This window comes from Lagenorhynchus albirostris, chromosome 18 (genome assembly GCF_949774975.1).
Source record: "Lagenorhynchus albirostris chromosome 18, mLagAlb1.1, whole genome shotgun sequence".
In the NCBI taxonomy this organism is placed as follows: Eukaryota; Metazoa; Chordata; class Mammalia; order Artiodactyla; family Delphinidae; genus Lagenorhynchus; species Lagenorhynchus albirostris.
This window is the reverse complement of record NC_083112.1, coordinates 66,706,509-66,778,597: the sequence shown is the minus strand read 5'-3', so window position 1 is coordinate 66,778,597 and position 72,089 is coordinate 66,706,509. Positions and strand designations below refer to the sequence as shown.

At 39.6% G+C, this 72,089-nt stretch overlaps 1 protein-coding gene and 2 long non-coding RNA genes across 5 annotated transcripts; 1 reads left to right on the top strand and 2 right to left on the bottom strand.

Moving 5' to 3' along the window:
• Positions 1–16,407: 16,407 nt before the first annotated feature.
• Positions 16,408–20,001, bottom strand: LOC132508643 (uncharacterized). 2 transcript variants are annotated; one of them, XR_009536715.1, is made up of 3 exons: positions 19,224–20,001; positions 17,826–18,158; positions 16,408–17,145 (listed from the first exon to the last, which is right to left on the bottom strand). It is a non-coding gene; the product is annotated as an uncharacterized LOC132508643 (long non-coding RNA). The 2 variants fall into 2 exon arrangements; XR_009536714.1 differs by lacking the exon at positions 19,224–20,001 and having other exon boundaries at positions 17,826–19,159.
• A 3,637-nt stretch (positions 20,002–23,638) lies between these two features.
• IPO5 (importin 5) lies at positions 23,639–63,534 on the bottom strand. 2 transcript variants are annotated; one of them, XM_060128972.1, is made up of 26 exons: positions 63,327–63,534; positions 57,336–57,416; positions 54,696–54,888; positions 52,507–52,636; positions 51,030–51,126; positions 50,707–50,811; positions 48,268–48,390; positions 48,061–48,181; positions 46,033–46,120; positions 43,866–43,972; positions 38,759–38,883; positions 38,578–38,667; positions 38,320–38,493; positions 36,368–36,586; positions 35,205–35,288; positions 33,686–33,818; positions 33,477–33,598; positions 31,918–32,014; positions 30,564–30,736; positions 29,229–29,340; positions 29,088–29,143; positions 27,919–28,041; positions 26,646–26,865; positions 25,825–26,053; positions 24,375–24,516; positions 23,639–23,784 (listed from the first exon to the last, which is right to left on the bottom strand). In XM_060128972.1, the coding sequence occupies exons 1-26, from the start codon at positions 63,414–63,416 to the stop codon at positions 23,698–23,700; spliced, it is 3,321 nt and encodes a 1,106-aa protein (XP_059984955.1). In that variant the 5' UTR covers positions 63,417–63,534; the 3' UTR covers positions 23,639–23,697. The 2 variants fall into 2 exon arrangements, with proteins under 2 accessions (XP_059984955.1, XP_059984956.1); XM_060128973.1 differs by having other exon boundaries at positions 52,507–52,609; positions 63,327–63,510.
• LOC132508644 (uncharacterized) lies at positions 63,317–71,345 on the top strand. The gene is made up of 3 exons (XR_009536716.1): positions 63,317–63,380; positions 68,364–68,485; positions 71,197–71,345. It is a non-coding gene; the product is annotated as an uncharacterized LOC132508644 (long non-coding RNA).
• Positions 71,346–72,089: the final 744 nt, after the last annotated feature.

The following is a 72,089-nucleotide window of genomic DNA, read 5'->3' as shown; positions in this document are numbered from 1 at the left end:
TTATCATTTTATTATAGTAATTATGGTTATAAATTACTAAATATTAATGTATCAGCTAGCTGGTGTGTTATTCCTTCCAGATAATTTCTTGGTCTAACTAAATTAGCACAGCGCTCACAATGCTTTATAACTGCACATTTTGAGATATATTTTTAGATCCTAAAGTGTTTCTATATTTTGCAATTCCAAAAGCCATGAAATCTGATTGTCTTGGAGTATTAATCTGATGAATCCCAGGAACGGGTGTTTCATAACAAATATCTAAAACATTGGGCAGATCTCCAGGAATAAGACTTATGAATGACTGACTGTATTTTAGTAACTGTTTTTTGGCAATAATTTCTTCCTAACAATTTCAAAAATAATATGCTCAGAGAAAATCCATAAAGCTCTAGATCTTTAGCTGTTGTTACGGTTAGCTGTTACACTGACATTCTTTGGAATATACTCATTTTCTTCAGAAAATAGAAAAAATAGGTTTCTCTTTCTACAGGTACGATGATATTTCCTAGCCTCTTAAAATTGTATTTTCCCTCTTACAGAGACCCTGCGAGAACAGCAGCCATGCTGTCAAGGCTTCAGCACCTCTCTCTGTGGCCTCATCCTCTCCCTTCTTTCCACATACTCTTTGGTGGAGGCCCAAAGAAGCCAGAACCCACAGGCTCAAACCACAGCCAGTTCTCACTCAAGGAGCCTAGGAATCCTCCCCAGAAGCCACTGGGGCCGTGTCAGGATAGATTTTAATTTGTGCCTGTCTCTTGCTGCTGTATTTTCTCTTCTCACTCTTCCAAGGAAGCAAGAGCCTGCCTCTCATTGCTTCAGTTCATTAATGGTTTGGGGCGTGCTGAGCCAAAAGCAGAAGCATCCGGCGCCCAGAGGAGAATCCCCACCTCCGCTTTTGGCTGTGAAAGCCCTTGGCTTTGGGAGGTGATGGGCTGGAATGAAAGGTTTGGGAGAGGCAGAAGGGAGGGTGAGGTGCTTTCAGGTTCCCCTAAGCCGGGGCCAGGGTGGTGGTTTGGGGATTTCTGCATTTAGCAGATACCCCAGGAGTACCAGCACCAAGGGAATGGTGGCGGAATTCGAATATGGAGAATGGGGTGCAGACTTCACCTCACAAGGGAGCAGCAGCGAGGGTCCCTGTGGACGGCTCAGGACGGGGGTATGGGCTGTGGTAAGGCCACTAACCTAAGTGCCCACTCACCTCGGAGGACCCTGAGGGAAGCTCCTGTGTCCTGCAGACGCTCCAGGCGCCTGGCTCTGACCCCTTGCCGAGCTGTTGCCATCCTCTCAGGCTGGAGCATTCTGATTTGTAACTCCTGGCAGGTGTCTTTAATCCGGCACTTAAAAAAAAAAGAAAAAGAAAACCAAAGAGATTAGCTGGTACGAGGCAAAGATAGAGTGGCTGAGCCATACACAGATTTAATAAATGTGTAATTTAAGCCTATAACCACAACTAAGCCCGTGAATTTATATTACATAGGGCTGGTCCTATTTTACTGCCAATTCCCTCCTCCTGTAGAATTAATAGCTTTCGAACTTTCTTAATTTTCTTCTGCCTCTCCCAAATATTTTTAAAGTTGATTCAATGGTTTATTATTTTGGTTAGAAATAATAGTGAGAAATAGTCATTGGTTTAAGTTTTTCTTTTTTTTAAATTTTATTTATTTATTTTTGGCTGCATTGGGTCTTTGCTGCTGTGCGTGGGCTTCTCACTGCGGTGGCTTCTCTTGTTACAGGGCACGGGCTGTAGGCTCACGGGCTTCAATAGTTGTGGCACTCAGGCTTGGTAGTTGTGGCGCACGGGTTTAGTTGCTCCGCGGCATGTGGGATCCTCCCGGACCAGGGCTCGAACCCGTGTCCCCTGCATTGGCAGGCAGGTCCTTAACCACTGCGCCACCAGGGAAGTTCCTTTTTTTTTTTTTGAGTTTCTCGTTTGTTCAGTGCTATTCTGTTGAGCAATGCTTAATTACTTTGTTCCTTTTCTAAATCCCTTATGAGATCTATTTCACATCTTCCGTTTGCCTTCTTATCTTTAGAGAAATGCATTTTCTTCTAAATAACATTTTGCACTCATGAATTTTGGTGGGCAGAGTTTGTGTTTTTAAAATATGATGGTATTAATTTTTGTGAATTTTCTCTGTGACTTCAATGCTATTGTGGGGTGTGTTTTTAAATGCTGTGGTGTACTCAGTAAGGCTCTTCTGCTTGCTGGGTAACTTATGCAAAGGCAGAAAGTACTAGAAGGATCTTGGGACAGCTCTTAATAGTAAAGAGATGAACAGCCAGCTCTCAGATGCAGGTGCCTGGCAGCCCAGCCGGGCCTGCAGCCTCTAGGGCCCCCCGCAACCTTGCTTTACTGGGGTCAGCTGGGAAATCAAGTCAAACCTCCGGATCTCTCTGCATCAGGTTTAAGTAGCTGGAAGAGAAAGTCTGATTGGCTCATTGAGGGTCACGGGTCTACTTCCAGGTCTAGTGGGAAGAACAGCACAGACATGGCCCCAGAGGGTCATGGGGGTCACAGAATAAAGAATTGTAAGCTGGGCAGCTACCTGTGTGTCTACAGTGGAGTGACTGTCACGTCCTAGTAAGGCCTTTGGCCAGTTACTTAACTTCTCTCCAGTTTTCTCATCTGTAAAATGAGGATAATAATGAAACCTACTTTATAAGATTTCATTTAATGAAAATTAAGAGTTAATATTTGTAAACACGCAGACACACACACACACACACACACACACACGGAACAATGCCTGTCACATAATAAACACCATCCAAGTGTTTGCTATTTTATTTCTAATTTTATCAACATATGTGCTGTCTGTACATTCTTTTTACTTACTTGAAACTTCTCAATCTAATATACAGTTATTTGGAGTGTGAGAGAGACTCATACATTTTTAAAAGGTAGATTCTCTAATTTTTCATCTGAAACTGTTAATCCTACCTTATTAATGATGCTGTTCAGCTGTGATTTTTTAGAACCATTCTTTCGTGTATGTGATCGGCCATATTCTGAAGCAAGGCACTATGGAACCCTCATAGGGTTTCATTTATTTATTTCTTCTTGGGTAACTGTCACCTTTTCATTTACATATTATGTTGTTAGGAAATGTGTGGCACCCAATGAATGTCGCTGTGTTTTCATTACTTACTGTGCCTATCACTTTAATGTGCCAACGTGGCTATTTCCTCTGGCTTTTGCCTGAAGTCTGTTTGGTCAGAGCTCATTATTCAAACTGCCTTTCTTCCGTCGGCACAGGCATTCATTTTAATTGGCCATTTTTTCTTTAAGTGAGTCTTTGGACATCATCCCAAATCCATCAAATCCTTGGATTCGGTTTTTAAATTCACTCGGTGTCTCTTCCTTTTGAAAGGCATTGGACCACGTTGTACCTGTCAGGCGGCACTACATTTCACCGTGTGTTTTACTTCTTCTGTAACCCGATGTCAGCTGGCCCCTTGTCCACTTCGTCCTTGTGGCTGGCTCGGCATTTGGCCCTGCACTGCCTGCCTGGATGCAGAACCCCACGGTGCCTCGAGCCCACAGCCCGCCCAAACCCACTACATGCGCACACGCCCCACGTCCCCTCCCGGCCCACCAAGACCACTAGCCTGCTCACCGGGTTGGGGGGCACGGGGGCGGACCAGGTGGCCTTCCTCCCAGCACGCTGTTCTCTTGCTCCCTTTCCTGTCGTCTTCAGAGCCTGTGTCGGGCTGTCTCTTACCTGGTGCTTCTGGTCTCACCTCCTGCCCTGTGCACTTGACAAAGCATTTCTCCAGAAGTCATCCATCTTTGAGTTTATTCTTAACCTCATTGTATTTGTGTTGTTAAATTTCAGATATCCTAAAATAGGTATTTCCTTATTTCTTTCGTGTGAGATCAAGACATAATTATCGAATCGGCCTCATAGTGGAAATCCTTGCTCCTCTTAAGTGTGGCTCGTGGTCCAGCATCACCTGGGAGCCTGTCAGAATCTCGAGTACCAAACCTTCACTCCAACACTCCTTTCATTTTATCCTCATGATTTTTTCCTCCTGCCATTCCCTGTTATATAGCATGACCTTTGCCCGTCTCTCAACAAAATTCGTATCAAGTTCTCAGAAGTCTTTTTGAAACTCTCAAAAGAAAGTTCAACACAAAGTGACTTAAATAAAAAGAGAAATTTCCTGGTTTAATTATCCAAAGTAAAATAAACTTTAGGCAGTTTTCTCCAGAGGTTAATGACGTCATTTACTTTGAGATCACCTTGACTCTGTATGGCTCCTTGTGCTAACTTCATCCTCAGGCTGGCTTCCTTCAGGAGGGCAAAACTGGCTGTGAGAGGCCTTGTACTGGCTTGGATAATGTTTCCTTAAAACTCACGTCCACTGGGAACTTGTGAATGTGGCCTTATTTGGAAATAGGGTCCCTTGATTCATCTTAATTAAGTTAAGATGAAGTCAAACTGGGTTGAGAATGGGTCCTAATCCAATGATTGGTATCCTTATAAGACTAAAGAAATTTGGATACAGCTCTCTCCCTGTGTGTCTCTATGTGAAGATGATGGCAGAGACTCGAGTGGTACAGCCACGAGCCTAGCAACGCCAAGGATTGCCTGCAACCACCGGAAGCTAGCAACGTGCAGGGTGGGGATTCTTCCCTAGAGCCTTCAGAAGGAGCACTGCTATGTCAACACTTGCATTGTGGATGTCTAGCCCCCAGAACTGGAAGAGAATAAATTTCTGTTTTAAGCCGCAGGAAAAAAAAAAAAAAAAAAGAATCTCGGGTACCATCGCAGACTTACAGAAACAGAATCTGCAGCTGAACAAGGTCGCCAGGTGATTCTCATACACATAAAAGTTTGAGAACTTTCGGTCTAATGAAGTTTTTAGTGCTTCTGATCTTTCTAAATTCAGCACATGACAAATAGAACTCACCATCTTCTTTGCTGCTTAAAAGCCCCGCCATCCAAGTCAGGAGCTTGGGGACAGCCTTACCTGCCGCTCCGCCCCCCTTTCAAGTCCAGTCGATGACCTGCTGATTCTCTCTCCTTAATATATCTCATAGGTATCTCATTTTCTCTCTTCTAAGCCCACTGCCTCCAGGCCCTCAGAGTTTTCCTTCTGGATTGCCACCTTATCTTCCTAATCGCCCTCCTTGCCTACAGTCTGTTCCTCTCAATGAAGCCAGAGTTGTTTTCCAAAACTGTGTGTCTGATCCTATCACTCTCCTCCTTAAGATCCTTCAACACTCCCCATTGCCTTCAGAACTAGATTCAGATTCTTCCCGTGGAATACAAGAAACTTCTTATCCAAGCCCTGCCTACCTGCCCAGGTACACCCTCCTCTGCTGTTAGCTGCAGCCACACCTGCTTCACATTCTATGTCCCTGACTGTAGATTCTCTTCCCTCTGCCTGGAATTTCCCTCTTAATTTGCCTGGATAACTCCTCTCTACTCTAGAAATTTAGGGTTAGGTGTCCCCTCTGCTGAGAAGCCTTTTCTTTCTTAGTCTGGGGCAGGTGCCCCTTCCTCTCCTCCTTATGTAGCTTGAATAATGCCCTGTGGCACCTGATACAACCTTGTTTGCTTGGCCGTCTTCCTTTGTAAGCCTGAGGGTGATTTGAGGGCCAGGATCGCAAACTTCACCTCTGAATGCCAGCTTTGGAATGGATCCTGGCTCATAGCAGGCGCTCAGTAAATGGTTGTTGAATAAAGAAATGAATGAAACATTCCTCTTGCTATTTATGGATTTAAAAAAATAGTTTGAAGTTCCTTTTGAGGAACACTTAGTTTCACTGTCTTCTATCTTTGTTAAATCATTAATATCGTTGCTTTAAAACCTTTTTAGTCCCTTTTTTAATAACTTATTGTTACATATTGTATTTTCCATTAAGACAAAAGATAATAATCTGCACCGTCAAATTTTCCTCATTAGTCATAGGGACAAATGTCCTTTTCTCTTTTCTTTGAGATGCAAATTAAACTGTCCATTTTTAATGGTCCTTGAAATGAATGGTTTTTAATGGTGGCCTTTTCTGTTCTTGAGGATTTACAAATGTTGCTTTTCTACTCTCAAAGCACAATAGCTTGACAGGGTAACTGACCTCAGATGGTAATGCTTGGTCCTAAATTGCTCTGTAAATATCTTCCCTGATGTTTCAGTTGTAAAATTGAGGCTTTCTTGTCTTCATGTCTCTGAGTTGCACCAGCCTCACTCTGCTGCCTGTATTAACTTTTTAAAAATATTGTTTAGTTACAGAATATAATGGTGGAGAAAAAGCCCATTTATGACAGTAAAAAATAAGAGAAAATACTCAGGAATAAATTTAACAAGCTATTGCATTGTAAGGCCTGAAATTCCATATGCTGCCTTGGTATCTTTGAGACTCACGGGGCCCCAAAGGCTGGATCATAAGTTCTTCTCTTGCGGGATACGCCCCCAACCCAGTGGGAAAGCCTCCCTTTATCCAAGAAGCCAATCACATCCCTTTATTCAAACAAGCTCCTCCCTTTATTCAAACAAGCCAATCACATTCTCCTGTGGGAACCAAGGGGCACCTCACCCTCTTGTTACTGCAAAGTCGGCCTCCCTCAGCTCCCAAGTACAATCCCTGTGTGGTCCTGCATGGCGTGTGGTGCCCTCCTACCCTGGGCTGTGAGTGTGTGACTAATAAACTGCGGTCCGTCTCATCTGTCCAGGGTTGCCGTTGTGTGTTCAGCAGTCACACACTATGCAGGGTGGGGAAGTCCCTTCTTCACCAGTGCAGTGAATAAGCGATCAGAACAGATGTGTGCAAACACTAAGTGAGGAAGGTTTAAAATCCTCCTGATGGACACAGACATAGGTAGACAACAGAGATTCCCAGCCCAGTATCTTGAGAACTTATTACCTCTTTCCTCTCCACAGCACATCAGATTTTATTGATTCTGGTGGAGATGGTGCCCTCTTTTCCCTGGAAGTCAGTTCTGTAGAGCCCACTCTGCACCCTTAGAACACCACCTTCTCCAAAACCGTTCTTAGGAGTCAGCAGCAGTAAGGGGAGGGATTCATGTCACAATCCCAGAGGAATGATAAAGCCTTAATTCTGAGACAGAATAATGCTACCTGTTATTAAAGGAATATCAACCCTTAAGAGACATAAGAACAAGGGCTTCTTTTTGCAGGGGTGATGATGGTGAAGGAGATGGGGTTGAGAATTTGGGGGCAAAGAGCCTTCCTGATTTCCCTGGGATCATGGTCTTTGTTGGCTGCAGACCTGGCATCCACGAGGCGGTCTGCCCTTTCCCCTTGCCTGATACTGACAACCTGGGTATGCAAATAATGTGAACCTCCAAGCAAACTTAGTCTGGGCTTGGATATATGACAAATATTACTGAAGACATACGGAACATCAGGCTTTCTGGGGCATGCTGGTGAAATAGCATTAAACCCAATACACAAAGGCTGAGGGCATGTTTTTTTCTTTCTCATACTTTTCCGAAATGAAAATGATTTCACTGTTTATGATAACAAAATACATATTATACAGAAAATTCAAATACTACAAAAAAATATAAAGAAGGAAAAAAGTGGTTACTTTTCTTTAGCATTCTGGACACCTGTGAGGTAAGAACACGTACCTCACAAGATTGTTGGGAGGGGTCAATGAGAGAACACAGGGTGGGTCCTCAAAAGCAGGGGTGGATTCACTCGAAAGCAAATAGAGCTTAAGCTTCAGGTTTCCTTATTAGCATGAGCTTCTTCCGAGGCCCGTAGTGGTGTGTTCCCTTGCTCATCAATTTTTGTAAAATTTGCAAAAACAATATATTTTTGTATTCTTTTTTTTAAAAAAGCTCCCCCACCCCCGAACTGTATAACTTCTAAGTGCCACAAAAATCTGGAACTTCCCCCTGCTAAAAAACTGTAGTTACTTTCCTTCCTTTGGTAAATAGCAAAATCATATTTTCCATCCACTAGGAGAGGCCTGTGTAAACATCAGAGGCCACCGGGACTTTACAGCCGGGCACCAGCTCTCATTTTTATCTCGCGCTGGAGGATTCCAGACTTACCCAGGGCAGGGTCCGTCTTCATTAGGGAAGACCACTCAAGGAAGAGCATTCATTCATTCGCAGAGCGGTCACAATGGCTGGCACCTTCCGGGACGAAAAACATTGTGCGAACATCCTTCTCTGGCGGATAAGCTCCGTAAACGTAAGAAGAGTGTCCCTGCCCTCGCCCTTGTCTGTAGACGACTGAAAATAGCTGCAGCTGTCGGCAAGCTGAATGAAGAACATACGGGCTGATTTCTTGCTTTTTACCACCGTGTGATGAACCTCTGAAACTAGCTCATTATTAAATCTTATATTGGAGGAAGCTGAGGAAAACGACTCCATTTCAAGGAAGAAAACCAATATGACCTTGTTTTATTTGCTTCAAAAGGTGGTTTTGGTCAGTAAGGACCCACTTGAAGAGAGAGTCTTCCTGCAAAGCTAATTGTCTGGGTACCGGCTGTCTCCACGGCTCAGGCACAGCTGGAATGAGGCCTTGGTTTGGGGTTCAGTCCCCACGTGGACCAGTTAACTTTGCTCCTAACACAGTTACAAACTGCACTTCGACTTCAGCCGTCCTAAAAATGCACGTCGCTGATCCCAAGTGGGTCTGCGAGAGGCGGTGTGGGTACGTCCATCAGCACGACTGGAAAAACAATTTAAAAGCACATGATTCATTGATCTTGAGTTTTCAGTCCTTTCTTTGCAGATGGAGGACGGAATTAGAGGACTTTGGAGGAACCAAGACAGGAGAATTAAATAAGGAAGTATAGTACATATTGTAGATTGAATGGGAGTCTTCTTTCAGTTTTTGTTAGGACAGTAAGTAGCCATTAAAAAAATGTTAGAGTTATACCAGTAGGAATATTTCAGTAGGAATTTATTTCAGTAGGAAGTAAATCTATTTCAGTAGGAATTTCTGGTGAAAAAAAGCAAAACGTAAAGGCATGAAGAGTATGATCCCATTTTATAAAACAAATAAAACCCCTTGTGTATGTCTCTGTATACGAGTGTAAATGTCTTGTACGTTGTAGAGAAACACAGTGTTAACATGGGTTAACGGTGGGTGGGGAGGGACAACAGATATGAGGATACAGGGAGGAGGAGAAAGGAGAGAAGGCAAGGGGGAAAAGAAAAGAAAGTCTGCACCAAACAAAGCAAAACACAAAGACAGGGCCTGTATATGTGTTTGTCTGTGGTCTCTAGAGAAACAGAATCAATAGGATTACTTACCTTATTAATAGCAGAATTGGCTCATGGCATTATGGAAGGTGGGGCCACGATCTGCTGTCTGCAACCTGTAGACCTAGGAAAGGTGCTGGTGTAATTCAGTCCAAGTCTGAAGGCCTGAGATTCGGCAGCGCCAGTGTCCAAGGGTGGGAGAAGACGGGCATCCCAGCTCAGCAGAGCAAAGTCTCACTTTTCCTGCCTTTTTGTTCTGTTCAGGCCCTCAGTGGATTGGATGATGCCACCTGCATTGGGGAGAGCCATCTTCTCTACTCAGTCCACCAATTCGAATGCTCATCTCTTCCAGAGACACCCTCACAGACGCACCCAGAAATTGGTTTACCAGCTGTCTGGGCATTGCTTAGCCCAGTCAAGTTGACATGTAAAATTAACCATCACAGTATATAGTATGATGACATTTATGCATTTCAAGCTTTTTGGTGCAATGATATGCATGTGTGTATGAGAATTTTAAACATTTCATTCAGGTGATATTCACATAAGATTAAACAACTGAAAGTGAAAAATTCAGTGGCGCTTAGCACATTCACAATATCGTGCAACACTTCAATCTAGCTCCCAAACATGTCCATCACCGGAAAATAAAACTACATGCACTCAGCCGTTTCTATTCTTCCCCTCCTTCTTGCCCCTGGCAACCCCCAATCTGCATTCTGTTACTATGGATTTACCTGTGTTAGATATTTCATATAAATGAAATTATATAATATGTGGATTTTCGTGTCTGGCTTCTTTCACTTAGCTTAATGTTTCTGAGGTCCATCCATGTTGTAGCATGTATCAATACTCCACTCCTTTCCATGGCTGAATAATATTCCCTTGTATGGATATGGTGTATCCATTGGTCCATTGATGGACATTTGGGATGTTTCCACGTTTTGGCTACTGTGAATAGCGTTGCTATGAACATGCATGTACATGTATTTGTTTGAGTACCTGCATTCAACTCTTTTGGGTATATACCTAGGAGGGGAATTTCTGAGTCATATGGTTATTCTTTTTTTTTTTTTTTAAATGAGCCCGCCCATCCATTCCTTGGTGAGCCTTTTTTTAAAAAAATTATTTATTTAATTTATTTTTGGCTGCATTGGGTCTTCGTTGCTGTGCGCGGGCTTTCTCTAGTTGTGGTGAGCAGGGGTTACTCTTCGTTGCAGTGTGTGGGCTTCTCATTGCAGTGGCTTCTCTTGTTGTGGAGCACAGGCTCTAGGTGTGGGGGCTTCAGTAGTTGTGGCATGTGGGCTCAGTAGTTATGGCTTGCGGTCTTCGTTGTTCTGTAGCATGTGGGATCTTCCTGGACTGGGGATCGAACCCATGTCCCCTGTGTTGGCAGGCGGATTCTTGACCACTGTGCCTCCAGGGAAGTCCCCCATATGGTTAGTCTATGTTTGACTTTTTGAGAAATCATAAAATGATTTTCCTCGGTGGTTGAACCATTTTGCATTCCCATCAGCAATATATGAGGATTCCAATAGGATTTTTTAATTAAAAAAATAAATAAAAGGAAGGGCACTAGAGAGACCATAAATTCTTAGAGCTCATTAAGGGCAGTGTTCACAGGGAACACAGGCATATCCGTGGGATGAAAATTACCCTAGGCCTTGGGCCAGTTCCTTACTTTCATGGAGCCTCAGTTTCCTCATCAGGAATAACTGATTATATGAAAAAACTCGAGAAAGCTTACTTGCTGGCACGGTATAGACAATCAACAATTATTAGTTGAATCTCAATACTCTTTACTAACAAGAGAGTTCACTGTAGTTGAAAAGATAGTGGAAACCATGATAGATGTATCGATGATGAAACTCTGAGAGTTTTGTCATGAAACTCTCAGAAACTGGAGAGTTTGGAAACTCTCCCAAAAGGGAGAATTTCCAAAACAAGGAAAAAGTATCTCTAAGAAGTGTAATTTCAACGACATTGGGGCACCCATGTTAGGGGCAATATGTCACATGGTGGTAAAAAGCACAGCCCTTGAAAACAGACAGTCCTAGGTCCACAAACTAGCTTGCCCCCAAAGTAGTCAGAATTGCTTCCATTTCAAGTGACAGGAACCCAACCCAAACAGCCTATGAAAGAAAGGGGGATTTACTGGCTAGGGCAGAGCTTCTCAAGCAGTGTACTGTGCATGTGTTACAGGCATGCTGGGATATTCCTCCCCTCAGCCCCGGGGAGGAGGGGTGCGGACAGCCAGGGCTAGCACCTGGATGGAAGGACAGGCAAGGCCAATCACTGCTTTCCTTGGCAAGCTGATGTCCTTCTTTTCCATTGCACACCTGCTGTCTCACGTGGCCACTGACCCCTCCTGGGCTCCTACCTTCACAGCCCATGGTTAGAGAAGGGGGCTCACTGCCCCAGGCCACAAAAAGAAAAACCTCAGGGGGATTCTGACTGACCTGGTTTATGTCATATTCATGCTTCCCACCAATTCCCATGACCAGGAGTATTTCAACTGGTCCAGCTTAGGGGCCCATAGTGGTGGGATCATTTAAGAAAACAGCAGCTCCCATATCTAGAGAGGGAGGAAGAATGGTTCCTCAAAGGAGATGGGCACACAGATTTTGACGAGATGCAGTTTATTACATTTTTCGCCTATGGTTTGTGCTTTGGGTATCTTGTGTAAGAACTCTGCCTAGCGCTAGGTCCTAAAGACTTTTTCCTACATTTTCTTCTAAAAGTGTGATAGTTTTACATTTAAATTCATGATCCATTTTTGAATTAATTTTTGTATCCAGCATGAAGTTTAGGTCAAACTTCATTTTTTGCCTATGGATGTCCAATTTTCCAGCATCATTTGTTGAAAAGTATCCTTTCTCCATTAAATTGACTTGTACCTTTCCCCAAAATTAATTGGACATAGTGCATTGATCTATTTCTGGGTTCCCTCTTCTGCACCATTGATCTATGTGTCTACTCCCCTTCCAGGACTACGCTGTGTTGGCTACTATAGTTCTATAGTATGTCTTAACATCAGGTAGAGTATTTCCTCCCACTTAATTCTTCCTTTTAAAAATTGTTTTAGCCACTCTAGTTCCTTTGCCATTCCATATAAATTTTAGAATCAGATTGTCTACAGCTACAAAAAACTTTTTTTTGCTGAGATTTTGATAGGAACTGTGTTGAATCTATAGATCAACTGGGGGAAAATGGGCATCTTTATGATATTGAGTCTTCCAATCCAAGAGTACAATGTATCTCTCCATTTATCCAGATCTTCTTTGATTTATTTACTCAACATGTGATTTTCAGCATACAGATCCTGTCCTGTTTTGTGCTACAAAAGACCCTGAAAAGATAAGCTACCAAATGGGAAAACATATTAGCAAATCACATATCTGACAAAGACCTTATATCTGTAATGTACAATGAATTCTCAGATCGTTACAGAAAAAAACAAAACAAAACCCAGACTAGCAATCTAATTGTGAAATGGGCAAAAGATAAGAATAGATATTTCACCAAACAGGAATCACGGATGGTAACTAAGCCCATGAAAAGATGTTCACCATCATTAACCACATATTTTAATACACACAAGCTTTGATTATATACAAAAATTAATACATCGAATGTTCATATTGCCTGATTAGTGTGGGAGAACTAAATGTATTCATACTGACCACTAATGACAAAAGACATAATTTAACAAATTCAGTACTGTCAAAATTATGTGTTTTTATCATATACAAAGGCTACTGTTTTCTCCATAGGCATATGCCAAATTTATAACAATGTAAAAAGTATTCACCATATCGTATACATATTCCTTTTCAGAAATGTGTTAAGTACACAGAGCTAGCTTAACCTGTATTTTAGGGAAACATGTTATTTTTCATATTTTCTAACATTTTTCCTCAATGAATTGCTTAATTCTACTGTGTTATTCATTTGATCATTAACCGCTCATGGGTTCTCCAATTCTTCTACCTCATTTGCTTAACCATATTGTACCAGGCTGTAATTCTGAAGGGAATGCATAGAACCTGGGTGCTAAATACTGCTGTAAAAAAATAATGCTAGATATCAAACAGCAATTAATTCTCCATCATATATTTATTGAAGATCAAATCATTGGTTGGCATTTAGCAGGCATTAAATGTATAGAATGTGTTTTTGTTTTTTGTTTTTTTTTTTGAAGTCCTCCACGGTGGAAAATTTTCAAAATAGCTCAGGACTTAAGCCTTACCAAGTGTGTGTTATTAATTAGATTATGTGTCCCAGGAATGGAGGAGGATCAGAAAAGATAATAGAAACTCACTAATAATTAGTCCAGGAGAGAATCATTCCACTTGAGAATCACTTGCTGCCTTTTCTGCCCCGAGGGCTCTAATTCATGATAACCTGCATTTCTTGCCTATTTATGCTGAAAGTTGACCATGAGAGGATGAGAGTGTAATCCTGACCAGTGAAGCCATATTATCCACTGACTGAAGAGAAGGCCTCAGTGTTGAAGTGTTTCTAATGTAACTGCTATATTTTTAGAATCAGCTTCCATATAGGTTAGTATTTTTTCTATGATGAAAAATGATGAAACTCAAAAAGTCATTGTTCTCTAAACTCTTTAAAGCAATGACGCTCCTCTGCTGCCCCCTCAAGGTTCTCACAGTTTTTCTCCAGGGAGACAAAATTTTAAATAACCCCAAATGCCACCCAAAATAGAATATATAAAAACCATACATAGGCTGCTCCCAGGGCAAACTATTGATAGTATCAATTATTAAAAAACAGTAATCTTATCTTCCACTTATTTCATGGGGTTATTGTTTACTTCCCATTTAGCAAAATTCAGGGATGATGTATCCTTAAAATATTAAAAAATATATTTTGTGCACATTTTAAGGTAAAAGAGGAAAACCATTTTTTAGTTTTTGGCCGCGCTGCACGGCTTGCGGGATCATAGCTCCCTGACCAGGGACTGAACCCACATGTTCGGCAGTGAAAGTGCAGAGTCCTAACCACTGGACTGCCACAGAATTCCCAGCAAAACCTTTTTTTTTCAGATGTTTTTAGGTTTTAAGATACCTGCAGTATAAATCTGTCACAATAAATTCCATACTGATTATTATTTTACTGTGTCCACCATCAGCCTATCGACTCAATTTCTGTTCTGAGATATAAGAATTTACTAGACATCGTAAAAGGTCAACTTTCAGGTATTGTTATTTGTAAACAGTACTGTGAACAGGCCCCCTCTGGTTCTGTAGGCATAACATGTCTGTGGGAGGGATGGGGAGAGAGCTGACCTGGCACCCATCCTTCGCCAGAACTTCTGCATGCCTGACCTCACTGAATTCTCACAGAGATCCAGCAGAGCAGGTATTTTCCCATCTCCCAGTGAGCAAACTGAGGTAGAGAGGTTATGATGCCAAGTACATTTTCCAAATCCACACAACTAATAAAGAGGATACGTGCAATTCAAATACAGGCTGATCTGACTGCAAAGTCCCCGCTTTTTCCTCATCAAAAAGTCGACAAGGGTTTCCCTGGTGGCGCAGTGGTTGAGAGTCCGCCTGCTAATGCAGGGGATACGGGTTCGTGCCCCGGTCCGGGAAGATCCCACATGCCGCGGAGAGGCTAGGCCCGTGAGCCATGGCCACTGAGCCTGCGCGTCCGGAGCCTGTGCTCCGCAATGGGAGACACCACAACAGTGAGAGGCCTGCGTACCGCAAAAAAAAAAAAAAAAAAAATTTGACAAATAACAAAAGTTGGTGCGGATGTGGAGAAAAGGGAACCCTTGTACACTGTTGGTGGGGATGTAAATCAGTGCAGTCACTGTGGAAAATAGTATAGAGGGTCCTTGAATTACTAAAAGTAGAACTACCATATAGCAATCCCATTCCTGGATTTACATCCAAAGAAAATGAAAACACTAATTTGAAAAGATAAGTACATCCAATGTTCATAGTAGCATTATTTACAATAGCCAAGATACAGAAGCAACCCATGTATTTATCAACAGATGAATGGATAAAGAAGACATAGTACACATATATAGAAACTGGAATATTACACAGCCATAAAAAAGAATGAAATTCTGCCATTTACAACAATATGGATGGACCTAGAGAGTATTATGCTTGGTGAAATAAGTCAGAGAAAGACAAAAACTGTATGTGGCTGTTTACAGGGTGGCTAGACAGACTTAGCAGGATTCTTGCTATAACTGGACAATGTAGAGACAAACATGGCAGTCTGAAAAGTCGAGGTCTAGGTGAAGGAAGAGAGCTCAGAGAGTCTTTGTCACTCGCAAAGGATTCAGAGAGAAAATGTCACAATATTTTAAAATATAGACAAAAGATACAAGGGAGTTTCTTGTCCTTTTTTTTTTTACACTTTTTTTTTACACTCTCCTATAAATTGGAAATTATTTTAGAATAAAAAGTAACTCCCCACCCCCACCCCAAACCTGTCCAGTTCTGGTGTCTTTGTCTGGTTCATGCCTCCAAGGTCTCACTGGCTGAGCCATATTTTTCTTGCTGAGTTTTGTTCATCTGACCTGACAGGATAATTACTGCATTGTATTTCTCCTAACCAAGTAGAACAAAACTTCTCAAACCTATGTGACTGCGTTACAAACCTCAGCAAGTGTTCTCTGAACTTCATTCATGAGTACCATCTGCATACTTGCCACAAAGCAACTGTGCCTCTGTTTACATTATAATTTAAAAAGTCAACTCTGACTTTTTTATAGAAAAATAGCAGGCAACCACAAAGATACATACATTAAAAAAAGTTATTAAATTAAAAAAAAATGAAATGACAGGATAATTAATTTATAAAAATGCATACTTGAAAATATGCTCCCTAGAGAGTGGAACTTTTTGTGCTGATTTAATAATAAAAGGATATTTAGCCTGAGGTCACTTAGCTTAAGATGAAATGGGGTTCTAAATCAATATAATGATCTAGTTTTAACATTTTGATGGTACCAAGAACTGTGCATATCAATTTATATCTCCCATTTATTGGAAAGGGCAAGAGATATTTATCCTCCATCTTTAATAGAGTTGGATATTGAGAATTAATTCCTAGCCAAAATGATGTTACTTTTATTCCAAAAATGCATTTGAATATTTATAACCCTGGAAGCATACATAAAAACATAATTTTTCCTTCTGAGAATATTTAAAAAAATCATTTTCAGACAATGTAGTTATGTTGGAATTTTATTATAAACTGCAAGGGCACAGACCTCGAGCTGGCCAATTTCAAGGATTTCTTTCACAGCAGAGGTATTTAAAGGCAAAATAAATAAATAAATAAATATTAGGTTAATCACTATTGACTTATTGGGGAAAAAAGGGATAATCCAAATGTCCCGTTAAAGAATTCAGGTTGGGTTACCTAGGAGGGTGGGTAGTTTCTCAGAGTCATTTAAAAAAAATTTTTATAAATTATTTATTTTTGGCTGTGCTGGGTCTTCATTGCTGCCCCTGGGCTTTCTCTAGTCGCGGTGAGTAGGGGCTACTCTTTGTTGCAGTGCGAAGGCTTCTCATTGCGGTGGCTTCTCTTGTTGTGGAGCACGGGCTCTAGGCGCACGGGCTTCAGTAGTTGTGGCACGTGGGCTCAGTAGTTGTGGCTTGCGGGCTCTAGAGCGCAGGCTCAGTAGTTGTGGTGCACAGGCTTAGTTGCTCCCCGGCATGTGGGATTCTACCAGACCAGGGCTCGAACCCATGTCCCTTGCATTGGCAGGCGGATTTTTAACCACTGTGCCACCAGGGAAGCCCTCAGAGTAGTTCTTAACCCGACTCATATCCATAGAAAAATACACCTGCATTTCATCAGAAATGCTAATTTCCTTCCAGAAGGTTATGAATTGCATTAAGCAAAAATGTTCTGGTGGGACCAACTCTTCAAAGTTCTCCTTGTGAGGCGAGCTGGGCAGAGGTGGCTGAGGAGCAAGCGTGGGAAGAGACTTTTCACTGAATAATGTTTTATAAACCTTGAATTTTGAACCAGGTACAGGTAGCCCTTTGTGTAAAGTAATTTAAAAAAAAAATTGAAGACTCTCCAGAATTTGGACTTTTCCTCACAATACCCATAAATTTTGTCATGTGTGAGAAATAAAGGGAGAGAGCATCCCTTACTTACCCATTTGCTCCTAACACATGATCTGAGAAAATATGTCAAGGTTTTTTTTCATAAATAATTACAGTATTTCCAGCAAAGAGTTCAGACGCAGGAAGCTCAGATTATGAGTAGGTTCTCAATTTTGGTTGGTTTCTGGAATGTTTGCATGATTGGGGGCTGGTCCCCAGGGCCTGGGTGTAGCTGTCACAGTAATAGCCACTACCTGCATATGCTCCCTAGAGAGAGTGGAAGTCCCCTGAGCACGCTGTACTCTGGTTACATCATTCCAAGCAATCCTCACCACCGCCCTCCACCACAGACAAATCAGAGGAAGCCTTTGGAGCATCCAAAAGAAACTATTTGGAAATAACGTAATCTATTCCGGATAGCTCAAAGGCCAAGATGGGACGTTTGCAATGAAACAGGACTAGGTAAGAAGCAAATGCTCTCCTTATACTGTATAATAAAGCAGAAGCGGACGTATAGGGAAACAGGCCTTACCTGCAGGTGGAGGCTGCAGTTTTCAGGCAGGAAGCCTGTGGGTCCAGGGCTCGCTTATCAGGTGGGAAGGAAGTTGGGGCTGAAGGGAACGGTGGCCAGAGTCAGATGCTTGGGTAGAATCAGGCCTGTCTGACCGTCCCCCCAGCTTTGCAGGCCTTCGGGAATGACTTCTAGGAGGCGGCCGCTGCACTGCAGCTGGGCAGGCTGTGTGGGCAGAGCAAGTGGCTGCAGGGTGAGTGGCATCTCTGAAGGCCAGGGAGGGGCCCCTCACTCACTGCCTCTGCTGACAGAGACCCTGAAGTTTCCACTTTGGAGGGGAGCAAGGAGCAATCCCTTTTGGGACACAAAAAAGTGAGTTAGTATCCTCAAATGCAACCTTCCTTCTGCCTTATGCTCCTTCGCTACTGCTCTCTTAAGAAACGATGTTATTTCAATCCATTATGTCTCCAAATTTGTGTTGCTATTTTATCCTTACTTCCTTCTTGAAACGGCAGTTTCAGGAAGAGCTTCCATCTTATGGCTTATTGATCATTTATAGTAGTGGTAACCTTTCCCCGTGAGACCCAATTCACAAACACTAAAAACATTGATGGGCTATATTTTTCCTAAAAGAGAACCATCTTTTCTGGCCCTTTAATAATAAACTTTCAGTGTGTTTTTTCATAAGAAAATGAAATAGGGTCATAACCCTACAAATTCTTCCACTATTTCCTGGTCATACGGGGGCTCTACTTCATTTCAATGGTGGTTTAAAACTACATAGTTTTCCTCCAAGGGGCGAGGGTTAGAGAAAATCCGCGAGAGTGAAATTGAGTGGAAAGCAGCAGCCACTAGCTGCCCTACGAGGAGGTAAAAAAAAGTGGGCAACTGCATTCAGGGATTGGGGCCAAGTTAATGCGCTACAACTTAGTACATTCTCTCTCCACTGCCAACCCAATAATGACTTAGCAGTAGCCCTGGCAGGAACCAGAGGTGGGCGTGGGGAGAGGGCTTGGAGCCCAGCCTTCCTTTCTGCTCCACTGGCACCTTCGCCCCCCAAGGCAGCACATGCTACACGCTGGTCCCAAATGCTCGCCTCTGTGCCATCCCTGTGACAGAGCCCCAGTCATGGTGGCAAGTCTGCAGAGACGACCTCCACTCAGGGCGGGCTTTTCAGTGACCAGGAGAGGCCAGATTCTGAGTGTCTGGTGCAGTCTGCTAGAATGCCTAGATTGAGGCCACTGGATACACATCCTATTTGCACTGATGAACGTTATTTCCCTGATTCCTTCTATTACACACTCCACACCCTCTACTTCCATTGCTCTGAATTCTGATGTGTCCCTACGTGAAGGCAGGCCCTCAAGCCATCAGTTTTTATTACACAGCTTAATTCAATAAAACTCTTGACCGGAGTACCTGTCTTGTTGGGTATGAGTGCTGCACCCATTGTCCCTGGAGTATTTTATGACGTTGTTCATCAGCTGTAAACCAAACTTAATTCATCTCTTCAAACGTGTGTATTCATAATAGCAAACTGACACCGCCAGGCACTGATCTAGGGGCTTCACGGATATTATCACCTCAAACCTCACAGCCACCCTGTGCGGGAGGTCCTGTTGATGGACTGCCTTACAGGTGAGAACGGAGGCACAGGGAGGCTGAGGGGCTTGCAAAGGGTCCAGAATGGTGAGCAGTGGGGCCGGGCTCCCCAGTGCTCGTCCCCCTGGATGGCTACCACGGGGCCTCCCCTGCCAGTCACTGTGAGGACGAGTCCCTGGTGACCCTGAGTCTGGGGGACAGAGCCACCAGCGCTCACGGTGAGTCCAACGGAACTTCTTCCCCGGTCAGGGACAAACTGCTGCTTTTTCAGGTCGTGGTGCAGATGAAGTAATGGGTGCATTTAGGGGCCGGGCCACGTGCAGATGAGGATGTTCCAACACCAGTCCCTTGGTGCTGAGCAAGTGAAATTGCGTTTCCACCGGCCAAATACACTCATGGTACAACTCCGCAGACTCGGCAAAGCTGCTGATACTTTTCACAACTTCCTAGGCTTCCTCTCAACACCGAGGCTCTTCAGAGAATTTGCAAAAAAAAATACTTGATTTTGAAAAATTAAGAGAACGTAAGCGATGATAGCTAACACCATGCCTGACTTCTAAATTCATTTAAATCCTCTATAATGTGGGTACTATTATTATTCCCATTTTAAAAAGAAGGCAACTGAGGTACAGAGGTTAAGTTAACCTGTCCAAAGTCTCAGAACGTGTACAGTGAGATTTTGGAACCCGAGCAAAGGTTTTCATCAGGTGCCAGCCTGTCTCTGTAGTCTCCTGGGACACAGCCACACCCGTGTGTTGAGTATTGTCTAAAAAAGCAGCTAAGTAGTTGCGATGAAGATCCTAGGGGCAAAGCCTAAAATATTTACCACCCAGTCCTTTACAGAAGTTTGCTGACCCCTGCTCTTAACCATTCAACATCACTTTCTTTCACGATGTACCTTAAGACCACAGGATTGCTGTCAGGTTGTAACTCAAAACTTACACTCTGTACCTATTTGTTACAAAACCTCTAAGAGAAGCAGGGGAACTGATTTTTAATCTATAGCAAATGGCACCGGACTTGATTTCCATTACAATCTGAATGCTAGTTAAAAGGACAGACATGTATAAGATCAAGAACCATACAAGGAATCACCGACACACATTTCAGAATTATATTCTGCTACTCTAACTGGAATTTGAAAAAAAACATTTTTTTGTGGAGTTTTACATAAGAACTTATCACACTGCTTTGGGGTTCATTTCTTAGAAATGAATAACTGAGCTATAATTTATCTTCAAAGTGTTTGCGTTCATCCACTCAAATATACAACATACATAGAAAATATAATATGCCCAAGTATTGTCTAGCAACTGACTGTCAGGATTCCAGATTGTGTGAGAAAAAAAAAAGTGGGGGGAGAGTCAGTCCAGGATGGTTTTAGAGTTAACCGCCCACCTCCCCGTCACCTGGTCAGAAGTTCAAGTGTTGGAAGTAATAATCCAAGCCCACTCCTTGCAGGTAATTCACTTTCTTCTAAACCTTCATACTTCTGGGACTAAGAAGATGAAAGATGGCAGATTTTGGCTATCACTCCTTTGAGGCAGAGAGATGAGAGGTACAAAGTGATTTCCATGGTACAAGCTCAGAGCCAGACTGTTTGATGCAATACTCGTCGGCAGAATGATGCGGTACTAAGTAAATCATTTAGCTAGCTCTTTAGCTAGCTATTATGGGACCAGGTACATGGAGAATGTTTATTTGCTTATGCATTTACTGATGGTTTTGTTAGTCAAACTACAGCTACAGAGTTACGATAAAGTTGCCTCTCATTACAGAAATGTCAAACTAGCTTTAAGACAATTTTGCTTTTCTTTAGATTTAGCGTTAAAAAAATATTCCAAATGAGTTATGCTAAAAACTTCTGACACTTGTGCACATAACGTAACCCTCTATGTCACAAAATATCCAGAAAATGTAAGGGCCACACACGTTTTTTTCCTCCAGAAATAGCTCGGATTCATAAATATATAATTACTGGCTGACACGCAAGGCCACTAAATTTGGTACAAAAGGAAAAAAACATGAATTTTCATCTCGTATAGACAAAATGAGGTATCGCCCCAGATAATCCCAAAGAATTGTTAGTTCGTGTTACAATCAGTTATGAGTTTCAGGATCATGTCACATCAAGTCTTTAAAACTGACCTTCCCTGATTAACTTGATTCAACTCCAATTACTTGTTTTCCTACTTCTATCCAGAAGGATGTAGTCAGTCTGCAATTGATTCTTTCAGGGACCTTAGACCCCTCTGATGGGTACGTCTTCTGACTTTCCCCACTAATGTTTGAACTTGAAGCTACGAGGTTCTTTGCCATATGCCGTAAGTGCTTAGGACAGTGCTCTGCAAACACTAGACTCTCCGAAAACTATGCACCCATCTTCTGACCATACTTCCATCTCAACTTAGGTGAGCACACCACATTTTTAACATTTTAAGTAGTGTAATAAATTTTAAAAAAGCAAACCTGAATTGCTCCAGTTGTTTGGCATCAGCACACGAATGGGATTTCCAAACAGCATTCTATCTCAGGAAGTACAGAGGGGTCGAACTACCACATTTTTACTCCGACAGGAAGACAGAATATAAAGCAGGTTCAAATTTCCCCACACACGTTGAGCGTCACACAGGTACCCACTGAAAGCAATGATCTTACTAGAGAAGTCACTCAACATGGTGTTTGTCCTGCGAGATACCAAAGCTTCTGGGCCGGAAACAAAATATATGTGAGGAGTATTTGCCCCCAACCAAACCATCTTAATATAATTTATTCTACTTTCCATTCCATTTCAGATTTAGTTCTTTTTTTTTTTCTTTTTTCTTTGCGGTACGCGGGCCTCTCACTGTTGTGGCCTCTCCCGTTGCGGAGCACAGGCTCCAGACGCGCAGGCTCAGTGCCCATGGTTCACGGGCCCAGCCGCTATGCGGCATGTGGGTTCTTCCCGGACCGGGGCACAAACCCGCGTCCCCTGCATCGGCAGGCGGACTCTCAACCACTGCGCCACCAGGGAAGCCCTAGTTTTAATAAAGTAATGCAAATCATTTAAAGAAAAAACCTTTAATTTTAAATTCTGATCTAGGCATAAAATTCATTTTTGTATCACGGTTAAATTCAGTACAAACTATAAAAATGTTAACACTGGAGTTTCAACAGAAATCTAATAAGACCTCTTAGAAAAATTATTTAAAGAAACAACAGCAAGTCATTTACTGCTATGAGGTTAATACATAAAGAAAAACACATTCACACATTTTACTGAATTTATCAGTAAATAATTTTAGCCATAATACTTATCATAAAATTAAAAGTTGCATGTGGCTCCACAGCAATTACAATTTGCAATAAAAATACTAAGCCAAGTCTTTTTTTCTAACAGGAACAATGCTAGCTTTAAAACGACTGAAGTCTGCACACCAATTGTGAACAGAGTGGGTGTATCATAACTTAGTTTAAATTAAAGTGGAAGATGGTAAAAACTAGATGCTTTTAACTTTGAATTGCACGAGGAAAATATCAGGGGGAAACAAAATTCAGAGCCATCCTTATTCCTTTAAAAAATACTAGATTATTCTTATATTAAAAACATTAAATGAATCAAAGCCAGACAGTACTAAATTTTTACACAAACTTCTTTCGTATTTCAACGTTGTTTATTGAGGAGTGAATGAGACTACTGCCAGACATGCCAACGACACTTCACATTCAAGGGCTGGAAGCTGAAAAGCTTTCCAAACCGAGTCACTGCATAAGCCTTTTGGGGAAAAGAATCGAAAGTGACATAAAATAACATCTTCATGCTTGTTGTTTTTGTCTTCAGCTTTTTTTCAATTTTTGGATCTACTAGTTTGCTGGGTAAAAGGCTTCTTTCTACCGTACAGAAAGACTCACACTCCAATTAATAGAATTAACACTAGGTGTACAGCAACTTGTTTCAACACACATCTAATGTTGAGGAACTGATCTTAAAGCTGTTTTGTCTTAAATCTCCTTATATCTAGTGAGAAAATTTAATTTCCCTTTCACCTTCACATGGGTGGGTTATACCAATAGAAAAATACTCTTCAGTGCTACTGCAGGGCTCATGGGACTTCCTCAGTGGTGTGGGAGAAATCCACTTAAACACCATTCTGAAACCCAGGGCTTCTCTTCCTGCTGTTGTGGCTTTGCAGAAGAATGGCCTACACACAACTCTACCGTTCTCTTTTGCTCAAAAACAAAACAAAGAAACCTAAACAAAAGGGTAAACGTTTATTTGGAGTTAGTTTTCTGGTGGTGATATTAAGGCCCTTCAGGCAGAGTTCAGGAGCTCCTGTATGGCTGCCTGCTGCTCGGGACTAAGCTGTGCTATGCATTCAGTCCACAGTCCTCCAGAAGTCTAGGGAAAGAACATTGTCACACATTTAGATTTGGCGAAAATGGTCACTGGGAAGTATCTTAATAATCATCATTAGGTAGACTGAAATAATGCCAAAATACCTTCTTTCCAGTAGATTAGCTTGATGAACATCATGGTAAAAGCAAGAAATCTTTTCATTTCTATAAAGTTTATTTCATTTACAGTAAGTTTTCTCATTTTTGCATTGATAAAGCTACACTTTAGCTGACACGTTCAGGTAATCTATACACATGAATTTAGGTAGGAAAAGTCATTGGTAGCTGACAGTTTTATTACTATTAAAATCTCATGTTTTTTTCTTCACAGATTTGCAGAAAAACTACACAATGAGTATGTGCTAGTCTCAGATTTAAGATACAGGTTTTAGTTTTAATAAATAGTGAGAATATATGGGTAGATTATAATAAGTATAATCCATTTGAGGCTTGATGACAAGAGAATATAAAAATGAAATTTCCTTAGCTAGTTGGATTTCTACTTCCTTCCTCTAATAGAGAAGAATATGAAAAAAAAGCCAAAACCAAGTAATTTTTTAGTTCTTCTTCCCCAGTTTAACCAAACCAGCTTACCTGCACTTGGCGAACTACATTAGCCAGACGTTTGGCACAGGGATCTTCATGTTTAATTGCCTCATGCATTTCTCCTTCTGCAATTATACTGAATATTTTGGGCAGATTGGTATTGTTAGGGCCAAGAACGATTGGGTGATTACTGAAAAAAGAAAGAGAAGACAACCACTGTAAATGAAAATTATAATAGGAAATCACTGAAGCACTCATACTTTTCTACACCTTTCCCCCAACACTGAATTTTGTTATTATGTCTTTATACAATGATTATGTACTCACTAAAATCAACTGCCTTTTAGATTCAGTAGGAGGAAAACCAGCTAATTTTACTTATTAGCTTTTCAGTTTCTTCCCATGTAAATTTTATATATATATGTTAAAAAAAAAACCCAAGATATTACTAAGAACAGTTCCTTAACACAAATTTTATTTAGACACTGCAGAATGGTTTCTAAAGTAAATCTGAAGTTCAAAAAGATAATACAGGCATTCTAAATGTAAGCCGGGAAATAAGCTCCAGTCAAGTTTAATGGAAAGAAACCTAACAGTGAATCTAATTAGAATCCCAGCGTTTTTCATTAAGAAAATTCCAGAGTAGTCATCTCCAAGGGAGGTGATTGAACAGCGTGATGGAGAAGTGGCCACTGCAGAGGCAGGCGCAGGTAGGCGTCTCCAGGATGGCTGCTACATTCCTTAATGATGATGTCCTACCTGTGAAGACTCCCACTATTTGTGTGAATGAGAACTTAAACAGGCATGAGGGAATATAGCCATTGGCCTGTTTCTACAAACTCCAGGAGATGAGTGGTTGTAGCCGTTGGATTTATTTATGAACTAAAAGGAGTAATTAATAGTGCCAGAGCCCAGATCCAGTACCTAGGGGAACTTGGACTTAGAAAAACAGACCACCAATGAACATGCCTTTGATTTGATAGCTTCTATAACCTCCAAGGTTGCTGCAATTCTTAGCTATACTCACAGGCATAAAATAATACTATTAGTGACAGAGGTCTGGGGCCAGATCCTGACTGCCCGTCTGGTATATTTCCCTTGTGCCACTGATTTTTTAATCCAAAGAAAAACACTAGTATTTCAGAGGGTCAAAAAATAGTACTAACAATGTTCTTTGATCCCATTCTACTAATGAATGGTATGTTAATTATACCTCAGTAAAGCTAGTGAGTGAATGGATGAATGAATGAGTGGGGTGGGAGACAGAACAGAACCTTCCTTGAACATCACATTCTATAATGATCTGTTGAACTGAGTTCCATAAAGAATAACTCCAAATTAGATGTGCTTATACGGCACTCTTAACTGTGATACGGCGGCTTCTTAACCTGATTTATAAAGACAGTATTATTATAACCTATACACCTGGAAGCTGTGCACAGGAAGCACTGTGTTACGTGAAGGGAAGGAAATAAGGCCTACCTGTCCCATTTCTTACCTTTCAATCAGGTCGCAAAGATAATTGAAAGTCTGAACAGCTTCTTCTTTATCCTCATGTAGTGGAAGCCAAGACAGCCAATGTGGGAGGACTTCTTCAACGTTCACACAATCAGGCTTGAACTTCATAATTTTCCCTACTGCCGAGATGCAGTTCTCTGTAGCATTGATATTTTCTTTGGTCTTAGAATCAGCAGACTGAATAACTCTTACCAGCAGTGGAAGTGCTTCTAAAATAAGCATTTGAAAAAAAGTCATTTAAAGTCTCACATTTTCATGCAAATGCCCATAAATATTTCTTATCTCTGGTCCAGGTATGAATTATAGTGAGACAATGTTCAAGTGCAAGAAATGTTTGTTTTTGTGACTACAGAACCAGACACGGGGAAAGGGGGGTTGCCCTGGCGTGCTGAGGAGCACCTGCACCCCACTAATCTGTAGGCCCAGGAGGTTAGCAGCCTCCGGATTCACACTCCTGATCACCTCGGTGGACCGTAGCTTCTGAAAGCCGCCCAGCTATACTCCCGTGCTGAACTTACAGGGACGCCAACATGTTTTAAAAGTATGCCCTCCAAGCCCCAAGTGGACTGTACCCTGGGACTGAGGTGAGGAGGCTGTGGCCCCACTCAGATTTCACTTCCATTTCTACGAGCATGAGGGCGGTAAACTCCTAAGTGCTACAGTAAGGTGTTTGAAAAAGGAAAAGAGAATGAAGCAGTGTATGTTTGCCGGGGCGGGCGGTGTGCGGGGGTGGGGGGAAGCAAGGCAGGGATAACAGGGATGCCTGGGATGAGATGCACATAACGTAACGAACAAAAGTACCTGTACAAAAAGGACGATAGTTGTCTCCGCCGTACTGTGCCATGACTCCCAGGCCATACGCAGCTGCTTGCCTGACTTCTGGGCTGCTGTCACATGTGTATTGGAGCATTGGCCTTATGAAATATTCTGCATATTTAAATGAGGCTGGACTACAGTGTTCTATGACATCATCAAAGATGCACAAGCCCCACTGTCTATCTGGCCACGGTCTATGTAGACACTACAAAAGAGATACTCCTTTAAGCTTTGACTATTCAGATGAATGTGGTGCTGGAGTTTTTACGGCCAGCCACTTTGACAGACATTACTGTGGCAAATGTTGTCTGACATATTGTTTCAACAAACCAGAAGTCACTGTGTATTAGTTAATAAAAGACATGAACTAATGGAACAACAACAAAAAGAGATCGTAAAGAAACACTTATTCACTATAGGCTGTCATCTTACATGGATATTCCTGATATAGGTAATGAAAAAGAACACAGTAACAATCAGTTCTTGTGAATAACAACCCTCAAAGTACTACATAGATTTAATAAAGTATAGGTTTAAAAGACTTGGGTGATTTGTTATAGAATTCCACAGTCTGACATTACCAAGTACCAGGAAGAACTGACAGCAGCAGCTATGTATATACATTTAATTTACAAAAAAGATAATGGCAATGCTATATTTAAAAAACACAACAATGGTAAAAGCTGCAAAGATTTAACTTTATAGTACTGATTCAACAGGATGTCATATGGGCCTAAATCATTTAAAAAAAGACACTGCAGTACTAAATATCATAAAACACAAAATTGAAATCCAAAAAACCCCATAAATATCTGATGACTGCTTATAATTTATAATACATTTTTAAAATTGAATATATAAGGCTATCATCCAGAATCTGATGGCTGGTGGTACATAGTAGGGATCAAAACGGAATTTTCTAGTGTCTACTGAAAAACAAAAACCTGCAACCATTTTTTTTTCCATTTGTTAATTCAGCAGGGTATAGATAATCTGAAATAAAAAAAATCAGTTCTATGCCTTCAGACTGTATTATAAATTAGTTGAACTATGGAAAACCTAATTAGTAAACTTCAAGCATATACTGAAGGAGAAAATATCCAGGGCAATGCAATAAACTTGGTAAATTAAAGAGGTACAGTGGAAACCATGATTTCTATGATCCATTCTGACTTGAAAGTGTAAGTTTTCAAATGCTGTAAGGAAAGATTTCCAGGTCAACTATCTAAAATAATTGTCAAAAAGAGGTAACACTTACAATTAGGTTGACAATTAACGGAAGCAGCTGTTCAAACCACGGTAACACTTTTTCCTTGTAGCTACTGAATATTGAGTGTAAAATGTCTGACACTTTGGTCAGAATATAAACATCATTATCATCCTAAAAAAAACAAACACATACATACCCATATGTATTTAAAAAGTATCCCTACTATTATTAATAGTAACATTTATTATACAAAACATAAGAGAAGTACAAAATTAAATTTCTCTTCACTTTCTTAAGGGCATAGCAAGAGTCCAGAAACTGAGGTCACCCCAGTGATGTCTCTTGTCTGGCTATGGAGAGAAAGGAAGGAGTGTGGTAAGTATTGCACTTATTGCAAATACTTTTCTTGGAATATATTCAAAATATACAGTTGAAAAATTAACCCAAATCTCAAAGATCTGAAACAAAAGTGATTTTACTTTACTATTTTTTTGTTTTCTGCAAGAATGTTTCTGGTTTGGGAGCAGGATGGTGGGGAGATGTGGGGTGAGTTATCTACATCCCTGGGAACAATGTGTGTGTCAGCGTGTGAGCACCCTGCAGAGGACTGGGATGGCCGGCACATGTCAGCACCGGCCCACCAGATGGCCACATGCCACGTGACAGACCCTAAACACACAGCTGAAATATGTTTGATGGCATCAAGTGGTTTGATGGTGAGAGAACTGACTAACAATGTGAAGAATTGTGTCAACCACTGCATGCATATTATTTATGGGGAAATTTGCACAATTCTGTGGTCCAGTGGAAAGACAGCTGGCGTTATACAAAGATCTGGCCTTAAGCATGAGACTGTCGACAGTGCGGCTGTAGGCAGTCATTCAACATCTGAGTTTGAGTTCACTCATCTTTAAATGGCGAAAGCACCACCAAATACACAAGATCGTAGTGAGAGCAGAAGAAAATACGAGGTGAGCTCCAAGGTGCTTTCATATGTGAGGCCATTGCAACAAAATACACACAAAGCATCCAAAACACAAATCAGCTAATTTCAAATGACTTATTCTCTAAATTAATCAATGAAATACATGTCAGATTTTTCTACTAAAGATTAATAAGAAGTACATCTTATGAGAAGTCAGATGAATCAGAAACTTAAGCATTATCCTCCAGATGCAAATGGTCGTGTAAATTAAGTTCTAAATGGAATAATTTACCTCATCTTGTAGTGATTCTTCCACCTGTTCATCATAGTCTTCATCTTGTCTTTTAACTAAAACACACCCAAATAAATGTCTTTAAATGGTCGCCAAAATGGTCAAGGATTACATTCAGAAATAAAAGCATGGAAAACTTACCTTGCCGCAATTCTTGATTTTTAAAATGTTCTTCAAGTTTAGCTTTCAATATACCTCCCAACTCTTCAAAGTGTTCATTATTAAGGCATCCATCTCCCATGACTTCAATGCACTAAAACGAGGTTGAGGAAAGAAAGCAACTCATAAGATTTAAGTGTTTTTGGAGTCAAAAGTTAAACTCCATTAAGAATCAGAGGGAGGGACTTCCCTGGTGGCACAGTGGTTAAGAATCCACCTGCCAATACAGGTGACCGGGTTCGAGCCCTGGTCCGGGAAGATCCCACAAGCCGCGGAGCAACTAAGCCCGTGCGCCACAACTACTGAGCCTGCGCTCTAGAACCCGCGAGCCACAGCTACTGAAGCCCGTGCACCTAGAGCACGTGCTCCACAACAAGAGAAGCCACTGCAATGAGAAGCAGCAACAATGACCCAACGCAGCCCCCCAAAATACAAAAAATCAGATGGAGGTGTGAGAAAAATTAACATAACTCAGTACCCTGGAAGATTAATGATTAAATGAGTAAATCCACTTGGTTTGTATTTGCTACGATGCCAGTATTTTAAAGAGAAGAATTTAAAAAATATTTTTCCTTTAAACATGTCCTGAGCACGTCTTAAGTGCCAGGAATTACGGTGGATGCTGCGGATTCAAAGATGGAAAGGACCAGCTTCTAAGGAGCTCAGTTACTACATGCATACTCTGTACAAAGATGGCGCTGGAGAAAGGCTATTATAGGTGGAGGGAATGATACAGGCAAAGACATGGAAGCATGCGGTCTTTGGAAAAATAAAAGAAAATCTGAACTTCAGGAGCGTAAATGGGGACAAATAAAGAATTTTTAAACCAAACTGTGGAGCAAGCTATGGAGCTGTGAGCAATGGAGATGACCAAGAATATGGGAAGGGGAGTGACTCAAAGAGCAAGTCAATGCTTGAGGAAAGGCGAATGAACTATGAGCAAAAGAAGGAATGGCTTCTGGAATAGACCAAGTGAGGCTCTTTCAACAGCAAAAAGAAGAGATACGGCAAAAAACAGAAGGGAATTTAGGGGAGAGAGAACAGGACAGAAACTAGACATGACTTGGATGATGACAGCCAAGTTTCTGTAGTTGGATTACCAGGTAATGATGATGGAAACTAATGAAGACCAGAATACAAGAAGAGCTACTCTTGAAAAGAAAGAAAAACAAAAAGAGTGAAAGCACCAAAATATTAAACATTTTGACAGAAAAAGAAAAATTTCTGTTACAGCATAAAAATAAATCCCATTTATTTAGCAAGACTAATAAATGGACACACAGTCTTATACATATTTTTGAAGAGAAAAATATTTACCTTTGCAAAAGAGTGCATTATTTCTGAGAGGACATCTGAATCTGGTTCTGTGCCAATGGCCTTGATTAGAGCATCACACATAAAATGCCACATCTGTGTGAGATACTCAGGACCACGAACTCTTGCACATTCCAGGAGAAGAGGCATGGATTCTGCTGCTGCCACTCGAACACGTTTTATTGTTAAGGAAATGTACTCACTATCCTCAGATTACATTTAGTGTAATCACTATCCTCAAGATTGTGGAGTGCTAGGCAACTTCTGTTTATCTAAGACTGCTCTCCAAGAGCTTGTGTTAAACATAACCTGCGTATAAAAACAGAAGTCTCCCTGTCCCCAAGACATACCTCCTGTCTTTTCTGTCACCTACAATATAACAGGAATGAAGGCTCAAATGTAACCCCTAAACATAAAAATGACTGAGGAAGGACCTGGGACCTCTCACAGTATGTCTCAGAATGTACCTATCCCCAAATTTGAGGTAATGCAATGCTTCTAACAAATGCAACCGAAGCAATGACTTTACTAAAGAAAACTACTGAGGATCTGTTCCTGAATCAGCCTCTTCAGTTTTCGATAAAGATGAGTTGCCTCTCCCTATCTAACATCATTTCTAAAATAAGGTCTTGAGACTTCTTCTTAAAAATAATTCTGGTCTGTCTTCAGGCATTATGGGAAGTCTGCTGGGCAGAAGTCATCTTCTGTAAAGGATGCCGCTGCAGGATACTGCATGAAGAACTACAACAAAGTGGCTCTGGAGCCAGGCAGTTTTGGGTCCAGGCTCTACCATTCCATTGGGCTGTCATTTTTTTTTAACTCATTTACGAAAGTGTGTGTATGCGCACACGAAATGGCATAAAAACCTACCTATACATATTAATTACAACTACCATTATATTGAGGAGGAAAACTGTTTCACACAGATTTACCAAGAGACATTTCTCTCCAGAGGTATTATCCACATTTGAAATGAGCTATATAGAAAGTTAAGTACTATAAGTTGGTCTCTAACTTGTTAAAAGGTCTTGCTTAACATCACCAAAAGATATTTGGGAAAAGCAGCAATTATACACAACCATAAACATTTGCTAATAAAATAACAATCCTTAAAGCTCTTCAGTGCTCCACAGAGAACTGTCAACTAGAGGATAGTTGACATTTTCTTTTTCATGTTTTCGGCACAAATGAAACAAAGGCACTTGCAAAGAACCAAGTTTATAACCTGCAACCACTGTCAGTGCAAACAGAATACTGGTGATGTACGCTTACTTCGGTTAGCACAAAGTCTAATACTTCAACAGCCTACAATTTAAGTAAATCTAGAAATGTTTTCTGTTCAAAAATTACAGGATATCATCATGGAAATAAAATTTCAGTAGAGGGACCATGAGTTTCACAACCTGTTCCGTGTACTCCACAAAGCCTTCTTTTAATTCCTTAGCATAGCAAACCTGAAACCAAAGTATTTGAAGAGAAAACAAGACCCATGTTAAATTTGATGTATTAATATTTATTAACAAACTGCAAAACCATGAGGACCACAGAATGTTATATCCTAACTAGAGCTAACTACATTTAGAGCTGTCTGCAGGACTGTGAAATTAGTCTTTTAACTAAAGGGAATTGTAAAATGGGAAAGGACCATGAAACGACTGTAGTATATATTGTCATTCGAAGGGGGGAATACTTCATATTCTTATTTTGTAGGGGGGAGAATTTAGCAAAAGTTTCAGCACTCTGAAAATACTTCAAACAAAAGATGCCACTTAATTAAGGCAACCTAAAATTTAAAAAAAAACCAAAAAACCTGAAAATGTAATCACAGCACATCACTTCTATAAATCTGCAGCAAACAGGCTTATGCTATTCTGAATTTTAAAAAAATCATTTCAACAGATGAAACAAAAAATTGTTGTCTTAATATAATTGTTTCTTTATTCTCTTTCACTACATGAAAAGAGTTGGTAATTTTGTAGAAGATGTTACATTTATATTTGTTCTCAAGTTGAGCGATACTACAGAAAATCCAAATTGTTTATAAATTATAGGTAATTAAGTACTGGTAAGAATAAGTTCAAGAAATATATGTTTAAATGAATTAGGAAACACAATACTAATACAAAATAAAATTTAAGCCATTAACTTTTATTTAGGCTTACTTAACTGCTAGATTTGTAATATACCATAATCTCTTTTTAAAATACTTTTTTATTGAAGTTTAGTTGATTTACAATGTTGTTACCAAAATCTCTTAATTCTATTTGTAAAAAAACAAAAACAAAAAACTCTCACTGTCTACAACACATGCTCATGAAGGTTTAAAAAAGGAAACTCAAAGAGAATATACATAGACCCCATAATACCACAAGAAATAATCACCGTAAACATTTTGATTTTCCTACCATGTCTATTTTTTTTAAACACAATGAAATCATACCAACTTTATCTTTAATACTGTGAGCAGATTTCTTGTTCATTCAAAAATATTCCTTAGCCACTTACTATACACTAAACACAAAACAGGCAAAAATCCTTCCCCCTCAGGTAGCTTTGTAATGGCTATGTAATACTCCAGGGCATGGTAATTACTGATCATCTTCCTAACAATAGTTATTTGGGCTATTCATTTTTGTTGTTGTTGTTATTAAAAACAGCACTGGTAATGAAAGGTTTTATCCACATTTCTTTAGGATGGAAATCCGTAAGTGGAAATGTTGGGTCTAAAGGTTTCTATATTTATTAAAGAATACATTCCTGGCCCTTCAAAATAAGTTCTTCAGCATCCGTGAAAAGCACTCCTATGATATATATATATGTAATATACATAAGTATATATATAATGAATTATATACATATACATTATATGTATTCATTATGAGAAGTTGTAAAACAAAGTTCAGTAAACATAATTACCAGCATCTGACAAGCAGTTGACTTTTCTTCCAGTCCTGCAGTTTTAATACCAAAACTTTGCTGATCTCCAAGGTTCACAAATTCCCAACCATCATCATCACTCATGTTCTCCATGTCTTGGGCTATTAACGAAGAAGCAAGAAAATTCATGTTAAAAATGGTAACAAAGAGAAATTCTACAACTGCCATGTCCGCATGCAGACACCTACTATCTAAAAGGGCCACTTCAGGCTTAATCGAAGCCGTCTTCAGTAGCGGTCCCATGACCACTGGAAGGTACTGCTGAAATTCCTTCCCAAGGATTTTGCACATTCTGGCCCATGCTGAGATCATGTAAGAGATCTGGGGAGAAAAATTTAAAATTAAATTAAAAGTGATTTTTAATAAAAAGTGGATAAATAAGACATAAAGAAAGCCCCTTCCCTGTTTCATGGAAATGATGTTTTTACATTCATGGCTCTTTAAGCAATAAGTGCATTTTCTAAGGTCACATACTTAAAATGTTCAGAAACCATGGAAAATCACTGTGAACTTCTACACTAGGATACAAGACAACAGCTTATTTGTTCCTACTTTCAAGAAACTATATATTTCAAAATATATAGTTTTCTCTAACAGCATCTGAATCATTTAACAAAGCCCACTTAAACATATCAACCCCTAAGCACTAATTTTCTTGAAGGCAGGAACTTACCTTACTTTGTCTACTGACTAAAGTTCCATTCATTAAACACTAAATACCCCTTTCTCCTAGCTGTTGAAGTTTTCTGTGTAAGGGGTTGTCCACATTTAAGACACCTCTTCTACTACTACTGTGTTTACAAAGACTTAATCTACCTACAGAGAATCTGGTTCCAATTCATCCCCATGGCCCCAAAAGTGATTTTTACCCTCCAGCAACCATCTATATATTTGTCTATTTCACATGCCTGCATGTGCAAACGCACTCCCCACTCCTAATTTAAAAAACAAAACAAATTTTTAAGTGTTTGGAAAAAGCATTTTTAAATATGGAAAACAACTGCAGAGTGGCTGTGTAAAGTTAAAATTTAAGCCAACAATTACTGATTGAATGCTCATGGTGCAGTAGGCACTGTGACTATCATGAAGATTGTGACAGACATTCACGATGTTCTTACTACAGGGTCCTCAGTACCCACCACTGAGACTGGTACCAGCCGTGAACTACGCGCAGAAGTTAGCCAGGCTGAGTGGGGAGGGTTCTTTCTAAGCTCAACGAGGGCTTGTTCACAGGCAGAGAAAAGAGCATGACATGCTCTAAAACTGCTGGGTTTCTGTATTTCTTTTGCTTTTGACAGGGGAGGGAAGTCATCTGGCATGCAAAGGGCCAGGAGACATCCACATGGTGATGTCTAGTGAGGGGCTGGACAAATGAACCCTGAATTCGGCAACAGACCTGAAGCCACAACCGTATGAAGGAAAACCGGAGCTGTGCCTATGGATGACGCTGCTCAAGGAGAGTGAAGAGGTAAGAGAGCCTGGCATGACAGAACCCCAACGGAACCAAAAACTAGTCAGAAGAGGAGCAGCCTGGAATGGACCGAGGGAAAAATGGTGTGCCAAGTAGAAGGAAAATCAGTGAAGAATGTCTCTGAAACCACGGGTTGATATTATCACAAGAAACCTATTACTCGATTTCTTTTTTAAATATATTTAACCCTGAGCTATCGACCAAAAGGATGCAAGCGCATGTGAGGGCTGCTTTACCTGAGGGTCATCATCTTCCATATCACTGAAGTCTGTCTGCGTCTTCAATAATAGCTGCATCACATCTGATGCGTCTTGCATGAACTGGAAGGAAATATTTGGGGAAAAAAGACACTAATATTACTCATGTATATCACATCAGAAAGGCACTACTGCCACCCAATTTTTGTTTCTTATGTAATAATAAAACTTTCCCCCCAAATCTATTACATTTCCCACACGGGTTATAACCCCTCAGATAAAAGTATTATATTGAAAATTTTTCATCTATATTGCAATGGACTTAGTGCTTTTTCTAGAAAAATACGTTTTCCAGTGAAGGTCAAAATGAATTGCAGTATAAAGATAGTTCTAGTGACATCAAGTTTTGGTCCATGGCTTATGTATTTCCAGCAGTAAAAAGATAATCCAAATCCAGAAAGACAATTTTGGGTTGCTCCACAGAACTATATGATTTTCATTTAACTCTCTGCGAAGTTCTGGCAATCTCCATTGTATAAACTGTTTCAAAAATAGTTTGAAAGCCAAAATGCAGAGAACAGAACATAAAAATGTTTTATTGGTTAGTTTCTCAGCGTCTCCCAGAAAACAGTTTATAAGATAATAATGCTGGTTTTGGAGGAAATCAGAGAGAAAGGTTCTATATTGAAAGCTCTGAGAATCAGAACATGAGGGGCTGATGACAGAGGAGCTTCTTCTGAATTAGCTTTGACAGGTCTGAGATGTTAGCTAGGAAGAAAAACACACTGGCCCACCGTCCTTGCTAATTATTTTCTGAAGAACTACATGCATATAAATTTCTCTTGGGACACTCAATGCTTTTTGGATTAACAGAAAAGCAACTGGAATGTTCCCAAGCACATGTTCAAGTGGGCGAAACTAAACATATGGGTCTTGAATTCCACAAGCCTCCATAGAGACAGACTGTACCCATAAGAGAAGGTTTCAAGAGCATAACTGAGTTAAGAAACCTTAATATTAGCGATGAAAAAATGAAGGAAACAATTTATTTATATATAAAATTAAAGTAATATGAGAGTAAGATGATGGGAAAAAACAAGTATCCAGAAAACCATTTATCAGAAGGAAAAAACCCTCTGGTACCCTCAGTGCCTCCGTAGCCAAATTCAAACAAAAAATTCGACGTACTACAAATCACGTACTTTTTCCTTCCCAACAGCCAGACCAATGAGGCTGATGCATTCAATAGTTTTTCCTCTGAGAAGTCTGAGCTCCTTTTGAACTGCATTCTCAACAATGTGCTTCAGTGATGGCATAAATAAGTCATAGTAGGGGACAAATTTTTCTTCTGCAGTATCTGCAACTGATGCGATAGACGTCACAACTTGTTCCAAAACTAACTTGGTGCCTTTCTGAATCAACTAGAAGGAAGACACACAACAACCACACAAATGAGAACATGGAAGAAACACTCCCTGAAAGTTCCCGAGGGCTTTTCTGAAACCGCAAGCTGAGCCCACCCTCCGGCAGCCACACTGGAGACTGTAGGTCTTAAAGCAAATGTAAGAACGGCGCTGAACTATTTGTATTTATGTGTGATGTTCTCTCCTTAACACAGTGCTCCTGGACTACTCCAGATGTTCCTCACGCCGCTCGTCAACCACAGCCGCTCTCGGCAGAGCTCTTTCTCCTTGTACCACAAGCCCCAACACACCTTTATAAGGTCAGCTTACTCCCTTCTTCTGCATCTCAGCATCTGCTCTGTTTCATGTCATGACTGGCCTCTGATCTCCCTGGAATGTCCTTCTTCCTCGGCTACTCTCTCTTTGCATTGCTCTTGCTCACATACTTTAACCTCCTCCCCAGCCCATCTTAGCAACTCCTTCCTTCAATCTGTATCTCACATATTGGACCCATGAGGGGAGGGAGGATTATACAGAGGCACCCTTCACACTTCAGCCCTTTACCCAAATCTACTAGTAATGTCACATCTGATCCATCAATTCCTGATTTAACTAACCTAACCGATCTGCCTTCAACTTGTCTATCTCTGTGTGTTTTCAGATACACGCATGTTCCTGTATCATGTTCTTAGTTTGCTGTCATTGGACACTGAGCACGCATCCTTTGCTTTAAAGCCCCTTCTGAGACATTATTTCCTCTCTTCCTCCCTGTTCTCCTTTAGACCAGTGCTAGGCACAGTGTGGTTTACCAACTGTTACCAGTTCATCATGAACTAAAGTATAGAAACTGAGTATTAATATAGCGATTTGACAGTAACTTTATGTCTGCTGAATATAATAGTTAAATGGCTTTTATTTTGCATGTCCTTTTTATTCATTTCACTTTAGAGTAGAAATTTATTTTCATTATATTTGACAACAAACTGGGCTTCAATCTTTGCCTTTCTTACCTGAATCTTCTCTCTCTCATGATGCTACACTGACAACATTCACTTGTTTTTAGGTTGCCTCTTACTTAAACTGAAACTATAAACTGTCTTCTATTTGGATGGCCAGGTCTTATTTTAAGAATTCAACGTATTTAAAACAAAAAGGATATTCTTTTTTACATATTCTCTGCTTCTCTCACCCAGGTTAGGAGAGTGGTCAACATTTTTTGCTTCTTTCTCTTTCATCTTTTAAAATTCAAAGTGGCAGAGAGAAACAGCTAATGCTTCCTGAGAAGCATCTTTCAGAATCACTTTTCCTTCCAATTTCCACTATTACCATCCAAACTCGCTGAACAATAATCGTATGATGGTCTTGCCTTAAATCTTCCCCATTTATGTTTATGCCTCATGTTGCTACTGTGCTAATTTCCTACGATCACGTTTTCATGGTTTCTTGCAGCAATTAATTTATGTAATTCCAAATTTACATAAATAATTTACAGAGTTCAAAAATAACTCTGGCTTGTTTTCCAGGCAATTCACATGTTGCTTTTACCTACCCTTTAGTCCATATCTTTCCCAAGTCTAATACTGAGCAGCCCATTCTCTGGTCAAGCCTGAATTATACTAAGAACAGCCTGGAATGTCTTCCTAACTTTCTATTCTTTATGGCCATTCTGAAAAGTCCTTCTTTCTCCAGGTCTTACCTATCAAATTAAATTAATCTTTATAAATAGGGAGCTTAAAGATCTCGAAACTTACCTCTTGAAGTTTAAGGACCATGATGGAATGCAGATGTTTCACCAAATTATCTAAATATGGAATAAGTAGTGACTTGGGACAGTCTTCGGTGAAGTTAATGAGAGCGGCAGCGGCATGGGCCTGTACACGCTGATTGCCCTGGTCTTCCATGGTCTGCAGCAGAGCTGCAATCACCTGTGAAATGAAGTCACACACACAGACATTTTCAAATGCCATCCCTCTTCTTAGAGTTTGAGTGTCTGCAGACTCATTACTTACCTTCTCATGGAATTTCTTTTGGAAACCAGGTGCAAAATCCGTAGCCATCTGTCCCACGGCATTACAGGCTGCATACCTCACTCTGGGATGCTGGAATAGGTGCCTTTGTATTAGTAAAGGCAATAGGGTCCCATGTGAAACTAAGGCAATAATTATGAATCAAATATTTACTGGTACTTACAGGATCTTGAAGAAAAAGCAAAACAAAATTTACTATCTCATTTAGAATTCCTTCCATTTGCTGGTGGCATCCTTCCCCAATGGCAGATAAGGCCATTAATCCTGCATGCCGATACTTCCAGTCAGCTACAGAACAGAATTACACAGGAAGGAACAGCAATTAGACACTACAAACATGTCATTCTGGTAGTCAGAAGTATAAGGAAGTTCTCCTTATTTGGAAAAGAGTAACAAAATACTTTTATAAATGTTTATTAACCAGAAAAATAGAAAAAGTGCCTGACTGGATTACTTCATTGTCACAGTGGTTATGTCACACAAGCATTTCTACTCTGAAAGTTAAAAGGCAATATGGTGGGTAGAGGGAGGGGTAAATTGGGAGATTGGGATTGACACTACTATATATGAAATAGATAACCAATGAGAACTTACTGTATATGTATAGCACAGGGAACTCTGCTCAACACTCTGTAATGACCTATATGGCAAAAGAATCTAAGAAAAAGTAGATATATGTATATGTATAACTGATTCACTTTGCTGTACACCTGGAACTAACACAACATTGTAAATCAACTATACTCCAATAAAAAAATAATGCTCTCACCAAATTATAAAGGGGAGCAAATGTTCAGATGAAAAGAACAAAAACAAAAAACCCAAAACAAAAGCACCCTGGGATCCTCAGTGTAAGAGGATCCTGAGAATGAAAGTTTGAGAACTGCTGGTATAAGGTTAACTAAGTTGCAGAAAAATCCTAAATTGGACATTAGACTTAATTTTTCCCTTTCCTTTGGGGAGCCCAAAACCCATGTAAAGATGAAGTCTGTTGTAACTCATTCCTCTGAAAAACTGCTAATTTTTTCTGTTAAACATTAAAACTTTATTATTATTATTTATGATAACATTATTATATATATGCTTTAACTGTATTTCAATTACTCAATATACCATTAAGCCAAATTTCTCAACTGAGGAATAATAATCCTAAGAAACCAATATCTGATACTAATCCTTGCATACTGGACACATTATTTTAAAGAGGAGTAAATAGACTTATTGCCATGATCATTTTGCAATGTATACAAATACTGAATCATTACGCTGCACATCTGAAACCAATATAATGTTACGTCAGTTATAACTCAGTTAAAAAACACACAAGGGACTTCCCTGGTGGTGCAGTGGTTAAGACTGCACGCTTCCAATGCAGGGGGTCTGGGTTTGATCCCTGGTCAGGGAACTAGATCTCATGTGCATACCGCAACTATAAGAGTTCGCATGCCACAAATAAGGAGCCTGCCAGCTGCGACTAAGGAGCCAGCAAGCCACAACTAAGACTCAGTGCAAACAAACAAATTAAATTAAATTTAAAAAACACACAAAAATAAATAGTAAAGAAATGTGCAGAGTTCCTAGAAGTATGTTCAGCAAATGTAATCGGATGGTACTGGGATTTGAAAATGGTTTTCCTCCTTTGAATTTTAAGATTAAAAAAAAAATTGGGGGCTTCCCTCGTGGCGTAGTGGTTAAGAATCCGCCTGCCAAGACCTAAATGTAAGGCCAGACACCATCAAACTCTTAGAAGAAAACACAGGCAGAACACTCTATGACATAAATCACAGCAAGATCCTTTTTGACCCACCTCCTACAGAAATGGAAATAAAAACAAAAATAAACAAATAGGACCTAATGAAACTTCAAAGCTTTTGCACAGCGAAGGAAACCATAAACAAGACGAAAAAACAACCCTCAGAATGGGAGAAAATATTTGCAAATGAAGCAACTGATAAAGGATTAATCTCCAAAACATACAAGCAACACATGCAGCTCAATATCAAAATAACAAACAACTCAATCAAAAAATGGGCAGAAGACCTAAATAGACATTTCTCCAAAGAAGACATACAGATTGCCAACAAACACATGAAAGAATGCTCAACATCACTAATCATTAGAGAAATGCAAATCAAAACTACAATGAGATATCATCTCACACCGGTCAGAATGGCCATTATCAAAAAACCTACAAACAATAAATGCTGGAGAGGGTGTGGAGAAAAGGGAACCCTCTTGCACTGTTGGTGGGAATGTCAATTGATACAGCCACTATGGAGAACAGTATGGAGGTTCCTTAAAAAACTAAAAATAGAACTACCATATGACCCAGCAATCCCACTACTGGGCATATACCCTGAGAAAACCATAATTCAAAAACAGTCATGTACCAAAATGTTCATTGCAGCTCTATTTACAATAGCCAGGACACGGAAGCAACCTAAGTGTCCATCAACAGATGAGTGGATAAAGATGTGGCACATATATTCAATGGAATATTACTCAGCCATAAAAAGGAACGAAACTGAGTTACTTGTAGTGAGGTGGATGGACCTAGAGACGGTCATAGAGAGTGAAGTAAGTCAGAAAGAGAAAAACAAATACCGTATGCTAACACATATATATGGAATCTAAAAAAAAAAAAGAAAATGGTCAGAAGAACCTAGGGGCAAGACGGGAATAAAGATGCAGACCTACTAGAGAATGGACTTGAGGATACGGGGAGGGGGAAGGGTAAGCTGGGACAAAGTGAGAGAGTGGCATGGACATATATACACTACCAAACATAAAATAGCTAGCTAGTGGGAAGCAGCCGCATAGCACAGGGAGATCAGCTCGGTGCTTTGTGACCAGAGGCGTGGGATAGGGAGGGTGGGAGGGAGGGAGATGCGAGAGGGAAGAGATATGGGGACATACGTATATGTATAACTGATTCACTTTGTTATAAAGCAGAAACTGACACACCACTGTAAAGCAATTATACTCTAATAAAGATATTAAAAAGAAAAAAAAAAAGAATCTGACTGCCAATGCAGGGGACACGGGTTCAAGGCCTGGTCCGGGAAGATTCCACATGTCATGGAGCAACTAAGCCCGTGCGCCATAACTACTGAGCCTGCGCTCTGGAGCCCGTGAGCCACAATACTGAGCCCGCGCACCTAGAGCCTGTGCTCTGCAACAAGAGAAGCCACCGCAATAAGAAGCCCACATACCGCAACGACGAGTAGCCCCCTCTCACCACAACTAGAGAAAGTCTGCGTGCAGCAACGAAGACCCAAATATAAATAAAATAAAGCCAAAAATAAATAAATAAAATAAATAAAAAATAAAAAAAATTGGTGTTTACTATTTAAAGAAAAAACAATAAAACGTTTTAAAAATAAAGTGGGGTATATAGTAAGTTACTGGAAAATATGCATCGTTTTAAAGCCCTTTTCACATGAAGTATTAAATACACCTTTGGATCCTAACTCCAAACGTGGGTGTAGGGCAAGCATCGCTTTCTTATTTTTTTTAATTTTTTAACAGACAAGGAAGGAAACAAAGGTCCAGACGTGCTCAAAGCCATACATTTAACAGTAACAAATCTTTATTGAGAGTTCATTGCCATACATGGGAAGGCTTCTGCAGCCAGCTAGTTATGCTGTAGCAGGAACTTAAATTCTTTAACTACAAATCACAAGCAGTTCCACAACATATTTGAAGAATGGCATTAAGCAGCGGTGAAACACTGATAGCTGGGTGACCGTGTGTAACCTTTCATGTCTCTGGGCTTTACTTTCTTCATCTTAAAAACGGAAAAGCTAGATTCTGTCTAGTAGCTTTAATAGGTTGAGCAACCTGTGATGTTGACTGTCTCTATCCGTTTGGGGAAAAAACCCTCAAAATTTAGGGAGTAAAAAAAGGAAAAACTATTATTCAAGACCCAGATGTAAAATCACATCATTAAAAAGGGATAACGGGGGCTTCCCTGGTGGCGCAGTGGTTGAGAGTCCGCCTGCTGATGCAGGGGACACGGGTTTGTGCCCCGGTCTGGGAAGATCCCACATGCCACGGAGAGGCTAGGCCCATGAGCCATGGCTGCTGAGCCTGCGTGTCCGGAGCCTGTGCTCCGCAATGGGAGAGGCCACAACAGTGAGAGGCCCGCGTACAGCAAAACAACAACAACAACAACAAAAAAAAGGATAACGGTTTTGGACCATGCCTTCTTAGGATAAATAAGAATCTTACAGGATAAGGAGGACCTAGGTAAAGGCTAAGGGCTGGAGTTCTCAAAAATTCACTTTCATGTGAAGCTGGTATTCTGTGATTCCATTTCACTACTTTAAGATCCCAAATCAATGGTTTGACCCTCAAGTCTGTCTCTTGTAATACATGCTACAGATACACATGTTCATACATGTAAGCCAAGATTTCTGTAGAAGAGTGTATGCAGTAGCATTATTTGTTATCAACAGAACTATTACAGTTTAATGGGGAATTGTGGAATGCTACGTGGCTGTTAAACCAAAGGGAAGCCATCGTGTGGTGATATGATACACTGGGGAGCGGAAGCATGGGATCTGTATGCTATATTCATGTTAAACACAACTATACATGTGCATAAATGAGGTCAGAGACTCAAGTCTCAGAGGACTGTTAACAGTGGCCACCCCGAATCTAAGTTAAGGGACTTTCAGTTGTATCTGAATTTTTAAAAAACATCAAGCACATTAACTTTGTAATTAAAAGGACAAAAACAACAACTTTTGTTACTGATACAAATTACAGGTACAAGGCTAACAAATGACCAAATATTTGCTAGGAATATAAAAGGAGAAATACAGAAGTAGCTTCTCCTCTAGAAGTAGGTATTTTTTTAAAAAATAGAAGATATTAGATGAAGGAAGACTGTGAATCAAATACATGCATACTTCATAAACATCCAAATAATGGTGTTTTATTTAAATTCAAATTTAGATATTTCTGGCTAGGGAGTAAATCTGTCAATTTTCCTTAGAATTTTTAATTTTTTCCCATATACTGTAGCCCATTCTGGGGAAGGAGAATTGAATAATATTTGCAGTATCGAGGAAAAAATATTCTTTACTGTAAGACTGAGTGGTTCTAAAGATGACTGAATAGGATTTTATCAATATGAGAATTAGGTTAAACATAGAATATAAAAAGGCAAAGACTGACTTTTAGACACAGTCTAAGCATTTGTTAGAGTTTACGATTTGGAAAGCCACACTCCACTATTCTAGCATTTGAAAGAGATAACAGCTTACGATTCTGAAGCATCTGCATAATATGTTCCTTGATCATCGGCAGGACGAGCTTTCCACCAAGTCCACAAGCCATTCGGTCTAAAGCACTCTCACCAGCAACTGCATTGCTACACACAAACAAAATGATATAATCGTGACATAAGCAAAATACACAAGAATAGGACACTGCACGGACATATTTCTAAACATGTTATTAAACTGAGACTGAAGAAGAATTAATTCAAGTGGTCTTTCTAATATATGTAGTGAAGCTGTGGGTTAAAAACCCCTAGAGTTTAAAAAAGAGGGGGGATAAAATTTTTATCATGCCTCATTGTGGTTTAAAAGTCTTATGTCTGGGGCTTCCCTGGTGGCGCAGTGGTTAAGAGTCCGCCTGCCGATGCAGGGGACACGGGTTCGTGCCCCGGTCTGGGAAGATCCCACATGCCGCAGAGCGGCTGGGCCCGTGAGCCATGGCCGCTGAGCCTGCACGTCTGGAATCTGTGCTCTGCAACGGGAGAGGCCACAACAGTGAGAGGCCCGCATACCGCAAAAAAAAAAAAAAAAGTCTTATGTCTGAATCTGACCTTTCAAGCCTTTTCCTACTCTCCCCCCACACACCACTCACTGGTTATAACTTAGCTTCTGACACTTTCAAGACTCAGGGGTAAGCAGAGTGTTTAGGAGAGCCTTGTGTATATCATTTCCTGGAAATATATTCTTCAAACTTATCAGTGGGGAGAACATAGAAAACTGAAAAAGGTACCGAGCCTGTATGTGATTTTTTCCTCACTGTGAGCTTATTCATCTTTAAGGGGTGCAATTTGCATTGCAAAAAACTATGCATTGGTGAAAGTAAATTCTAGTTTTTTTCCCTGAAAACTGAAGAAAAATTTGGGCATAAAAGCCTTCGCACATTAATTCTGTTTTAGAACTGCAAGATAAGCAGTGAGTTTGTCATGTGCCTAATCTTTAACTGTTCTGTGTGAAGGCAAGACCAGAATGATGAAACTATGACCTTCAGAACAGGTTCTTAGACTTAAACTGACCTTGAAAATATATTTACGCCTTATTTACTCACAGATAAAATCTTATTCACCCAGTCCAGAAAAAAAATAGCACCATATAAATGTTAAGTGCCTTTTACAGGGCAAATTAAGCCAGGGAGCAGCACATAACAGTAACTGAACCAGGGCAAGAAAACCTGATTGGAGCCCAGTCTTCTCTTCAGCCCTATTTGATGATTTCCAGTCAAGCATTATTTTCATACTTCTAAAGAGTATTTAGGCCAAAAGTCAGTCATTTTTAATAATAGGATTAAGTTTCAAAAAGACACCATATAGTCTGTAAATCGAATGTCTAATTCTATCTAATATCTGTTATAGTAGCTTACACCAACTACCAGTCTTCTGGGGAAATTATTTCAGTTCTTTTTAAGAAAAGGAGGTAAGGCAGTATGTATGATTCACTGGGAAGAGTGAGGGAAGTGGTATTAAGCCCAGTCTACTGAGTGGCTAGACAACCCTGGACAAATCACTGAATCCTCCCTCTCCATTTCTGCATCTATAATATGATACTATACCCTTTAGGACCACTGAAAGAATCAAATTAAAATAGCTGCTCTGACGTGCTATGTTTCATATATGTAAGGAGCCATTATCACTACTTCACAGTGAATATAAATTCTGATCGACTTTTCCACAGGAATCTGTATTCATGGGTACCTACTAAGTTAAAACAAGTAAAATAGTAATTTGAGTGTTACTGTCACCCAGTGTATGAATCTCACCATCACTGCCTCCTCTCTATCCTAAACATAAATTGCATTATTTGGGGAAAACACTATTCTAAGTTAACGCCTATGCATATAAAGGCATTTATCACAATAAAGCTTCTTTATATATATTTTAGAAGATATTATTAAAAAATTCTTGAAGAAAATTTAGAGTAAAACAGGGTAATAAAGATAGCTACTTTATTAAAGATAAGTATTTACAAAATTTGGTACAGAAAAACACACAACGGAGAAAGCCTAAACGTCCGATATTCCAAACTTAAAAGTTTAACTTCGGATTTACGGAATACAGTGTGGGGAAGAGATAGGCCTTGTAACCCTAAGCCCTCACTGCCACCCGACCTTGCTCTATCCGGTCAAGGAACCTTCACGGTTTCTAGTCTGTGTGACTACCTGTCAAAATCATCATCTTCTAGTTCGTCCGCATTTGCCCAGTCCTCATCCTCTTCAAGGTCCACCATCATGGCTAACATCTGAGGAACTAAAGAAAATAATTATTTCATACCCGAAGACTGTCTCTTTAATTTTGTCAATATCACCATGTACTAACAACTTTAAGAAGTAAAAAACAAAGGATTTGCTTTGCTTCTAAGAGTAAAACAAAAAAATTATTTGCCTGTTCTCCCCAAATCTGGTTTGTTACATTTTTACCTTTTTTATCACACTGGCTTTAGATCTTGTTCTTTTTAAGAAGTAACATTAAGGATAAAAGTCAGATATTCCAAATCCTGTTACGTCCTCTTCCTCCCTCACCAGAAGCAAGCACCATAATAAAATCAATGTTTCTCACTACCAAACTGTTTTTACACTTGAACTATATAGTTTCCTCTATGTATAACATATAGTACTATTCCAAGATTTTACTTTTATATAATAAATGGTATCACTATATATATCCTTTGGCAATTTGCTTTTTTCTCAGCACACATGGATTCCATTTGCATTACTTCATAGCATTTCATTATATAAACACACTATCCTGTTGGTGGACATTTCAGTTGTTCCTAATTTTTTTCCTATTACAAAATTTGCTTTGATGAGATTCTTATACATATCTCCTTGACAAGTGTGAGTTCAGGGCATGAAATTGTTACAAGTATCTTTAATATTACTAAAACCCACTGAACTGCTCTCCATAGTGGCAGCATAGACTTGATTCCTATGGGAAGGTCAAAGGAGGCCTGTCTGTATATTGTGCAAGGTGTGAAGCGCTCCTGTGAGTTCTCTCTGCTCCACACCCTTCATCGACACTTGATATTGTCAAACTTTCTGACAGTTGGTATTTGATAGTTAATTACATCTGTATTTATGGAGACTGAGCAGTGTTTAATAGCTATTTCAGATTCCTCTATTGCGAACTGTTACTATGCATTTCATTTTAAGAAAGACTATGGAAAGTTATAAAATACTTGTTATAAAAGGGGGTTTGAGGTCTGACTAGGTTGAGCATAACTACTCTAACTCACCCAAGCTTACTTCACTTTCTGATTGGGGGCAGATGTCCTTAATATAATGGAATCCAGTAAGTTCCCAGCTTCTATTTTCTGGACACCAAAACTTTGTTGATGTGTGTGCAATGAACTACTTTCTCTCAGTCTGTGGCTTATCTTTTAATTTCACTCATGATGTATTTGGATGGTCAAAGTTAGTACAAATTTAGTAATGTTTGCATCTATGGTTTCTGACTCAGTCTTAAAAAAAAATCACTTTCTACTATTAAAAGCTTTACTTATAAAATGTATCTATTATTGCATGTTTAATCAACCGAAAATTGGGTTTCATACAATATTTGAAGTTGGGATATGTTTTTCCCATAGAAATAACCAGTTGTGCCAACGACCTTTGATGAATTACCTTTTTAAGTCCATTCTGTCTCCATGTGAGTGGATCTGCTCCTGGACCCTTTCGTTCTATCCAACTCATCTATTACCTGCACCATCAACAAACTAAATCGTCATAGCTGACAGGCAAGATCTGTACTTGATTCATCAAAATTGTCTTGGCTACTCCAGGTCCTATGTTCTTCCACACAAAGTTTAGACTCAATCTTATCATGACCAATTCTATTCTGGCTAAAATTATATTGAATTTTTAGGTTAATTTGAGGAGTACTAATATTTGCTTCTGCTATTAGTCTTTCAATGCGTCATCCAATTTTCCCCATAGAGGTCCTGTATATCTTTCGATCTACTTCCAGGTATTATAAGTCATGCCTGCTGTTCTGAGGTTTCAGGGTGCTGTAGCATGGCCATCATGTTGGGTCCATGCAGTTAAGAAGTACAAGTGCATTTCCCCAGAATCACCTGAGTTTGAAAGGACATTCCTTCTACCAATAGAATCTGTGGACTCACACAACTCTCAGCAAACTTATCCAACAATTTTGCCACCGTAACACCAACTACTTAAAGACTTTTGACTTACTAGTCTGTGCAACAATATTGGTATGTTTTCTTAACATAGCAGCTGCAGTCTCAGAGAGGGTCACAATTACTTCAAGGGCAAGCTGGCGTTGCATATTATTGAGGCTGGTGTCTCCACACAACTACAAAAAAAGACATACTTGTATACATTTAGTAGTTTATTCACGGAAAATAAGAAACGGAACATTTACCTAAGTATTTAATTTACCTTCAGACTTAGCTGTAAAGTTGCTTCCAAATGAGGACGTAAATACTTTGGAACAGTGTCCGCAATCTCAACAAGGGATTTTAGGACCGAATCATCATTCTGGTAGCATGAGTCATTTACAGCCTAGAAAAGGTGAAATAAATAAGGTCTGTGTTCAAGAGTCACTTTATGATGCCTCATTGGCCAGAACATCAAGAGGCAGACAACAAAGAAATACTAGTATTCTTTTTCACTGAGTAATAACTTAGCAATCAACATTATGCAGATATTCTACCTACAACCACATATATATTTTCCTTTTGCCTAATGTTAACTAGAAACACATAAAGATTGAAACCTAAGTAAAAATTAAAACCAGTGCAACTATAATAACCACAACAACACTTAAGACTGGCAAAGAATTTTTTCATAACCAGAAGGAATCCCTTTTTCTCTGTCCTTCCAATACCCACACATATAGTAAATACTAGATCCTATGATACATTTAAAGTGTCCAATATCACCCGATTTATTTCTCTTTGATGTCAAGTTTGGTCACTGTGAAATTTAAGTATGCATTTTGTATCTAACTTTGCCTATTTCAGAGTCACAACTCCTAAAAGTTCTAACATTTTACCTTATTCTAAATTCAGAGGAAGAAAAATCTGAAATTAGACTTAAATAATGTGTAACTCAAGACTTGTAGATAAGGGACTTCCCTGGTGGCGCAGTGGTTAAGAATCCACCTGCCAATGCAAGGGACGTGGGTTCAAGCCCTGGTCTGGGATGATCCCACATGCCGCGAAGTAACTAAGCCCGTGAGCCACAACTACTGAGCCTGTGTGCCTAGAGCCCGTGCTCTGCAACAAGAGAAGCCACCACAATGAGAAGCCCGCGCACCACAACGAAGAGTAGCCCCCGCTCGCTGCAACTAGAGAAAGCCCGCATGCAGCAACGAAGACCCAACGCAGCCAAAAATAAATAAATAAAATTAAAAAAAAAAGATTTGTAGATAATCAACTACTAAAACAATAGAATGTTTCATCAGTTAATGTTTTGTCATTGACCTAAACTATCTTTTCACCTTAATAGCACAGGGAAAAAAGTTTCTACTAAGTTCTGGTAATAACTCTATCACATATGAACCTTTAGTTTTAGCTCCCCTAAATCCTCTCTAACCTGGTCCTCAGCAGGGGCACTATTCCTCTCAGGAGGTGCTTCTTGGTTGTCACAGATTGAGGAAATACAAAGGCCAGGGGTACTATATGTCCTACATCTGTGACACAAATGCTTACGAAGAACTCATCTGACTTTCTTATCATGCATCTTGCATGATTATGCCAGACACTTACATAAATGAAAAACTCATTTATAATGATCTGAACCTAGAACCTAACTCACAAATTATTTTTTGCCTGGTTTTAATGTACCATGATGTCCCCACCCCCCGCAAAATGTAAATACTGTATAAATTGAGAAGGAATACATATTTTGTTTTGTCCAGAACGTCACCATTTCTGGAAATCACCAGTTCAAATCACCAACAGTAACAGAAATCATGGTGTTCGAACCGCCGATGATACCTCTGTATCAGTCCACATTTTTAGCTACTGCATTTGTATAGATCACTTAGAAATCACCCAGTCTACTGTGTCTTTGTTGTGGTCAGGCCCTAGCATTTATATGTGGAAAAGCATGCCATTTTATTAGACATTACTTTCTATTTCTTCTTTGTATCCACTTAAGGCCATACATTGATATTTTAAAAACTTGTATGTGTACATGAATTGCTACTATGCATTTCATTTTAAGAAAGACTATGGAAAGTTATAAAATACTTGTTATAAAGGGGGTTTGAGGGCTGACTAAGTTGAGCATAACTACTCTAACTCACCCAAGCTTACTTCACTTTCTGATTGAGGCAGATGTCCTTAAAATAATGGAATCCAATAATGTCAACTAACCATAAACTACTTACTTTATAAGACAAACTGTTACAAGCCCTGTATTTAACAGTAAGGACTGCAGTCCAATTGGGGTTTCAATTGTGCATGATTTCACCACTTACCAACACTGTGACCTTGGGCAAGTTTCTTACCCTCTCCTCCTTAGTTTCTCCTTATGTAAAAATGGGCATTACATTTCATAGGTTATTTGGTTGTTCTAATGGAAATAACCTATGTGATTACATATTCAATAATAAACATAAATCGCTCATATCATTTGCCTTATAGAAAAAATCTGAAACCAAGAGACCAAAGGCCTGTCAAAGACAGAAGATATTAACCCAATGGGGACAGAGATCTGCGTGTTTTGTTCACTGCTGTATCCCCAGCTGGCACACAGTCGGCAACAAATATTTACTGAATAAATGAATGCATTACAGAACTCTGATGAGAATGTAAGCAACAGAAAACCACTAAGGATATAATTATCACCTATTCTAAACTGTTTTCTTACCTGTAAGAATCCGGGTAACAAGTCTGCAAAATGTTTGAACAGGGCAACATTATGTTCGTTTGCAAGTATAAATGCAGCGGTAGCTCTAGCAGATAATGTCCTGATCTAAAATGAAGAGAGTAAAAATGCCAAACACGAGAAATTCTTAATAGATGCAAGTTCAAGTTTTCTTACTCAAGATGAAAATTTTCTTTATCAGTAAAACTAGTAGTTATATTTTAAAGTATAAAAGCAAAGGCGATCTCCAAACACATAGATTTCTTTCACAAGTTAGGTGCTATATTAAATTAGGTGTTAATATTAACGGAATTGAAATTATTTACCGATGGATGTTCCTGATCTTGCATACACTGAACTAACATCCGTTTGATGACGTCTAAATAGTGCTGCTGTTGATTTCCAAAAATTCCAGGAAAGTTCCTGAAAAAATGATCCAAGGCATGCTTTAAAAACATTATAGGGGCTTCCCTGGTGGCGCAGTGGTTAAGAATCCACCTGCCAGTGCAGGGGACATGGGTTCGAGCCCTGGTCCGGTAAGATCCCACATGCCGCGGAGCAACTAAGCCTGTGCGCCACAACTACTGAGCCTGTGCTCTAGAGCCTGCGAGCCACAACTACTGAAGCCCACTTGCCTAGAGCCTGTGCTCTGCAACAAGAGAAGCCACTGCAATGAGAAGCCCGCACACCGCAACAAAGAGTAGCCCCCGCTCGCCACAACTAGAGAAAGTTCGTGCACAGCAATGAAGACCAAACGCAGCCAAAAATAAAATAAATTTATTAAAAAAAAAAACATTATACATCTAATTACGTGTCTAACTGACTTAAAAGTTTACATTAATCCTTAAGGCTGGACTTCATCTACCCATTTTCCAAGCAATCCTATTTTGGGGTCAGGTGAACAGAAAACAAACACAGTGGAATCAGACTGGGAGTAGAGGCGACCCAGGTGCACACCCATCCCAGCTCTCTGCTTTATCCTTATCACTGTCTCAGGGGGAAGCTGACCTGAAGTGCAGGATGGGACAAGAGCAAGCACAGGGGTTCAGGTGGTAACTGTAATGACCATGCTCACAATCAACTCCCAGCCTTGGTGATCCAGGCAGTCCAAGTTCTGCTCTACTTTAAAGGTGGTAAATAATTAAACTGAATACTTTTACTTAATTCTCCAATTTGGACTACTGATATAAAGATACACTTGACAACTAAAATAGAAAATGGTGTAATATCTAGTCTTAAGGTAGATCTCAAAAAAAATGTATATGGTCTTGATAAGTTATAAATTCAACTGTATATTTTAAATGCAGTAGAACTGTACAGTAGGCCAAAGTTTTTAAAATGCAGTTAATCATTTAATTCTAAACTTAGATCATTTACTTATAAATGAGGTTATTAAAATATTATGTTTTTTTAAAGCTTGGTCACAGAAGACCCAGAAGACAGTGGGGATTCACCAGCATTCTTTCTCTGCTTCCAGATGCCATTATTAAAGTGGCTTTCTAAAAGCTACAGCTGGTACTGTGTCAATCTCCTAAGGAAGAAACTGTCCCAGAAATTTTTTCAGAATCATAAAAGACAAAGGAAAGAAATAAAATTGCAGAGAATCCCCGTATACAAAAAAGGATCATAATGGAAAACGAAAAGCTTTGTTCTTTTCAATTTTGCTTCCAACACAAATACAAAGCTTATCTAAAGGCATTATTTAAGGCTAAAAAGTTAAGCTAGACTAAAATAATCAATTGAAATGTGCTTTGGGCACTCATAACATTAAATTTCCCCCCCAAATTAGATCAATGTGTATACCAGAAAATATGAAGGGCAGCTTCCCGCAGTCCCACATTTTGAGAGCTGACTGAATCAAAAAGGAACTTCAGACCTTCAGGCCATTGGTTGTTGCCATCCTCATCTAAAAGGAAAGAAATCCAGGCATAACCTGTGTAAATCAAAACTTCAAAATATCAAGAGTGAATCCTTTCGTTTCGTAAGGCTCATTCAAAATATGTGGCTGTAGAAAATGTCACCCGTTCTGTTTTTACAAAAATTCCAATAAAATCAAGTCCTTCCACCATAAACTGGCATTATAAGCTAGTAAAAGCAATTGTGTGCATCTGGGTTACATAAGCACAGACCATCAGCAGTGGTTATTTCTCAGGAGTGGGATCTGGAGAAAAGGAAGCACAGTTTGACTACTAGACTGGTTGAATCTTTCATACGTACTATTTGTTATTAAAGAGTTTAAAAAGCAGGCAAAGCCAATATTTGGTAACAAGTCTTAAAACCAAAATATTTATTACTTGCAAACTGGAGAATGGGAATGGGAATCCCAGAGCTGTGCTCACACTGTGCAGTTTTAAGTACTATAGGATGTTATCAATGTGTTTGTGTTTTAACAAGATTTTAAAATATAGATTTTTGTGATACTTTGTGACAAAAATGAACCACCACAAAATTCTACTGTACAAGTTAAGAGACTCATTGGTTTTACTGTCACAAAGAACTTAAGAGTTATAGAAAATACAGATGAGTTATGCATTAAAAAAAAAAAAATTTCCCCCCCATTTGCTGAACTTCTCTGAAGTGAGTAGTGTGCTGACAAAAAAATTTATGGAGAGAGCACTTTGAAACATTCTGGAAATGCTTCCATTATTAAGTGATTTTGAGTTAGAAATGATGTAATCTATAAAAATTCCTATCTGCACACTTAAAAAACTTGAAAATAGAACTTCCCTAGTTAAAAAAATTGAAGTTTCTGTGGGTTTAGAACTTACTTAAAATATAAAAATTTAATGTTTCCTATTAGTTTTTAAGAATTTGTTGTATCAGTAAGTTGAATTGAACATCTGCATTACTAGTAGTGGAGATTAAAAAATTGTGTCATAATTTACTAAGCACAACTAGCAAAATTCTCCCAGTTAGCCTTATCTCAGTGAGGTATTCTTTTCAACCTTTAAAAATGCCACCTAAATGAACCAAGTTTAAAATCACATGTATGAATCTGTGAAAAAAAAAAACACAGCATATCCAATTATATCATTAATGTTTTTAGTGAGACCAAAAAGAGTTCTGGCTGCAGATAAAATGCATTTTTAGGTGTTTTCATTTACCTTAGCCTCTAAAAATATTTCTGGGTATTTAATAATGAACTATAGTAGTATAATAAGCATATGTGCTTAATTCATAAACACAACTTTAACAGCAAAAAACCACCTGGAGGGCTTCCCTGGTGGCGCAGTGGTTGAGAGTCCGCCTGCCGATGCAGGGGACACGGGTTCATGCCCCAGTCCGGGAAGATCCCACATGCCGCGGAGCGGCTGGGCCCGTGAGCCATGGCCGCTGAGCCTGCGCGTCCAGAGCCTGTACTCCACAACGGGAGAGGCCACAACAGTGAGAGGCCCGCATACCGCAAAAAAAAAAAAAAAAAAAACCTGCCTGGAGTCCACTGAATTCTATTTCTACTGGCAGGTTTATAAGTTAAACTATGCTTTCAAAACTACAGATTAAGGGGAAAATAAAACTAGAAAATAAAACTAGAAAATTATTTCTCCACACAGAGAAATAGTTTTGAAGATCAATAGGTAAGTATTAATTACATCTGCATTTCACAAACATCTGTTATTTTTGGCTTTAAATGCAGAATCCATAATCACTCTCATTTCGAACAGAATAAATGATACTCAAGTACTTGTGGAGTCTTCCTCCAAGATTCCACTTAAAAAAAAAATAGGGCTTCCCTGGTGGCTCAGTGGTTGAGAGTCCGCCTGCCAGTGCAGGGGACATGGGTTTGTGCCTCGGTCCAGGAGGTTCCCACATGCCGCGGAGCAGCTGGGCCCGTGGGCCATGGTCGCTGGGCCTGCGCGTCCGGAGCCTGTGCTCCGCAACGGGGGAGGCCACAACAGTGAGAGGCCCGCACACCGCAAAAAAAAAAAAAAAAAAAAAGATATATGTACTCATTTTGTTCAATAACATAATGATAAACGTATTTGCACACATACCTATCAAATTCCTGGCCAGCTCTGCAGCAATATCACAAATTTTTTTCCTCATGCTAGACTGTGTTTCCATTTGAATAATCATTAGTAGTTCACTCTTGATGGCAGTCTGAACATCAGTGGGAAGAGTTGGATAGACTTCATCAAATGCAGAGGACAAAAGACGTCTTAGGAGAACGGCAGCCATTTGTCTAGCCTATAAATAGGTAACATTGTTAATAACTTGGTGTCTTACTGGAGAAAAAATTTCCAACAAGCTACATTCACTCTGCCATTGATGTACTTTACTATTCTAGTTTTACAATTCATTTCAAAAGTATTTTGTTAAGAGTTTTAAAACAAATAATAGGTAAAATACATAAAAATCTTCCTAATCACATCAGTCTACTGTACAGAAAATGCCACACAAAAGCTATTTGTTTAGAGCTGAGGAAAAGCCTTGAACATATTAGATCTTGAATAGGAACACATATCTTAGCAATGACAAACCTGTCTTTAATTCTTATTTTAAATATATTCTTTGGAGAAAAACAAATCTTAATATAAATCGCAAACCCTATAAAATGCTCTTTTCTTACTTCCCTATCTGGCTCTCATTCTAGTGAATAAAGTACCTTTCCTACTTAATCTTATGCTCCCAGCCTGGCCAATCTTACTGTATCATCGCCCTTTCATTAGCCTCTTAGATAAAGCGCTATCAAATCCATTTATCTGGGACTTCCCTGGTGGCGCAGTGGTTAAGAATCCTCCTGCCAATGCAGGGGACATGTGTTCGAGCCCTGGTCCAGGAAGATCCCACATGCTGTGGAGCAACTAAGCCCATGCGCCACAACCACTGAGCCTGTGCTCTAGAGCCTGTGAGCCACAACTACTGAAGTCCGTGTACCTAGAGCCTGTGCTCCACAACAAGAGAAGCCACTGCAATAAGCCCACGGACCACAACGAATAGTAGCTCCCGCTCGCCACAACTAGAGAAAGCCCGTGCACAGCAACAAAGACCCAACGCAGCCAAAAATAAATTAATTTAAAAAATCCATTTATCTTTATACTTCATTCATGCAAACAAACAACACAAGTTCCCCATATCTAAAAAGCCCTAATCTCAATGTGTATATTCTTATCCCATTTTCAGATTTGTAAAATGTATTTAAATTTGGCACTTTCTGTGTAATATTCATTCAGAGTATCAAAAGAAAAGCTGAGACAAATGCCATTCTAAAATTTTATCATAAAAAGTCAATAAACCATTGAAAATATTAAACCCGATTTTTCATGTTCTTTTTTTCTGGACTGCAGGTACTCATTATCACTATAATTACTTTGAGACTATGACCAACAACAACAAAAAGAATTAAACCATACAAATAAAATTTGCCATTTTTTTCCCTCCATTTACTTCTCACTGAGAAATCTTACTTGAATCACTTCTGGCTGATAGCAAACTTTTTAAAAATTTTAATTTATGCTCTACAAAGGATTCAGAGAGGTTAAACAGTGGTTAAAATTGGTGCAATTCTTCTCACACATACACTGAATCATGAAGATGCTGAGGCTAGTTCATAATCATCTAATTCCTAAGTCAAAGCAGGATCTAAATAGGGTTCAAAATAGGCTTTTAGAAATAAAATTCAATAATTTTCACATTATTCTTGGCTTTAAAACTTGTTTTGCAGCTAACCTGCATCAATCTTCAAGAATTAAAATAGCCAACTATTTTAGAGATTTAAGTGACTTCTATGTTTATCCTCATATTTGACATTTATTTTGAATTAAAGAAAAAGAGTATGTTACAAAGGTGAAGAAGTGCCTTTTGTCACCTGTTTCAAAAAAAACTAGGGCACTTTATTATAGTGTTTTCTAAGTGTTATCAGAAAACACTAAATTGCCAGTTTAAACTGACTAAAAGAAGGCAGGTGTAACATTATATAGGATTTAGTGTGACTTCATTTCCATCATGTGTTAATATAAGCATTTTACACATAGTGTGACTGTTAGCAATGAAGTCTCACTTTACAAATTCTAATGCAATGTTTCGTAGGTGGAGTAAGTTTTCTACACTTGGGTATTTTGATGCCTTTTCCATAAGAGAGGATTTTCAATTAACATTAACTATATACAAGGATATTACTTTTGAGAAAAAGCAGCTAAATGCAGAGAAGCAGTAACAAACTATATATTTGAATTTAGTATAGTAATTTGCTGAAAACCATGATTTTTAAAGGATTGTAACAAAGTGTGTCTTTGTCCTTACACATCTGTAGCACGTTTTCTTCACCACCCAGAAATAGCTATATGCATAAAAGTTTTAAAGACAAAAAGTATTGTTTCATTTGGCAATACATTAAAACACTGAATGAATTCAATTTCCTCCTCTAGAATGAATTGTTCCAAGGAAGAAAAATTTTTATAGCTACCAAAAAAATAACTTACATTTAATAATTTTTATGTAATCATCTTATATGGAAAAAAAGAAATTCTCATTTTTAATACAGAGTATTTCAAAAAAATTGTAACTCCAAAGTAGCTTTTAGCAAAGAATTAAGTTCAGAGTTCTGGTAATATCTATGCAGTAAACAACAGTTCTCATTACCCACTCTGACGACTGTTTGTAAGAAAGTAACATTCAAAGAATTAAAGTAGTACCTCCTCAGCAGCTGTTGTATTTCTGATGGCTTGTAAAAGGAATGTGATCTTCGACTGGCCTGGGATATTCTCATAGGTTTCCTACATGAAAAAGAAAAACAGTAAAGGTTAGAATATCATGTTAGAAAATGTCCTGAGTACACCATTAATAGAACTGAAAGGAAGAGCAGGAAAGATCCATGCATGGGGAGTCAAACAACCTAGGTATGGTGTGAAAGTTTTCTCCTGTGAAAAGAACATACTTTAGACAAGTCAGGAAAGAGGATGCTGAAGAAGTTACTTACCAAGTTCCTTTCCACCTTTGTCTCTTAACTAGATTTTTCTAATGTATGTGCACATTTTCTTACCTTAGGCTCTTCTGTGATTAACAGAACTCAAGACCTAAGAGAACCAAAAACTTGACCAGCGTTGAGCTACCATGCTGTGAAGTGCTCACTCAATATCCTCTTACATCATGGAAACTGCTTATCTTGTCAACATTTTTTAGACCAAATGATGTAGAATTGGTTCAAGTTACTACTTAACAACCACCAGAGAAATACCCTCAGATGAAGCAAGTCAGAGAAAAGGCAAATATTCAACTTCTTTATGCTACATTTTCTTTCAAGCAAAGATTATACCGAAACCATATTATATATGTAAACAAATGAATATGGTCAGGAGAAAGTTGGCCAGGAAACTTAATATCATTTCAATAAATCTAGACATCTAGGTTTTGTGACTCAGGACACTTCTTTCCTTCTCCAATAATAACGTAAAATGAGAGCAAATTGTTTAACAGTAAAAAAAATTGACGCCAATTGAAAGGTAGATAGAGCGGATCCAAAAATAAGCCCGAAGTATATGATGTCTACAAAAGTAAACTCAAGTGTAGATTCATGTGCATGCATACAATTTCTAACGTCAGTCTTTTAAGGTGGAAAAGTAATCATTATTTTAAGTACACTTGGAATTGTTTTCCAAGAAGCCTCTTAGTAAATATTCTATTCTCATCTATCCACTTGAAGGTTAATAATGTAGATAACATGTTAATTTCTCAGCAGTCTAAATTCAAAGAGCTTGTCTGCTCTGCTACCATCCTCTATAATCTACCTAGTTTCCCTCTAGACAGAGGTGATGAGGACAAGGAAAGGACAACTGTGCTTCTCAGAATCCCTATCTCCCATTTACCTAGTGCTCCGTGGTATCCCTGGGATACTGACAGATAAGAAAATAAAGGCTCAGAAGTTAAATGACTTGCTCAAGGTCACAGACAATAAATAGTAGAAAGAATTCTGTTCTTCCGAGGCCAGCTGTACCCAAAATCTCCCTGACACTGAATGCTCTCTCTGGGTTTCACCTCTGGGGCCTGACTCCACTAAACAACCAGTTCTATTTAGGCAGCGCTATACAGTTTTCAAACTTCTCAAACATATCTGAATCTGAGGAAGAACACATTTTGGGGAAAGGACAATTCAAAATCTTCTGATGACCTCAAGTTCCCCTCTAGTACATAAGCACACAGGAACATAATGCTGAAAACTGTGACAAAAAGTTTTCACAGCTGAGAAGATGGTCTGAATTTACTTATCCAGAAATAATAATTTATGTAAAGATACCTACAAGATGATTGCAAAAATGGTTGTACCTTGAGATTTTTCACTTAATCTTTATCAAAGCAACTCAAAAACCAGCAGTTTTTTTTCATTTAAACAAAGTCTCTTACAGTATAATAAAAATGTCTTTTTATTCCTTGTACTAGCTTAGCCCCTAATGCCCTGTAGATGCTATATATGTTTAACACTTAAATTTCCAGTGGTCTAAATCAAGTTTTGGGGATAAAAAACTCTTCACTAAGATACCAGTCTCAGAAAACTTGTTATAAAGAGTAAGTCAAATAGTAAACTCTATTCCACAACAAATTAAAAGTCAATGGAAGGAGACTTTAGTATGACATCTGACTCCTGAGAGGGTTCTCCCCATTTGATATGTCCCAGCATGGCAATCCAGATCTAGTATTACATTTACACCATGACACTAGTCAAGGATAAAGTCTGGCAAAAAGAACACAGCCATTAAGTCAAAAGAACAACTTTCTCTTAGCCTAAATAGACTGAGTTCCACAAAGACAGAGATGGTATCTCTTCCTCATGGTATTTCCAGCACCTGGCACACTAGAGTACAGCAAATGCAAAGAATTTTTCTAAGAATATTCCTAGCTCTAGCCCAGGCAGGTTCAATGAATGCTACCAGTGTTATTGCAAATAAAAGTTCATTCCGTTTGATACCACCATACACAATCCCACAATGGAAAGCAGAGTTCACCCCCCAGCCCCAGAAAGGAAAAATGCCAAAATGCACTCATCTCACTCATTCCATAAATATTTATGGCAAGCCTCCATGTATATGGAAATGTAAAGATGGGACAAACAACTTTTACCTAGGAAACACCCTGGTTCCTCAAAAATCAGGTAAAATTTTCAATACATTGACCTCTTTCAATTCAAATCTCATTAATGAAGTGCTGTACTACAATCAATGAGGAACAAGTCAATGGAAAAAACTGGGAATATAAAATCCATGCACATGATTAGTGATTACTCAAGTTTATGTCATATAAAAATGTCTAGTCATGAATGCCATGGACATTCAACTCTGGAATACCTGTCAATTATCAACGTATTCATGTTAATTATTAAATTTTTAAGACTTACGGGCATTTAAATCATTTCTTCAAATACCAGAAAAAATTTTTTTTTCTTTTTTTGTGGTACGTGGGCCTCTCACCGTTGCGGCCCCTCCCGTGGAGGAGCACAGGCTCCGGACAGACACGCTGCGGCCCTGGTTCACGGGCCCAGCCGCTCTGCGGCATGTGGGATCTTCCTGGACCTGGGCACGAACCCGTGTCCCCTGCATCGGCAGGCGGACTCTCAACCACTGAGCCACCAGGGGCGCCTCATTTTTTTTTGTAAAGTTAAAGAGAAAAATCCTTTAAGATTTAATAGAAATAAAATATAAAGCCTACCAAATGGTTTATACAATGGAAAAAGTTTTATAACTTTTTCAAGTTTTGAAGCCATTCAATGATTTCAACAATATATAACAATAAGTCTTTTACTGTACTTGACTTCATATTTGAATATAAAACAAGTCACCTTAGTCAACAGTTTGGTATTTATGTGTCAACTAAGTATTTTTATTTTGACTGAGTAAATTACAAAGATATTTACTGAGCCCTTGCCAATTCTTTACTTCAAAAAAAAAATTCTGTATTTGCTATATCAGACTGTAATACTCAATTTTATTTAGTTTGATCACTTATAAAGGGCTCATTTCGTACGGCAAAAGGGAAAAATGTGGTATTAAGGCATTGTTATGTGCGGCCATTTCTTTTTCAAATATTTTGCTTTCCTGAGCTCTATTTACAGGCCATATTAGTACTATATTACATGGTGCTAGGGAGCTTCCCCTCAAACATTTACCTTTTTTTCTGTCAAATTAAGAAAATTCTATATTATAGTACTTAGTTTACATATTAATACAGTCCCAGGATATACAATGAAAGTAAAAATATAGTAACTGAATGTTTTCACTCAGAATAAAAAGACTAAGAATAACTACTTATTTTCAATTGTTCTTTATGAGAAAATGTGCTGAATGCTGCTAACCATCCCCAAATTGATGGGAGTGATAAAAGATTTACAACAGGCACCAACCGGAATTCAAGCTAAACCAGACATTGGTATTTAGTTCAATAGAAGAGAGATTCCCCACTAGGCTTGACAATAGAGACTTAAGCAACTGGAGGGAAGAGGGAGAATTAAACTAGCTTACTAATTACAATGCTGTTCTGCTTTGTAACACATGGAAATTTCTATCATGGGTTGGGATTAAGAACTTATTTTGGTGAAAAATTACCTCTAGAGTTAGCAGAAAGCATTAAAATGTTTTTATAGGCTCATCACATCCCTCTGATAGCAGTGAAAACTGATGCAACTAATAAATACACATCACTTCTAAGTACAAATATTTTATAGGCTCATCACATCCCTCTGATAGCAGTGCAAGCTGATGCAACTAAAAATGCACATCACTTCTAAGGTAAGGACAAATACAACTTTTAAATATTCTACAAATAAACCTGTTAAAGTCTGAAAAGATAATATACATGTACTCCAATGTACAGAATTATTTTTACGAGAAGGACAATGTAAACCTCAACATCCATTCATAGGTGGTTGGTTGAGCATCCATTGCTGCTTTAAAAAAAAACCCTCTTATGTGGCAATTGAAATATACTGAGTGAAAATTCCAAGTCTGCACAACAGGATGCGTACTATAAGCCCATTCATGTAAAAAAAAATCAACATATACATACACGCCTATAAGGATATTTGCAAGGAAGATTCACAAGACACTTAAAAGTGGTTACCTTTGGGGAATGGCATAAAAAAACTATTTGCAGGGAACTCCCCGGCAGTCCAGTGGTTAGGACTCAGCACTTTCACTGCCATGGCCGGGGTTCAATCCCTGGCTGGGGAACTAAGATCCCACAAGCCGCGCTGCGCAGCCAAAAAGAAACCCAAACTATTTGCAGTTTGAACTTTTACCCTGAATGTGTATAAGAAATGAATTGAAAGTCATTAGGATAAAGTTAATAGTTGTTTAAAGCGCTTTTCATTCAGAACTGAACTTCCAGTGTATTTACTTCACGGATCATAAAACCACTAAGCATAAGCAGCAGACCCTCCATCTATTTAAAGTAAGAATGATGTTGTGATTTTAAAAATAACTATAAAAGCTCGTGAATCTAGAAGAGGATTTGTCCCCCAATTTCATTACCTATGTACCAAATAAATTTTTGATCCGTAAGAGTATCTGGCTGAACATCCTTCACTGACTCTTATAAAAAATCTTCAATCACATGGTTGCAAAGAACTCCATATATAATCAACTTTGAGGATAGGGTCTGATAACGCACTTTACAGGAACTGGAAAATTTCTGCCCTTCCCTTGAAGTGTCTCAAATCGCAACTCAGGGCTTAGTATAACAACAGTCTTCTACAGAACCAAGTGTGCCTTACAGCTACACTGGTAAATGAACTTGCAGAGACATTTGAAATACTGTCTCTTGAAACTTTATCTACAGCTCCACATTTTGGAGGTCAGGAGCCAGAAGTTGTTAAAAAAAAAAAAAGAGATTCAGGCTAGATTTAGTGAAATTAAAGGCTTAAATATATGGCATTGGCCCAGTTAGACAACGGAAGTCCCAGAACATCCCATTTATGAGACCACAAATCTCTAGAGATCAAACAAAATGTATCCGAAGGATGGGCAAACTAACGGTGCAAGCTGCTTAGAAAGAAATCCTAACGGCAACTTCACAAAACTGGGGGCGGAGGGGGGAGGGAAATCCGGCTTCTGATGTTAGGAACCAGAACGAGAAAGAGGACTAAATGTAAACAGGTGGAAAGAAGGCGAGAAGGCAAGGCACATTTCAATAGGAAAGGATGGGGAAGCGAGGGGCAGACGGTGTGTTAAGAGTGAGGGGCAGGAGAGAAGCCGGGGTGACGGGTCAGGGAGCAGCCAGGGTTTGGGGGACCACAGCGCTGGGCAGGGTGGGACCGCAGCTGGAAGGCCGGGGGAGGCGCCCAGAGGGATAAAGCGGGAAAGGGGCGAGGGGAGCCCCGGGGCCCGCCCCACACCCCACACCCCACCCCGCCGCCCGGCTTCCCCATCTGGGCGGGGGCAGCTTGTCAGCAGCGGCCGCACGTGTGCGCGAGCGGCGACGGGGAGGCAACTGGCGCCGCGGCTGCAAGGGCCGGAAGGGCCCGGGGGGCACCGCTGGGAGCCGACGGCCGACTCACACGTGGGCTGCGCGGCCGCCGCCCGCCCGGCCCGGCCTGCGCCGCCGCGGCTGAGCGGCCAAGGCCCAGCGGGCGGCGTCGCGGGAAGGATCGGCGCGCCGGCCGGGGCGCGGAGTCGGGGGCCGGGGAGGGCGAGCTCGGTTACCTCTGCCTGTTTCCGGACCACATTGTCGGGGCTGAGCAGGTTTCCCAGGAGTAGGTAGAACTGTTGCTGCTCCGCCGCGCCGGCCGCCATTGCGCTAGGCGTGAGAGAGAGAGAAGGAGGGAGGGCAGACAGGAGCCGTGAGGCGCGCTGGCGGGCCGGCGGGAGGGGCGGGGGCGGGCCCAGCGCGAGGACCGGCACCAGCAGCTACACGGGGCTGGGGGGCCGGGCGGGAAAGGGCGGGGCAAAGGGGAAAGGGGAGGACAAGGCGGGGCCTCGCGACCCCTCACCCCGCCGGGGCCGCCAGCGCCGGTGCCCCATTGGCCCTGGGTGCGAGGGGCGGGGCCGAGACCGTCTGCTCGCGGGCCGAGCCGATTGGCCACGCACCCTGCAGTGCCGTCACTGGCGGGGCGCGACCGGCCGCCCGGCTTGGCGCGGGCGGTGGCGGGGCGGGGACGTGGTGGCTCCTGTGGCCGCGGCATGCGTCGCGGGGAAAGCGGGAGGAGCCGGCTGGCGGGCCTGGCGGCGGTGAGGGGCGTGAGGCCCGGCTGGGGAGGAGGGGCCAGCTCCGGAGCGCGGGAGATTTCGGCGCCGCGGGCTGGCAAATCTCCTCCCCTGCTGCCGGGCAGCCCCTCCCTGCGACCCGAGGAGCGCCCCCAGCCCCAGTCCCCTGGCCCCTGGAGCCCTAGACCCCCCACCTCAGAGTGGATTTCAAAATCCACTTCCTACTTTAATTCCACCCCCAGCTCCAGAGATCCCTCCATCAGTCAGACCCTCCGACCTCCCCAAGGGCTATGCCTCAGGCCGCCCCTTCCTCCCACCAGGCTCACCAGTGACTCACCCGGAAGAGGGGTTACTCAGGCCCAGGCCCCCCCGCCAGGCCTACCCACTCCCAGCCCGCTGTCATCCTCAATGGCCACGTAGCACACTTGCCTCCCCCTCTTCCCACCCCAGGATCCTAGACTATTCCTTTGAATTCCTTGTTTTGGGGTCCCATTCTTTCAATGATAGAGGAAAGTTAAGACCCCCCCGCCTTTCCTAAAGAAACACAGGCTTGTAGGGTTGATTTCTCAATAAATGTTTGATTCACATCCGTCCTTAGGGGCTCAGAGACCTCGTTTCAACTGAAGTAGACTAATGCATAGATAATACCCCAATCTGCCTTTTCTGGAGCTGCCAAAGGCTGAGGGAGCAGTAGTGCTCCAATCAAAGGGCACTTCTCTTGAGCCCCTACTATGTCCAATGCATTGGGTTAAGGTTGACGGTGGAGAAAATAACACAATTCATTTCTGCCTCAAAAAGACAGTTTCTAGTGAGAAGTTTCCGCTCTGAGTGCGATAGAGACTACTACACTTCCGGCCGCTCATAGTATTTAACTTAGGGAATTCAATTTCCTGTTGACTATTCTGTTGAGGTTCTGGTCTTTGAAGGTCCACTTAAAACGTTTGCTTTTGAATGAATGATAAACCTTGCCTGTACGTTAGAATCCAGGCCACTGTGTCCAGAATCCCTGGGATCCACATGAAATTGTGATTGCCAGCCAAGGTATTGTAAAGGATTCTAACTGATTCGTGGAAAAAACTCCCTTAGAAAGTTTTATCTGTGACAGTGATAGGGTTCTCTATAAGAGGTCTGCCGACCTAGCTTGGTAGATTTGATGTTTCTTAGATGTGACAATTTGTCATTCTTATAATACATTTCTTCAAAGACAGACCATTATGTACATTAATTTGGGGTAGATTTTGGTTTTTTTGTTTGTTTTGTTTTTTTGCAGTTGGCATGTCTGGAGTTTGAGGAGGCTTTATTACCTCACCCAAGGTTATTAAGATTTGGGGGATTACATACTAAAACACCCATTTTAGTGACTAGTTACCAGTGACGTAAGATGAGTTGCCTACACACTTGCTCAGAGGATGGCCTGATCTAACACCTGTTGTAATATGTGTTTTTATAGGCAATGACTGTGTAGATTACATATATTTGTTAAATAATTCTTAAATAATAGAAATTCTGACATAATTCTATGGATTTGTCTAAATAGGAAGCTTGTTTTTTGATGAGGCAAAAAAGCATAAAATTATTTCAGGCTAGAGACAAAACAAGTTAGTATTAGTGGTGACATCAACTGCTAGAATATGCAGTGACAGCCCATCCTTATTTTAATATTGTAAGCATCTAATCAAAAGGGAAGGAGGAGATTTTTAAGGGTAATGAATAAAGAGATTCCCCAATGGGAGAAATTCCTATAAACTTGGGGTGGATAACAGACATCCTGACAATTGAGACCAGTTTTGGTATCCAGAAAACCTATTAGGTGGGAACTGTCCTTTCAGCAGCAGGCCTGCCTGCCATTTTTGGAGAGTCTGTAATGCTCAGCCTTCTCGGAATTTATTGCACTTGAAACTGATTTCCCATGGAGAGAGTCCTGTTTGTTTTATGAGTGTTCTCTTCCCAAAAGAAAATAGCTCAGATATTGTATAAAGGCAGTTCACAAGAATAGACATTTATTTCCAAAGCAGATTAGATGGTATAAGGTAAAAAACCTTGAACTTGGGTTGAATGGATTTGGGTCTTTAGTTTCTTACTAGTTATGTGAACTTGAGTAGGCACTTAATGTCTTTAAAGCTCAATTTCTCATCTATAAGATGGAATAATAATGGTTGTTAAGGTATGATATTACTAGTCACGAAAGTTCTAACATCAAATTATAATTGGAAATGAAATGGAGGCGCAGAAAACTTTTTAATCCTGCTCACTCCCGATTAGCTGCCTTTGCTTTGGGCGGATTAACTGGGAAAACAGCCAGCTCTTGATGCCTTTCTCTTTAGCTTACGAGACCTCTATTAAGTTCTGGAGGTATATTTGCTAGGTTACAACTCCCTGTACAAAAGGGTGAGGTTGGAAAAATGGAAAACTGCAAGTTTCTCTCAACTGGGACCTGAAATCTAGGTAGTTTAGGATATTTGAAGTTTGTTACAAGGCACTGCACTGTCTGTCTGATCATGATATAATACTACAGGAGGCAAGACTCCTTAATGAGAGAGCATCAGAATCCTCTCTGGCTACTGCTCTTGGCTTTATGGGCTTCCATGTTGATGGGCATGTTCTAGAAATGGGAGGAGGCTGGAGAAATCAGGCCTATAAAACTTCTGTGAAAGCTTCTCTCAGCTGTGGTAGAATTTGGTCTTGCCTGTCATTTCTGGTTTATCGGGTGCTGAATGTAAATAAAGTAAGATTCTCCCAAATGAACACTCTGTAATTTTTTTTAAGTTGCTCCAGGACTCCAAAGAACTACAGTTACTTGTCCTGGTAGTTGTGAGCACATGTACTTTCTGTATCACTACTTATTATGAGGGTCAGTTTACATGGTATAAATGAAAGTATTATAATCTGTAACTGTACACAGATTTAAGGTGATGGTGTTATTTACAGACGTTTGTATTAATAGTTAACATGGTACAAAGAAAAAAGGTTGGCTTTGTTTCCTCATCTGTAAAATGGGAATAATACTTCTTCATAGGAGTGCTGTAAAAGGATAGTATTTGTAAATGCACATAGCATGGTGTCTGCATAGTAGTTACTCGGTAATTGTCAGCTATTATTAGTTAGATGGATTTGGGTGCTAAATAACCAATAGACCTTAAATAAGTAATTACTCTTAAAGCTACATGTGATATAAATGTGTAATCACAGTTGTGTGTGTGTAAAATATAGATGTATATTTTCTATTAGTCTTTCAATTATGCAGAATAAAATAGTATGTGGATGGATTAAAGAATAGTTAATAGACACTGGGCTGATAAAGAAGATTTCTCTTTCCCGTACTGATGTTATCAGTTGCCTAGACAAGAGCCAGCAAAAAAGATGAGAACTGTTGAAAAGTTGTTTACTGAAAATAAAAAAGCTGAACAGTTCACATTTCTTCAGCTGCTTTTTATCAAAATGTTCAAGCCCCTCTCTGGAGCAGTGAGTTTCAGTCAGAGCATGCCAGCCAGGGGTGAGTGAAACCTTATTCCCAAGGGCACTGCACACAATAGGCCCTCAGCAAATTGCTGAATGGAACACAGGCAGGGGAAATTTGGCCTCCGTTCCTTTTGCTGGCTCTCTCATAGTTTTACATACGAAATTCACCGCATGTCTGCGGGTGGTTGGATTCATTTTAGGGAGGCAGTAGAATTTGGAGGCCAGGCTCACAGGCTCCAGAGCCAGCCAGCATGAGAGTTCAAATAATGGCTTCACAACGTACATGCTGCTTGATCTTGCCTAAGTTAATTAACTTTTCTTAGCCCCAGTTTCATCTTCTATGAAATAGAGATAACAGGAGTACCTTTCACCATGTTTTAAAATACCTGGCATAGAGCCTGGCATAGAGCAAACGCTTAATAAATGCTGGCTGTCATTACTAATGCAGATTGGAACCTCCAAAATTTGTAAATTTAATGCTGATTGCACATCTACCTGTTTATTACGTTTTTATACTCGTATTATATAAGCAATGCATAATAATTGCGGTTAAGAAAAAATTTTTGGGTTTGACTTGATCAGCACAGAGGATTTCAAGGCCATTTTCAGCTTTAAATACTACAGTTGCACTGTCCAATGTGGCAGCCACTAGCCATTATGGCTATTGATCATTTGAAATGTGGCTAGTTTGCATTAAGGTGTGCTTTAAGTGTAAATTTCAAAGACAGTAGGAAATTAAGAATCATAATTTTATATTGGTCACATGTAGAAATGATATTATATTAGGTTAAATAAAATATATTATTATATTTACTAATAAGCTATCATTATTAACTATATTAATAAATTTGACTATTTTCTCTTTTTAATATATGGCTACTAGAAACTTTAAAATTTACGTATGTGATTTGCATTTGTAGTTCACATTATATTTTTATTGGACTGTGCTTTCCTAGAGAATAAAATAACCAACTAGCTAAACATAGGTGTCCTGAATACCTTTTTCATTTAGATTTAGGAAGTGACTTGTCACCAAGTGAAAATCAGTTACCTTATAGGGCTTTCCGTTGCTTCCAGTTTTCCGAGTTGAGTCTCAGGGATTTGAAGACATGGTACAGCACTTTCTGAGCGTGTTCCTCGCTTAGGAATTTCCTTTCCCTGCTGGCTGGACATTAAATAGATTTGTGAACCTTTAGAAGGTAAGTAAGACTCCAAATTTGATCCTGTGGAATAAATCCTTATGGGTTAAATCAGGACTGGTTAAGAGATGGGGGAAGGAAGAATATCTTTTATAATTTTGATGTTGATTATTTTCATTTAATGTGGTAAGTGGATTTAAAAACCACAGTTTAGTTTTTAAGTTTAATGTTTTTTCTTAGTACACAAATAGGGTGAAAATAAGAGAATGGAAAAAGATATACACACAAACAGTATCCAAAAGAGAGCTGAAATGACTATATTAATGTCAGACAAAATAAATTTTAAGAAAAAATTGTTGTCAGAGACAAAGGAGGACATTTTATTATGATAAAAGGGTCAATCAATCAGGAAGACTTAACAATTATAAACACATGTACCTATCAACAGAGCCCCAAAATACGTGAAGTAAAACTTGACAGAACTGAAGGGAGAAATTCAACAAAATAGTTGGAGACTTCAATTTCCACTTTCAATAATGGATAGGACCACTAGGCAGAAGATTGACAGGAAATAGAAGACCTAACATATCTATCTGTAAGACACTCCATCCAACGACAGCAGAATATACATTCTTCTCAAGTGCATAGGGAACATTCTCCAGGATAGATCTTATGTTAGACCATAAAACAAGCCTCAGTATGTTTAAAAGGATTGGAATCATATGAAATATGTTCTCCATCCATAGTAAAATGAAATTAGAATTCAAGAACAAAAGGAAATTCACAAATAAGTGGAAATTAATCATCACCCTCCTAAATAACAAATGGCTTGGAGAAGTCACAAGAGAAATTAGGAAATACTGACATGAATGAAAATGAAAACATAAGATACCAAAACTTATGGGATGTAGTGAAAGCAGTTCCCATAGGGAAATTCAGAGTTGTAAGCATCTTCATTAAAAAGGACAGACCTCAAATCAATAATCTAATCTAGTTTCTTAGAAACTAGAAAAGGGGCAAACAAAACCTAAAGCAAGCAGAAGAAATAATAAACAAGAAAAGGAAATAAATGAAGTAGGAAATAGAAAAACAATACAGAAAAAAAAAGTTGTTTCTTTGAACACATCAAAAAAAATTGACAAACTTTGGGCTAGAGTGACCAGGAAAAAAGAAGACTCAAATTACTAAAATCAGAAATAAAAGAGGACATCACTACCAAACTTTCAGAAATAAAAAGAATTATAAAGGAATGCTATGAACAATTGTATGCTAACAAATTAGATAACCTAGACGAAATGGGAAAATTCCTAGAAAATCACAATTTCGAAAGTGAATTCAAGAAATAGAAATCTGAATAGACCTGTAACAAAGAACTGAATAGAATTAATAATTAAAAAGACTTGTCACAAAATTCCAGGACTAGATGTCCTCACTGTAAATGAATGTTCTACCAAACATTCAAAGAAGAGTTAGCACCAATCTTTCTTAAACTCTTCCAAAAATTAGGAGCAGAGTGAACACTTATTTTATGAGGCCAGTGTTAACCTGATACTAAAACCAAAGAAAAATAGCTCAGAAAAACTATGTACAAGGCTTCCCTGGTGGCGCAGTGGTTAAGAATCCACCTGCCAATGCAGGGGGCGCAGGTTCGAGCCCTGGTCCGGGAAGATCCCACATGCCGCAGAGCAACTAAGCCCGTGCGCCACAACTACTGAGCCTGTGCTCCAGAGCCCGCGAGCCACAACTACTGAAGCCCGTGTGCCTAGAGCATGTGCTCCGCAACGAGAAGCCACCGCAATGAGCAGCCCACACACCACAATGAAGAGTAGCCCCCACTCGCTGCAACTAGAGAAAGCCCACGCACAGCAACGAAGATCCAATGCAGCCAAAAACAAATAAAATAAATAAATTAAAAAAAAAGAAAACTACATACCAGTATAAATATTGATGCAAAAATTCTCAACAAAATCATAGAAAATTGAATCCAGCAACATATAAAAAGGATTATATATCATGACCAAGTGGAATTTATCCCAGGAATGCCAGGTTAGTATATAAGAAAATCAATCAATGTAATATACTAATAGAATAAAGTACAAAGATCACATGATCATCTCAGTTGATGCAGAAAAAGTGTTTGACAGAATCCAACACCCTTTCGTGGTTAAAAAAAACCCAACAAAACACTCAACAAAATAAGAATAGAAGAAAACTTCCTCAACCTGATAAAAGCCATCCATGAAAAACCCACAGCTAATATCATACTTACTGGGAAAAAAATGAATGCTTTCTTCCTGAGATCAAGAATAAGACAAGAATGTCCATTCTCACAATTTCTTTTCAACATTGTACTGGAGATTCACAGATGACCTGATCTTGTATAGGAAAAAATCCTGATGAATTCACAAAAATGCTATTAGAATAAATAAATTCAGCAAGGTTGCAGGACACAAGATCAATATACAAAAATCCATTATATTTCTATACACTAGCAATGACCAATCAAAAAAAATGAAATTAAGGAAATCCCATTTATAATAGCATCAAAAAATAATATAATACTCATGAACAAATTTAACAAAAGCAGTATAACACTTTCATGAAAACCATAAAATATAGCTAAAAGAAATTTATGAAGACCTAGATAAATGGAAAGACATCCCATATACATGGATTGGAAGACTTAATATTAAGATGGCAATACTCCCCAAATTCATCTATAGATTTAAGGCAACACCTATCAAACTTTCAACTTCTTTTTTTTTTTTCAGAAATGGACAAGCTGATCCTAGAATTCGTATGAGTTGCAAGAGACTACAAAGAACCAAAAGAATCTTGAACAAAACAAAATTGGAGGACTCACACCTTGATTTTTAAGCTTACCACAAAGCTACAATAATCAAAACGCTGTGCTACTGGCATAAGGATAGACCCATAGATTAATGAGAATAAATAGAGAATCTAGAAATAAACTTTCTATTTGTGGTCAGTTGATTTTTGACAAGGGTGCTGTGATGGTTAATTTTGTTTCAACCTGCCTAGGCTATGGTGCCCAGTTGTTTGGTCAAACACAGTCTAGATGTTGCTGTGAAGGTATTGTGGATGTAAGTAACATTTACAATTAGTTGATCTAAGTAAAGCCGATTACCCTCCATAAGGTGAGTGAGTCTCATTCAACCAATGGAAGGCCTTGATAGCAAAGACTGAGGTTTACAGAGTCTTTGTAAAGACTTTTTGTAAAGTCTTTTCAAGACTGCAACATAGAAAAACCTGCTGGCTTCCTTTGCAAATTTCAGACTCCAGACTACAAAATCAACTTTTATCTGAATTTCCACATGTTGGCCTGCCCGACGATTTCAGACATGCCAGGCCTAAAAATCATGGTACCTAATTCGTTAAAATAAATCTCTCTATAATATATCCTAATGGTTCTTTGGAGAATGCTGATGTATACAGGTACCAAGACCATTCAGTGTGAAAGAACAGTCATTTTAACAAAGGTTGCTGGTATAACTGGATATCCACATGCAAAAGAATGAAGCTGGACTGCTACTTTGCACCGAATACAAATCTCAAAATGAAGCACAGACCTCAATGTGGGAGCTAGAACTATAACATTCTCAGAAAAACACATAAGACCAAATCTTCATGGCCTTGGAATTAG

Coding starts and splice junctions, on each gene's coding strand:
- IPO5 (XM_060128972.1), bottom strand. CDS start 63,416: ATGGCGGCCGGCGCGGCGGAGCAGCAACAGTTCTACCTACTCCTGGGA. Junction 54,889..57,335: donor ATACAACAGCTGCTGAGGAG/GTACTACTTTAA, acceptor ACCTATTTATAG/GCTAGACAAATGGCTGCCGT. Junction 46,121..48,060: donor CAATATTGTTGCACAGACTA/GTAAGTCAAAAG, acceptor TATTTTCTTTAG/TTCCTCAGATGTTAGCCATG.